This window comes from Apium graveolens, chromosome 8, assembly GCF_009905375.1.
Source record: "Apium graveolens cultivar Ventura chromosome 8, ASM990537v1, whole genome shotgun sequence".
NCBI lineage: Eukaryota > Viridiplantae > Streptophyta > Magnoliopsida > Apiales > Apiaceae > Apium > Apium graveolens.
In genome coordinates this window covers 209,925,472-209,997,560 of record NC_133654.1, presented here as the reverse complement: position 1 = coordinate 209,997,560, position 72,089 = coordinate 209,925,472, and the positions used below count along the sequence as shown (strand labels likewise).

Below are 72,089 nucleotides of genomic sequence, written 5' to 3'. Positions count from 1 at the left end.
ATGAAATTTATGGAATGCTCAAGACTCATGAACTTGAGATGGAACAAAGAAGCAAGAGGAAAGGAGGAAAGTCAAGGACAGTTGCTCTTAAGGTTGAAGAAGAATCCCCCAAGGCAGCTACCTCAAGGAAAGACAAGGGTAAAGCTCTTTTCACAAAGTCTGATACTGAGTCATCAAGTTCTGAAAGTGATGATGACTCAAAATCTGAAAGCTTGCCTGAGACTGATGCCGATGAGGAGATGATGAAGCTGTGTGCTCTTATGGTGAAAGGGATCACAAAGATTGCATATAGGAAGTTCAGGAAGGGAAAGAAGTTTTCCAGGAAAGGCACAAGTTCTGATAAGAAGAATTTCAGAAGATCTGAGGGCAGAGGAGGAAAGTCTGACAGAGGAGATTATACCAATGTCAAATGTTATAACTGTGGTGAGAAAGGCCACATATCTCCTGATTGCAAGAAAGTGAAGAGTGACAAAGGCAAGGCTCTTGTCACAAAGAAGAAAAGCTGGACAGACACCTCAGACTCTGAAAGTGAGGAGAATTATGCCTTGATGGCAAATACTGATAAGGCAAGTGCTGAAAGCAGTTCTGAAGCTGCTGAATCAAAGGTACCTCAGACTACTTATACTTTTCATACTGATGATATTAATGAGTTGAGAAGATATCTTAAAACCATGTTTGTTAGTTATAGAGATCAAACTTTAAGATGTGAAAGATTAACTTCTGAAAATCTTGCTTTTAAGAAAAGAAATGATTTCTTAGAAAAAGAGTTAGTTATATTCCATCAAACTCAGAAAGATAGAGATGATGCTTTTTATGTTAGGGATGGAGTGCTAAAAATGAATGAATCTCTAAAAACTGAGTTAGAAAAGGAAAGAGAGGTTATCAGGACTTGGACTAACTCTGGCAGAACAACCCAAAATTTGCTAAGTAGTGAAAACTGGAAAGAGGGCTTAGGTTATGGAGAGGATAAGAATGATAAAGGAACTGTAGAAATTAAGCCTGTTGTTAAGCAAAAGCCAAAGTTAAAACCTGTTAAGTTTGTATCTGTAAAGTCTGATAATGAGAAATCAGAAGTTAAAAAGGGATTAACTTCTGACAAACTAAAACAGGAAAAGACAGCTGAAGTAAACATAGGCTTAATGACTAAGAATCAGCTTAAGCATAAGCTGAAAGATGTTAAGAATGCAAACAAGGTAAAATCACCTAGGAAAAATAGGAATGGAAAGGAAGGTGTGAATAAAAGCAATGATTATAAGCCTGTTCCTAAAGCTCCTAGGAAAATGTGTCATAACTGTGGAAGTTCTAACCATCTGGCCTCTTTTTGCAAGAAGAATAAGAACATAAACTCCGTACCTTCAAAGTCAGGAGTTAAGAGTCAGTTTGTTAGATATAAGCCACAAAATCCTTGTTTTTATTGTGATAGTTTATGGCATTCCATTTATACTTGTAAGGAATATCATAGTTTGTACTATGATTATTATCAAATAAAACCTTCTTTAAAGAAAGTTTCCATTGTTCTTTCTAGTGTAAATTCTGATTCAAAGTCTGATAGTGTAAATTCTAATAAGAAAAATGTTAACATAAACTCTGATGCTAAATCCGCTGCAAATGTTAACAAACTTGATAAGGCCAAAGGATCCAAGCAAGTCTGGGTCCTTAAAACTAATCATTAGTGGTCTTTGTGATTGCAGGGCAACAGGAAAAACATCCTGGTTTTGGACAGTGGATGTTCAGGACATATGACTGGAAATAAAGCCCTGCTATCAGACTTTGTGGAGAAAGCTGGCCTAAGTGTTTCTTATGGAGATGGCAACATTGGAAAAACATTGGGATATGGCAATATCAATCTTGGGAATGTCATCATTAAAGAAGTAGCTCTGGTCTCAGGACTTAAACACAATCTGCTGAGTATAAGTCAAATCTGTGACAGAGGTTATCATGTTGATTTCTTTGAAGAACACTGTGAAGTTATGAGTAAATCTACAGGCAAAGTTGTTCTAAAAGGATACATGCGTGGTAACATTTATGAAGCCAAGCTTTCAATAAATACTGATGGTTCTGCAATCTGCCTGATGAGTAGAGCATCAATTGAAGAAAGATGGAATTGGCACAAGAAACTCTCTCATTTAAATTTCAACAATATAAATGAGCTGGTCAAGAAAGATCTTGTGAGAGGACTGCCAAAGTCAGTATTTGCTCCTGATGGCCTTTGTGATTCTTGTTAGAAGGCTAAACAAAGAAAATCCTCATTCAAGAGCAAGACTGAATCATCAATTCTTGAGCCTTATCACCTACTACATGTTGATCTATTTGGTCCAGTAAATGTCATGTCTATTGCAAAGAAGAAATATGCTATGGTCATAGTGGATGAGTTCACCAGATACACATGGGTGTATTTCTTCCACACAAAAAGTGAAACTACATCTATCTTGATTGATTATGTCAAACAACTGGATAAATTGGTCAAAGATTCTGTGAAGACAATAAGGAGTGATAATGGCACTGAGTTCAAGAATCTGATAATGGAAGAGTTCTGCAAAAACCACGGAATCAAGCAGGAATTTTCTGCTCCGGGAACTCCACAGCAAAATAGAGTTGTTGAAAGAAAGAATAGAACTCTCATTGAAGCTGCACGTACAATGCTTGAAGAAGCAAAGCTTCCAACCTATTTCAGGGCTGAAGCTGTGCAGACTGCTTGTTTTACTCAAAATGCAACACTCATTAACAAGCAAGGAAAGACACTATATGAGATGGTGAAGAAAAAGAAGCCAAATCTGAAGTATTTTCATGTATTTTGGATGCAAGTGTTTTGTTCTTAAGACTCATCCAGAACAGCTATCCAAATTTGATCTAAAAGCTGATGAAGGAATCTTTGTTGGATATCCACTTTCCACGAAAGCCTTCAGAGTCTATAACTTGAGAACAAGAGTGGTCATGGAATCTATCAATGTCTCTTTTGATGATAAGAAGATTACTGGACTTGAAGATTTTATTGATCATGATCAGCTGAGATTTGAAAATGAATACTCAAATTCTGATTCTGACAATCTAAGTCCTGATACTGCAAACTCTGATGGATTAAATTCTGATGTTATTGAAACTGTGGCGACTACGCCAAAGGAAGATGCACCTATGCAGGGGAAGCATACTCAAGATCTTACCACATCTCAAGAAGCATCAGAACATACATCTGGCTCTTCAAGTTCTGATTCATCAAGTTCTGATAAGCTAAGTTCTGATAGTACTGAAAATCTAAATTCTGAAGAATCCATCTCAGAGAGCATAGTTTCAGGGGGAGCATCAGAAAATGAAAATAAAGACAGCATGGATCATGGGGGAGCATCCAGTTCTAGAGAAAACCTTCCATCTGCAAGGAAGTGGACTAAATCACATACACCTGATTTGATAATTGGAAATCCTGATGCAGGTGTCAGAACTAGAACAGGTACTTCAAATGAATGTCTTTACAATTCTTTTCTTTCTCAGACTGAGCCAAAGAAAGTGGAAGAAGCTCTTCAAGATGCTGATTGGGTGCAAGCAATGTAGGAAGAGTTAAATGAATTTGAAAGAAACAAAGTCTGGACCCTAGTGCCAAGACCAAAGAACAGATCTGTTGTTGCTACAAAGTGGGTATTCAGAAACAAAACTGATAGTGATGGCATAATTACAAGGAATAAGGCAAGGCTGGTTGCAAAAGGATATTCTCAACAGGAGGGAATTGATTATGATGAAACATTTGCACCAGTTGCTAGATTGGAAGCCATAATGATATTTCTGGCTTATGATGCTCACAAAAAGTTTACTGTCTTTCAAATGGATATGAAAAGTGCTTTTCTCAATGGAGAATTGGAGGAAGAAGTATATGTTGAACAACCCCCAGGCTTTGTAGATTCCAAATATCCAGATTATGTCTACAGGCTTGATAAAGCACTTTATGGACTTAAGCAAGCTCCTAGAGCATGGTATGAGACTTTAGCTCAGTTTCTTCTGGAAAGTGGATTTAACAGAGGAACTATAGACAAAACCCCGTTCTACCTCTACCATGGAAATGACTTACTTATGGTCCAGATTTATGTTAATGATATTATTTTTGGGTCTACAAATGACGGACTTTGCAAGAAGTTTGCCAAACTGATGCAGTCAAGGTATCAGATGAGTATGATGAGGGAACTTAGCTATTTTCTGGGCCTTCAAGTCAAGCAGAATGAAGAAGGCACTTTTATTTGTCAAACTAAGTATACCAGAAACTTGCTGAAGAAATTTGGAATGCAAGATTGTTCAAGTGCATCCACTCCCATGGCCACTGCAACAAAACTGGACAAGGATACTGGTAAATCAGTAGATATTACTGATTACAGGGGTATGATTGGCTCTTTACTCTATCTAACTGCTAGTAGACCTGATATCATGTATGCTACCTGTCTTTGTGCAAGATTTCAAGCAGATCCAAGAGAACCTCACTTAACAGCTGTAAAAAGAATATTCAAGTATCTTAAGGGAACAGCTGATCTGGGATTGTGGTATCCCGGAGAATCGGATTTTAAACTAATAGGTTACTCAGATGCAGAAAGGACAACCTGCAAAATTGACAGGAAAAGAACAAGTGGAAGCTGCCAATTTCTTGGAGGCAGATTGGTTTCTTGGTTTAGCAAGAAACAAAAGTTAATTTCCACATCAACTGCAGAAGCAGAGTACATTGCTGCAGGAAGCTGTTGTGCACAGATTCTTTGGATGAAGAATCAGTTACTGGATTATGGGCTAACATATTTCAAAATCCCTATTTACTGTGATAATCAAAGTGCTATTGCTATGACAGGTAATCCAGTTCAACACTCAATGACAAAGCACATCAGCATCAGGTACCACTTCATTAGGGAACATGTGGATGAAGGTACAGTGGAATTGCACTTTGTTCCAACAGATCAACAACTAGCAGATATCTTCACAAAACCACTGTGTGAAGCTACTTTTACAAGATTGGTAAATGAACTTGGAATGGTTTCAGGTTCTTTCTCTAAATCTGCTTAGTTTTGTTCTGATGCATCAGACTTTATGATCAGTATTTACAGAAATTACTCTCTTTGTATATTCTGTGCTTAATTGAAAACTTGCTTAAGTACTGACTGTTGTCTGATGTAAGTTTCTAAACTCTAATAATGATATGTCTGTTTATGTAACTATTCAATCCTATGATGATACTTGTGCTAGATGCTGCTAGTAGTCTTCAATAAACTAGGGATCCCATGTTAGAAGTAATTATTTATGTGGAAATCTATTGACTCAAGCAAATTCTGATATTGAGCTTAGTTGAGTTTACTTTGTCTATCTTATTACTAAGTCACAAACTAGAATAATGCTTCTCATCTGTTCAGTTCTGATACTAGTAAATCTGTTGAATTTACTAAGTGCTGATAAACCTCTCTTATCAAAAGAAAAAGAAAAGAAACAAGGATTAAAATTCAGGTACTCCTTTGAGATCTAGAGTACAAATGTGGAAGGGACGACCCAAGTGCATTGCTAGTATTAAGTAAATATGCATCAGAAAAGCAAAATATTTTCTTGGTGACTTTTCACACTCTATGATTACTGGAGAAATATTCTGATAATAGCATAAATTCTGATAAGCAGTCGTGACTCACTTACACTGAGAAGCCACTGTACAATGGAATTTAAAAAGATGCACAAAATTAGCACAAAATAGTTGATGTGGCTCAAGCATGAACTCATTCAATAGTAGGTTTCAGAATAATGACAGGTTTTTAGTAAAGTTTTAGTTATGCATTATTTCTAAGATGTACTGAAGTGAATCAGACTTTACTCTTTGTCTGTTATTGAGCTTAATGCACACACTAAACACTCCATATGAATGATGAAAATTACTGTGGCGATCTATGTTAGTTTCTGTGTCACATTGCACAAATTCTGAGGACAAGTTCTGATTGCATGTTCTGCTGATTAAGTTCTGAAGAATCTATATCAGAATTTGTGTGAGGGCTTACTAAGATAGGCATTCATTTTTCGAGTTAAGAAATCATGTTCTGATAACTATTAAGTTCTGATATAAGTCTAAGTTCTGATATTAATATATGATCCTTTACTTGACTTATTTATGGATAAAATCTAAAAACAGTCTCATTGTAAATCAGAACATGTTTGGGTAGAATATTAGCTGTCAATATCATTAGGGATAGTGGTTCACGTACATGTACAGTATTGTTTACTTGTTACTTGTGCGCATTAAACCCTGACTTACACTTCCAATGCCTGTTTTTCGTCTTCCCAGTCTAGGGAGACGAGGTAGAATTAACTCTACCTGTTAGCATTAAATTTTCTTGCGTCTCCTGGCATTCTTTTGCCTATAAAAACAACCACTTCACATCAACCTTCACATCAACTCTTTTATCATAAAACTCATCTCCATTCTCTATATATCAAAAACACCATGGTCAATTACAATATGTTCTTGAACTATGAAACATACAACATGGAGCTGAGTTATGAAGCCTGGCAGCAGGAATGGCACGTCACTGCCATTCCTGATGAGATATGGGACTCAGTTCCCCAGGAGGTACTCACCCACCTCCTGTTCTTCTACATGGATTACCATCGCCATTTGGAGCGATTGTAGGAGGAAAGACTGGAAGCTCTCTGCCAGCAAGAGAGAATCATCAGACTCGCTATTCTGTTTGTCGAGAGTAGGAAGAAGAAATGATTTATTTTCTTATTCCAATTTTTCTTCATCGTCAGCCTTGCCCTGCTTCTTGAGCTAGGACAAAGGCTGTTGATGTTAGGTTTAGCAGCTTAGGACAATCTTGTAAAAGTTCTGATATAATTTAAATTTCATGAATGTATTCTCTTAATATATTAATGAAATTCCTTTTTTTCTTTTCAAGTTCTTGTCTCTGAGATGTTTTGTAATGCATTGATAAATCCTGATAAATATTCATATTCTGATGACCATTTCAATTTTAATTTAAATTAAGTTCTGAACTTACAATATCAGCACTTGTTTAATTGATTTATTTTGGTCATTCTCACTCGAATTTTTTTCCCAGAATATTGGTGTTGCAGTGAAAAATAATCGAATAAGTGTAAACAGTTTCAATTTTGAATTAAAACTGATTTACCTTGATTAATGGAATTACTGGGTAAGTGGAAGTGGTTTTTCCTTGAAAAACTGCAAGTGGTAAGTGGTTTCAATTACTGGGTAAGTAATGATTACTGTTTTCCCGTGCCCATTAACTATTCATTATTACTGCATGTCTGACAGGTGTCCAACGGTTACATTTTTTTTCTCAAAGTATAAGTAAGACAGTGAGAGGATTTTTTTAATCTTTTATTCACTGTTATACTTTATCTCTCTATTTGCTTTTACTCTCCTTCTTCTCCTGACGTTGGTTTTTCATATAGACATTCTATCAAACACCTAACAGGCACTCTTAAATCTCGATTATTTTCATGGCACCTAAGGATTTGATCATTGATGGAGCCAAATTTGTTCCAAATAACTATGCTGCAATTCTTGATAATGCTGAAGCTCCATCTGAGTTGCATTTTGTGCAAGATCTTCTTGCACACAGTGAAATCGGGTATGCATTGACCCAACCTTCAACCTTTTCGAGCCAACAAGTTCTGACATTTTGGAGGACTGGAAACTTTGATAATGGTGGTCAAAATGGTACTCCTAGTATTGTTTTCGAAGTGGATGATTCTACATATGGGGTAACTCCTGGTACAATTCGCAAGGCCCTACATCTACCAGAAGGATGTACTTTTTCAACCCCGGAGGAATCAGCTCTTAAAGAGTTCATGGCTAGTTTGGGGTATGAGCAGAGTTTGGCAAAGCTTGGGCAGTTGAAATGGGCTCATATCAGAAAGGAATGGAGCTTCTTCTTTGACTGCATCACCAAAGCTTTTGGGAATAAGTGTTCAAACTTTGATGCTATACCTATAATGAGTCGGCACATCGGGTATACTATCATTAACCAAACTCATTTTGACTTTGCAACTGCTGTGATAGGTTTTATTGGGGATAGGATGACAGAAGATAGGAATGTTGTCTACTTTGCTAGATTTTGTCAGCTTATTTTTAACCATTATTGTGCTGATGACCCCCAACCTACCACTGACTTAACTCCATCTTTCAAAATTACAAAACGAGCCTTTAATGATTTGGTAAATGCTGATGTTAAGAAAAAGGTGGTCAGACCCTTACAGATTCCTCAATCTGTAAAACAGATCTTAGTAAATGCTGATCCTGATACCTAAAGATCTGTTTATCCTGATGTCCAACCAACCACCACATCTCAAACACCACAACAACCATCAGAACATACCACTCATACTACTCAACCTACCCTCAGGCAATATCTCAAATCATATCTCTCCACTTCACAGACAGTTCAACCTTCATCCTCAGCACCTACTGTGAAGCCTTCATCTTCCAAGACTAAGAGGACAAAGACTGTTCCTCAAACACCTAAGAAGAGAAGGAGAATTGTTTTGAGAGATGAATCTGATAGTGAGGAACAGGTTCCTACTTCAGAACCTGTTGATAAAGAAGCTGAGAAAGTTTCTTCTCAGAAGGATTCTGCAATTGGGGGATCTAAGCTTCTCAAAAGGCTTAGAAAAATGACTGTTGGTGAAACTCCCAAGGAATCCATACCTTCAAAGAGATACAAGAAACATAGGGCAAAAAGGCCAGTTTCAGATGATGAGGAAGCAGCAGCTAAGGAAGGAGATCAGGAATCTCTGATCTCACAAGAACCAGAATCTGCTAAAGCCACTACTTCTCCATTAACTCCAACTAAGGAAGCTGCTACTGAAAAGGTCAACACACCATCTATGTCTCCTAAGACTGTATCTCCTGTTAATTCAGGCACAAGTGCTGATATTAATATCCAGAACTTGGTTGTGCCTGAAGTACTTAGAAGCTCCAACAACAACTAATCCATCAACAACTCCTGTTACTGATGCTGCTCAAACTCCAGAATTATCTACTACACCTTCTCTGCATCTAGATGCTGATGATCAGAATATAGGTGAGCATCAGGATATGGCTGTTGATCAGAACTTAGAACCAAATCAGCAATTAGAGGATGATGCTGATGCCTCCATTGCTACTCGTACTGTTGTTTTATCAGAAGATACTGATTCTGTAAGTTCTGATGCTGCAAATGCTGGAGATACTGGTAATGCTGCTCCAAATGCAGATGCTGATGAAGCAGGTCCTTCAGGACATGCACCTCAACAAACTGTTCTTAAATCTGAACTTGTTAAGAAGTTTGTTACAAGAGAAGCACTAGTGCCTTGGAGTGAAACTCCTGCAGGACAGAAGTGGACTAAGGAATGAAACTCAGTTACATGTGCTCCAACTGCATAGCATCTGGATGAGCACTTGACAAAAGCTGATGAAATGTTAAATACTGATGATTTCAAAACACAGCTTAGAATCACTGCATTGAGTACTAAACATTTACAAGGTCTCCATTCAACTACTCATGTAGAGTTACATCACTTACGGGAAGAATTCATAAAGCAAGAACAAGTTCAGAAGATTGATAAGAAAAAGTTCTTCCATCCTACCTTTGACAGAGTTGCTTATATTGAGAAGACTCAAGAGAACCAACAAGCTCAGATTGATAATATTCTGAAAAATTAAGCTTCTCAGCAATCTCAACTTAATGAAATCCAAGCCTCAGTGGAATTGTTTGTCTCTCTTCTATTACCTGTTGATGCCAAAAAGGGGGAGAAAGTAATTAAGTCCAAATGCAAAACTGATAAGACACTGAAGGGGAAGGATGATGAAAAGGATGACCAAGGAAACTCTGGAATGGGTAGAGGTCATAGTCAAGGTAGAGGTTTCTCATCAAGAAAAGCTGAAATCACAAGTCACAGGACAAGTTCTGATACTGGTAAAAGGATAAGTTTTGATGAACTTTTAGATCTTGATGAAGAAATGTGAAGACAGTTATTTCTTCAGGAAAATCCAGGAATGGACTTGGAGAGTTTAATGGAAAAAGAAGCCAGACTTAAATCAGAAAAAGTCACATCTAAATCTGAAGCTTCTGGTAAAAAGACACTTCCAAAACTCAAAGGTATTGTGATAAAAGAAAGGACAAATACTGAAGAAACATTGGCTAAATCACAACTGCATATAGATCCAAGGTCCAAGGGTAAAGAAAAAGTTGGTGAACCTATCAAGATTTATGTGCCTCCTGAGAATGAAGAAATTACTGATGAAAATGTTGATCTTTCTCTGACTTCAAGAAAGGTTTTTAAGACAACCTCTGACATGGCTCAAGTTGTTCAGAGTCAAGAGACAGTAAGTTCTGATATTCCGAAGAAGCAAGTAACCTCTGACATAGCTCAAGTTAACTTGATATCAGAAGATAAATCAAAGAAACTCCTACCAGGATTCACTAAAGCAAAACAGACTCAACCTTTGAAGACTGCTGCAAGTGGTTTTGAAGCAAGAGTGGTTACTGGAAAGGAAGCTAGAGATAAAACTGGATTGGGAAGTGCTGATGAAAGAAGAATACAGAACACTACCAATGATCCAACTTTCTTGAGTGAACCAGGTATTGGAGCAACTCCTGAGAGATTGAATCAACTGGAATCTGTACAAATGGTTTACCATACCTACTTGAAAGAACACATCTTGTTGTACTTCATGACAGATGGTAGGGTTTATCATATAAGGAAAAATGTCATTCCATTGAAGTATTTTGAAGAACTGGAGCATGTACTGTTCTTACTTCAAGTGAAAGACAGATTAACAGAAAGTGCTGCAAACTATTTGAAGGATCAGATTCAGAGACAGAAAAGGCTTTATTCTGTTAAGTCTGACATCACATATCTTCCAAAGTACAGAGATCACAAGGGTGATATAGTTGAAATGAAGCCCAACACTGCTAAGATTATAACTACCTTTCTGGGTTACAGGGCTGTGGAATTCAATCTTGAGTCTGATAAGGCATATTTGATCAGACTGGATCAGGATATAAGAAAAGCTAAGATTAATGATCTCAGGGCTGCAATCTTTCAAATTGATGAAGATACTGCAGAACTTAAAGATGCTAAAAGGATGATGATTGATGAACTCAGATATGCTGAGAGATGTTTGTTGAAGAACTATCTCAGAACAACTCCTGACATCAAAGAGATCAGAAGATGAAACCAAGTCAAGATCTACAACTGATTAAATTCTGATATTTGTACAGACTGAAGTTGTTATCAAAAATTAAAGATTGGTAAAGCTTTAAGGACTGTAAGTTGTAGTTATCTAGTCTAATTCTCATGCATTTGTACTTAATGTTTTTGACATCATCAAATATTTGTTAAACTTGTATATTATGCTAATTTATAAGTTGGGGGAGATTGTTAGATATATTTGATAATGTCATGGCTAATATGATTTATATTTAGTTTTCAGATCTTACTTAAACAGGATAAATCAGTACTTACTGGAAGTCAGGACTTAAGGATATCGGTACTTATATTATCAGGAGATAAGCATCAGAAGATGGATATCAGAACTTAAGTACTGAAGGACGTTCAGATAAGGACAACGGCTGATTAAAGGAAAGAAGATCGAGACAAACATAAGAAGAGATATGCATGAAGAAGGAATTCTATGAAGAATAAAATACTTGGAAGAAAAGATATCTGATTGATATATTTTAGGAAGCAGAATTATATTCCATATCAATTAGCAATTATCTTGTAACTGTGTAGTATATAAACACAGACATAGGGTTTACACTATAAGTGTTATCATATTCGAGAAGATTATTTATTGTAACCCTAGCAGCTCTCATGATATTTTGTTCATCACTGAGAGGTAAAAGTTTTTTATTGTAACAGAGTTTATTGTTTCAATAAAGTTTGTTTTCTGTTACTTGAGTTATTAAAGTTCGATTTAATTGTACTTTACACTGTATTCACCCCCTCTACAGTGTGTGTGTGACCTAACAGAGTGTTTGTCATATTTACTTGGTTTTTATTTGCCCACAAGTGAGTGGATGAGAGAAATTACAAGAATAACCTTCCATCATAGTTAGGTAGATTTGCATGCAAGGATAAAATGGTAATGTGGCTAGTAGAATGAAAGTGAGTGGGGTTGGAAATGCCTTCCTTGCCCCTTGGTTGAATAGAAGAGAATTTGCATGCAAGGGTAACCATGTAATTTGATAATTATTAAGTAACTAATTTTCAAAGATTTATTTTTATATAATAAAATAAAAGTTCAAAAATTATAAATTTTATACCATAAAATAACTTGGATTTTTAGTGATTTTATAAAATCACTTTCAAAATTTGTGAACAAAATATCTTTTAAAAGAAAATTTCTCCAAGGCTTAGAATATTCCTTATAAATCAAAAATAAAGGAAATAAATAAACTTTTGCTTTGAAAAATCATCTACTACACATAAAAATTTTATAATGCAGAAATTCTCACTAACACAAACGTACAATCATAGAAGATATTTACTTTTGGCTTTAATATTATACCAAATCCACAAATAATATTACACGAAAATGCCGGTCGTAACAGTAGCTAATTAGACCATAACATGTGATATTTGAGATCTGTTTTGGGCAGTAATTTGGGACCTCTAACATTATTCTTTCCATGTATTACTTTATTGCATTCAAATTAAAGGTAATTAATTGGTCGACTCGGTACAGTGTCTCTAGCGAAATAAAACAAATATAACCATCTATAATAGTTTTACCTTTTTACCCTTATATTTTATTTAATTATCATTAATTATTTAAAACTTATTCGCAATAAGCACAACTATTTTACAAGCCTAACCATATTATAATAGAGAAAATATTAAAAAATTGGCTGATAAGATACTTTGTTAATTAATCAATTACCCTTACATTTTTAACTCTTCTAATTTTATTTTAATTCATATTATTCCAATAAATTTATTAGTTAAAGGACATTAATAAGAAAAGAAGACCAAGTAATGAAGTTATTCTTCAACGCATGATTCTCTCGTACACTTTTCATTAATCTAAAAAAATATCTATAAATTATATTATGTTATAATAGTTGAAAAGTTAAAAATTTGGCCGGTATGAATATCTCGAGCAACTCATCAATCTAAAAACTATCTTTTCTATAATAGCCGAAACATTAAAATTTTGGTTAATATGAAGATCTCGGGCAATATATATATATATAATTCTTTCGGGCTAAAAAAATTATATTATTGAATCGAGCTAAAATAAAATTAAAATTAAACTATAATTTGTTGGTCGGTATAATGGTCTAACGATATAGCAAAATAATATACATTATCCATCTTGGCTAAAATAAAATTATACTATTGATATATGCTAAATAAAATTTAAAGAAATCTAAATATAATTAGTGGGAGTTGGTTGGAATATTATAACGGGTCTCGAGTTAAAATAAATTATTAAATACAATTAATCTTTCTTAAGAAATTATATTATTAAATCGATCAATTATAAATTTAAATCCAAATATAAATTGTTGGTCGATATAATGATATTGTGCTAAAATAAAATATCATATTATATTCATCGAGGTAAATCAATATATTATTCAATCGAGATAAAATAAAATTAAATAATAGCGTCGTGCATCGCACGGGGTCTAAGGTAGTTCTTTATTAATAAGCGAAATCGGATTTTATACATGGTACTAAAAGTACCAAAGTACTAGAATACTAAATTTAATACTCACCATATAATTATTATTTTGATCCCTATATAGTTATTTTTAAATTTTATTATTAATTAATTAAATTCTACGTATCAATACGAGCCATAATCTCCGTCGACTTCAACTTCTTTTATTTAATGTTCACTGAAACACTCACTGACATCTATATACCTCTAAATTGAAATACATCTATATACTTTTATATTGAATTTTTTTAAAGATAATTTATGAATTGTATTTAAATTTAATCAAATAGAACCATTTTTAATTTGATATTAAAAGTACCAAATCATCAAATTTTGGTACTCCTTATATAATTATTATTTTGATCCATATATAATTAATTTTAAATTATATTATTAGTTAATTAAATCCTAACTTTCACCATGAGTCCTATTATCCATGGACTTCAACTTTTTTTAGTTAATGTCCACCTAAACACTGACATCTACACACAATTTATGTCTCGACCTGTAATTCGGGCCGGACCGGGTCTACCTGTCCAAAACCCATACCAAACCGAACAAAGTCGATCCGGTCCCGGTCCTTCAAATTGAAAAAATCCGTCTTCGGTACGGTCCAGTCCATGACCTGTAAAACTCCGACCCAGACCTGAATGAACCTGAATTCATGTATGTAATTAATTTACGTTAACCTTATGTCTTGAAGGGATATATAGAAATATTCACATTCACCCATATCATACTTACTTATCCAAATTAATAGGTGATAAATGTAAAAAAATAACTCCACACTATACTCTAAATTACTAAACTCCACACTTTTTGTGATAAAATATTGATATTCATACATTATAAAATTAATATATACTTTTTAAATAAAAAGATATCTACTTATTTTTAAATTTTTATTACCGTTCGAAGTAACAAAACTTTTTTATGTATATAAATTTTAATGAACATTCAAAATTAAATTATAAATATTAAAATTTCATATAAATATTAATTTAACTGGTCCGGTCCTGGTCCAATCCTGGTTTTTTCGGTCCGGTCCGAAGAACGGATAGAGCCGGTCCGATCATCGGTCCCTAATTTTAAAAATATTTGATTTTCGGTCCAGCCTCGGTTGGTGCGATATGGTCGAGTTTTGGACCTTTGTGCAGTTCTATATTTCTAAATTGAAAATTATCTATTTACTTTTAAATTGATTTTTTTTAAATAATTTATTAATTATATTATATTATACTCATTATTAATAAGCGGGAGTATATTTTGTGTGGTACTAAAAGTATGAAAATATCAAATTCTGATACTCACTATATACTCCCTAAGTCCTTACACTTTCCTTTTTAGGATATCCCTTCCAATTACTTACATTTCAAATTTTTCCAAAAATATTAAATTTTTTATAATTTTAAAAATAACTATATCCCCTACTTCTCTCCACTATACCTACTTTATACATATAATATTAATCAGTCCCACTAATTTACTCACTTTTTTAACTTTTCTCCACTATTTTACTATTTTTCTTAAATTATGTGCCCAACCTAAATATAAATATTTGGGAGGGACGGAGGAAGTAATTATTATTTTGACCCATATGCAGTTATTTTTAAATTATATTATTAATCAAGTAAATCATATCTATCAATACAAGTCATATTCTCCATCGACTTCAACTTTTTTTAGTTAATGTCAACACATCTATATACTTATAAAGTGAAACATCAATTTACTTTTATATTAATTATTTTTAAGAACAATATATGAATTGTATTTAAATTTCATGAAAAGGTATTAATATAAGGGTAAAAAACCTAAATACCCACCATTTGGGGGTCTGGTGCCCAAAATACCCACATGCGGAAAAACTGCCCAAAATACTTACCGAATACACATTTGTATCATGCGACCCTGTTTTCTAAAAAAATTACAAAGGATATGCATGTCAGACATGCGTATCAACTGCTACAGTAAACCGTGGATACGCATTCCTTGTTAATTTTCAAAAAAATAGAATACGCATGATATAAATGTGTATTCAGTCGGTAAAAATGGCATTTTTCCTGCATGTGGATATTTTGGGCACTTGAAACTGGAAAAGTAGTGTAGTTTGGGCATTATTTCTTAATATAAGATTTATTTACTTTTAATTGAAAACCAAATTTTATCATTAATTATTAAGTACTATTAAATAATATTAAATTATCTAAAATAACAAAATTACACAATTCGTTTCACGAAATAATCCTCTTGGTAATAAGTTACTCTGTCAAAATCCTATAACAAATAAAACTGCAGAACTATAACTATATGTTCGAATTTTATAATAACACTTGGATTTAATAACATTTATATTACTTCATCCGTCCCAATTTATTTGTCATATTTGACTTTTTACGGTTAAATTGATCTAACTTTAACTAAAAATTTTACATAGTGGATTTTATCATTAGAAAGGATGTTTAATATATTTTAATATGTATTTTTCAGTTTCTCAAAATAATGAAAGAATACATTTTTATTTACAGTCAAAATTGAGTCAATTTTACCATTAAAAATCAAACAAGACAGATAAATTGATATCAATGGAGTATTAAACATTCTTACCAGGTTCAATTTCTTACAACTGCTATTTTAATATTTTTATATTAATATTTTAATTTTGATCGGTGTTTTGTGCGGGGTCATGTGGTTCAATTTTATATAAATAATAATATAAATTTTTAATGATTCCATTTCATATAAATATTAATTTAAAATTTTAATCTCGGCCCGTGTTTCGCACAGATTATCAACTAATAAATATTTAAGAGTCCAAGCCCTCAATAGTAAATATTTAAGAGGACAAGTCCAATAAAATAAATATTTAAGAGTACAAACCCTCAATAGTAAATATTTAAGAGGACAAGTTAAATAAAAAATAAATTTAGCCTGCATAACGCACACGGGCAAAGGATTCAAAAGCCTCAAATTATCCCTCAAAAGCCCACAATACCCAACATCAAAAGCCCACAATACCCTCCCCGGTTTCCCGTAAATGATGGTAAAACACATAAAAAAAACACTGGTGAACAATAAAAATCCTAAGGAAATATCTTTTCCATTTCAATTTGGGACTTAAGAGTAACTAACAAATTTTTCACTACTAACAGAGCAGCTTTGTATAATCATATCTCATTCATCTCTAAGTCGTTTTGAGTGATTTAAAGTGTCTCGGAAAGCTCCCTCGAATGACAATGTTTTCCAAGTGTCACTTGTTGCGCGCAAGCAACAATTGTCCACTCAAATTATGGCTCAAATTGACTTGACAATGTGGAACTAAAACCCATATTTTCCAACATAAATATCTGTAATCGGGGGTTTCGTATCTATTTTGTGTAGATGAGTAATGTGATGTTGCGGTGATAATGTAGGAACCTGGGAGGGGAAAAATGCTGGAGACGGTGGTTGAGATACAGAACAGGCATGATGCAGCGAAAGAGATTGAGAAGAGTCTGTTGGAGCTGCACAGGTGTTCTTGGATATGGCAGTGATGATCGAGCTAAAACATTAAGCACCATGTGATGAATGCAGCACAGTGTGTTAGAAGAGCAGCGGGAGGTGTATGTGCATTGACAGTGTGCACTTATTGTTACCTGAAGTTCATAGTTGGACAAGGACTTTTCTATTCTTCTATCAATTCCCATCAGCTCAATGCTTGTTTCTGGACATTGTATGTTTTTTTTTGGATATTCATGGGACAATTCTTTTACTACTTCTTGTGTATGTAAGTATGTAACAGTAGTACAATGGATATATCTTCTAACCCCTGCCTTGAACTATAAGTCTATAACTATTCTGACAATAGTGAAACTCCAAAAAGCCATAAACAAATAGGATGTAAAAATCGGACATGCTTGGTTTGATTAGTAGACCACCATTTTTTCCTTGTATATTATGAATTACACAACTATTGTAGAGCTTCCTCATTTCTTAATGGGTAAAAGTACAACACTATAAATTAAATAAATGACAGGTCACTGAAAAGATACACACAGTTAATGCAATAAATATTAAGATACAATGTGACAATAATACAAATAACAAATTCTGAGGAGCACTCTACAAACATAACAATGTGGAAATAGTTGAGAAAAGTTCACATCAATCAATATCGGATTCGTTAAATGAAGATAGAAGGCTGCTGCAAATTAACCAATTCTCGGGGTTGAAGTGACAATGCCATTGCTGTCAACTTTTACCCTGACTCGAAAGCAGTTGAACTCCGTTGTTCCAAAGGTATTTTCTGAAACTACAACGGCGTTCACGCTTTGGTTTTCCCTTTCAATAATTTGTGCTGCTAGTTCCCCGTTAATGCCATTTAACTCGCTCCATGAACTCTTACCTGTCACGTAAAATCATTTGCAAAAACTAGTTATAAACATGCAGAAATATAGATTGCAGTGGTTTGTAAACCAGATGCTTTCAATAACAAGAAATCGATGAATCAATATTACTGCAGATACAAGTGCATGTGTAATATTACAAGCTAAAGTAACAGTTTTTTTGATGATTGACAAGAAAACTAGTTGTAGTCTAACAATACGAAACTGATGAATAAATGTCTTAATGTTTACCTGCACTGCAACTACGACTAGACATTTCCGTAAAATGAAATGGTGCTGTTATACTTGAAAACTTGATATTTGATTAGATGGGAATTAAAGGGTGATTTGAAGAAGTATTTATAAGTAGAGGAATTTTGAGTGCGAGATCCGCAAGTTTAAACTGCTACCATGCTGGCCGGCCAGCATAAATCAAACAGGGCAGCTGAATGAGTAGTGTTAACACATTTAGTACAATTTTTTTAGTTTCTACTCGTTTGTATGGAATATATGGTCAATGAAACATGCAGGCCACTGTTTATTTAATTCAGAGTATCTCTGTATATGTATATTTGATCTGAATATTGATCAGTTGTTCAATTGTCCATTAGTTTTGAGCTTTTACTTCAGAGCTAGCTGGATTATTTCTCTTCAATTAAATAAGCTTCTGTTCTCATTATTTGGTTTTTGTCTTTCGACAGTGACCTGGGACAAATGGATATTACATGCAGAGATTATGTTAAAATATAAATTGTTGTTTGTTAAGGTTGTTTCCGGCTTATAAGTTATAAAAACTTATCTAAGGACCCAATTTATAAAAGAAATGATAGTAACAAAATTTAGACCCCAAATGATTCCAAAATGTCACGTGTCATATCTTAATTGTTCATTATGTAATTGATAAGATAGTCCCCGTATAACATCCGGTCCCACATTGACGAGATTTGGAATTTTTGTTCAGCTTATAAGATACAATTTGCACCAACAAATCATGATCTTTTGGGGGTTTGTAATGGGCTTGTGTTTACCCAAGTTGGATGCATTTGGGTCAGTAGACTTCGACTTATTTCATACTCGAAATCGGGACTTGAGTCGGTTTTTGAAAAAAGCTCGGGATTTGACTCGGTTGTCACATATGGACCATACGGTATCAGAGCCGACTCTCAAAATCTTGATGCGTCAAGTTGCCGGAGGTGGGGAAACGAAGGTTGGCGGTATTATCCCGCAATGGACAGAGATCTGGAGGTGAGGATACGAAACCAGCCAGTATTATTCCACAAGGGCTAGACAGAAACGATCCAGACCTATGGGTCGGCTGTTTTGACATATCCCTCAATGGACAGAGATCCGGAGGTGGGGACACGAAACCAGCCATTATTATCCCACAATGGCTAAAGAGGACCGATCCGGACCTATGGGCTGTCTGTTCTGGCCTGGCCAGGACATCATGAGTTTAAGTGGGGAAGTTTGTAACACCTTAGTCTCACATTCAAGAGATTTATGACTTTTGTTCAGCTTATAAGGAAAAGTACTACTACTATTTGCACTAATAAATCATGATCTTTTGGGGGCATGTGGTGGGTTTCTTGTTTACCCAAGTTGGCTGCATTTGGGTCACTCGGAATCTGGACTTGACCCGGTTTTTGAAAAATGCTCAAGATTTGACCTGGGTTGTCACACCCCGTGCATTCACATCAATCCCACCAATTAAAATAACCCAAAATGACACATCACATATGCCACATCGTGAAACTATTTTTTTACCCAATTTTGGGTTCTTAGCACTATATAAGCACAACTTACAACTTACAAACCGATGAGTTGAATGGTATTAATGACCTACTTATTTTTAATTTATAGACTTTTTTATTTTTTATTAATTTAAATTTTAACACTATATTTGTAACATCTCACATCGATAAGAATTAGAGTGTTTAAGACCTTTATAAATACAAGTAAACAACCAATGTGTACCAAATTACTAACTTTTTCGGACTGACCTGTGGTGGGTTGTTGGGTCCCGGTTCGCATTAGGGTGTGGGCCTGGATATTATAAATGGTATCAGAGCTCTGTCCGGCTGGAAGTGTAGAGACAGTGCCCGGGTTCCGTATGTTTGTTTGTGAGATCGACGAGGATGTCGATCCTATAAGAGGGGGTGTTTGTAACATCCCACATCGATAAGAATAAGAGTGTTTGAGATCTTTATAAATACAAGTAAACAACCAATGCATAACAAATTGCTAGCTTTTTTGGACTGACCTGTAGTGGGTTGTTGGGTCCCAGTACGCATTCAGTTGTGGGCCTGGATATTATATTTTTTTAAAAATAATTTTTCTAATTTAATATAAAAGAAAGCCTAGAAGACCATTGTTTAACAAACCTTGTGCCCGATATACAGTTTGTTGAGTGAATCTTGTGCCTGAAATACAGATTTGCGGGAGTGCAAGCCCAAAAGATCTGCCTTTTACGTTCTTGGAGATGGCGCATCTCATGATGCTCCATCCAGGTGGCGTATCAAATCGTCACTACATATATGATGGCGTAATAAAGGTAAAACCTCCCCCGCAACAAACGATATACCAGTGAAATTTCACTATTGATAAGGTAGTGAATTGGAATAATAGGCACTATTTACTGCATAAATGGACCAAGACAAGGTTATGTTATAATTCGATCATTATTTAGTTACTTTAATATGATATGGGCCTCTGGACCCGACTTCTCTAAAGATGAGACGTGTCTTCATGGACATTGTCCCGCCACTAGAGAAAACAGGACCATGCGCGCCTCCACCAACACTGTTCTCGAACTCGGATAACGGGGAAATCCATGTTTAAAATATACTTCTTTGTGGATATTCTTATTTACATAAATAATATAATCATGAATTGTTTGAAAGTGTATTATAAGTAAAAAAGAAATAAAAACTAAAGGTTATCAAGCACGCCACTCCACACATCTTCCCACAAGGACGCTGAACTGTTGATGAAGTACAACTGCTCAACTGTAGCGAAAAAGCAGTAGGAGAATGTACTGTAGTGGTAAAGTCTATAACGACTCAGACATTTTATATTATTTTGAAGTTTAATTATTGAATAATTAATTAAATAAAATATGTGTTTTGGTTTTGATAGCTATGTGTTCGTTCTTATTATTTATGTGTGAATTATTGGTAAATATGATGGAATTGTGCAATTAATTATTGAGTTGTATTATTTTCTTTCGTGTTTAAAAGAGATTTTATTGCATTTTTATTTTCATAAATATTTGGATGGCCTCTAAAATTTGGTTTTATAATTTTATAATTTCAATAATTATTTTTTGGATTTTATAAAATTGAGAAATCAATATTTCATTAATTATGTATCTTTAAATGATTTTCTGATTGCATTTATCTATAAAATCCGTATTTGATTCCAGGATTCTTCAAAAATTACGAAACTCATATTTTATGAAGTTTATAATATTCTGAGAATTTTAAACTTAATTTGGAAATTTTCGAGATTATTTTCACCCGCGCGATGTTTCGTTTGATTGTTAAAAGCGGGTATAAATTGCATTTCAAAAATTATTTTAAAATTATGAAATTTATGTTTTTATTAATTTCGGGATATTTAAAATATTTTAAGACTATTATCGTGATTTTTCAAATTTGTTTTAAGGATGTCTTGGTTCGTTAATTTTAAATTCGGGATAAAAAAATCCGGTCCCCGAGTATTCAGGGACACGTGTTAACAACTTATAATAAGAAGTTAACATGTATCCCTTTCACAGGACACATGTTGGCTGCGTGGTTTTGTTTTGGTTCCTATTCTGTTTTTGCAGATTGTGAATTGGAATATCATAATAATTTTTAACAATTTTTCTGCAGGATTTTACTTGAGTAATTTCGTGATACGAATTATTGTCTCGTGCGGGAAATTGTTAATAGTTAATCGGCGAAGTTTCGCGTTGAAAACCCAGAATTAATCGGGTACCCGCAAAATTTTGCCGCCGTCTGTGATGATTTTTTAGAGCGGACGGTGGACCGTAATGATCGATATATGAGTCCTAAATTTTTTAAATAAATAAAATAATTCGTATAACCGGTTTCGTATGTAAATGATTTTGGAATTGTGGAATTGTTGTGAAATTTGGACGTTGATTGTGATCGACGGGTAGGCTTATAAAAAGAAAAGTTGCTGTCAAAATTTTTCAAAAAATTATTTTTAAATACGAGAAACGTACTATATAATACAAAACATTTTACCCCTATTTGAATACGGATTATGTGATTATGTGTATAATTATCATACGAGTCGGGTTATCGAATTGTGTTATTAGGATTCGAGGATATCAAGCATGTCGGTAAAACTGATTAGGGTATTCTGTTATTGTAGATCCCAGTCGAGTCTCGCAAGGACCGAAGTCAGCGTAAAAGCTACTTAGGGTTTCTGAAAGCATTGCAAGGCAAGTACTCTGACCATTCTTTTATGGTTCTGTACATATGAATATACTGTTTTAATTTCGTAAAGGAACAGAAATATTTTAAGTTACGTATCCCCTGTAGTTATAAACAATTGTTTTCAAACCTGTTTTGGGGAAAAGTAACTTCGAAAGGTACCTACCTCAAATGAAAATGATTTGTGAACAGGTTTTACGTATGCTGTTAAAATGAATGGTTTTGAAATGAGATAGGTACAAGTGTTTTGGAAACTGGATAAAACGATCAGATATGGGATACATAGGGGCCAAAGTAGGCCTATTGAGGTGGCGTAAGAGACTAATTCGGTTGCGCGCAATTCATAACCGATTAGTCCAGCAGTTCAGGGACCTAGCTAGTCTTTGAGTTCCAAAACAGGTATATGGGATGGCAGTTGGAGCCGTCTGGTGTTGATAGCCTGATCAGCTGTCTTCACATATCCGTTACGTATCTGATTTGGCTTTGTGATTCCTGTAGGGGAATAAGGAATTGATACAGTTGATTTGTAAATGTGAATAGCATGCTAAAATTGGACTCTGGTACTTACACAGCACACAACTACGTTTGTTTTGTTGAAAGCATGCTAGTTAGTGATATCCAGTTATCTCAGCTTTCCTTTATTTACCGTTGTTCGAAGTGAATTACAGATCACGGATTTCATGTTGATTATAGTTATGTTCCTATAATTGTTTACATTACTTTTTTTTTATCTTGATATTCATATGTTGATACTGCTGAGCGATTATGCTCACCCTTACAACCTGTTATATATATATCGCAGATGCCTAGAAGACCAGTCAGACCCTTACAGAACCGTGTCTCAGCCCCTTTCAGGACCCGGCTCCTCAGAGGTAGTTAGTATCAGGCCACGTGCGGTCTGATGAGTTGCTGAATAAGTTAATGTGTCAGGACTTTTTAACAAATGGTTTGTAGTAATGTGTAGCTTGGATCATACTTGAACCTGAATCAGATCTTAGTATGGGGTCGTGTTAGTATATAATAATAATAATCTAGTTGTTTATATTTCTGTTTGTTGTGTTTGGTGACGTCAACTCCTGACCCCGGGTTGAGGCCGTCATAAATTCTATCTCAGACATCGTAGATACAAGGTCCACCATGTCCCACGTGGTTCCACAGTGACCGAGATGGCTTCCCTATAAATACTATCCTCATTCATACTTGTAACAAAACTCATTTTATAAGCACCCACTTTAAATATTATCTTGCTGTAACACCCCCAGATCCGGGGTCGGGAATCCGGGTCGTCATGGTCTTTCTTTCCACGATATCACTTCACTTAATTATAATAAATAACCTTATGCTATGACCCCATACTAACACACACCACAACCCGTTATAGTCTCAGAGATGAAATTGAAATAAGTACAAGTCCTTGAATCCACAATTTAAAAGTTATTACAACCCAAAATGATTACTTGATAAGTTTACAATTAATTGCCATTATCTGCCACAAGTTATAATTATACATAATTGATTCCCAAAAGTAGAAGGTCTGATCTACAGATAGATCTACCTCTGCAGCTATAGCAACAATGATCTCAACGGGAAGGCGCGGGGCGCTTCCCACGCTCTTGCGCTGGGTCTGCTTGAGTCTGGCCATCTTTCCTAACTGTTGTTGTGTGATGTAGAAATAAAGCAAGAGTGAGTATTACAGCTCGCAAGATAATATATAGTGTAAACAATAATGCAAGTATCTAAATGGATAACTTACTAAAATCCTTTATCAAGTGTAAGATAATTACTTACTGGATATAAGCAAAAACAAGGGATGAAGTTACCAAATACTTCACTATACTTATATCATTTATAAAGCTACTTGAACTACCACTGTTTAAAGTATAATGAGCTTTCAACAGTTCATCACATAGATGAGACTACAAGACAAGATTTGAATAGATTAAATCTTTGAAGTATTATTGAATGAAATGAAGTTATGATATACTTTATTAAGTCCCGATATATATATATATATCCACATATATATCTCTTTATACATTTCCTGAAAATCTCTGTCATGTAAAGTATGAACAGAGTTTGTAACATCCAATGAATTTTTGGAAAGGAAAAGAATTGTGGCATAAACCCGGTAACTTGCTGATCAGGCAAAGATACCAATAAGTAACCTTTTCTACTAGTAGATGGACGAATTCCCCACTGGTCATCACCCTGGTCGTAATAGGACCTTATGTTGGACTGCCACTCAGCCACTTACGTATTTGATGGACTCCCACTGAGCCACTTACACTTTCATGGACGCCCACTGAGCCCATGTTGCTTATGCCGACTCGATAGATGGACTTACTTTCCGAACGTTGGGTAAGTAATCAATTCATTTACCAAAATAACAACCTTGTTGCGAATATAAAATACACCACAGAGCCGGATCCCTCCGGTTTTGAGCGAGTATTTAAATCCCCTTTAAAAGGAAGATCTTAAATATATAAAAAAATGAGTTTTGAGATCCGCTCTAACTTTTAAAAATTATTTTAAAGACTCGAAAATACTTTAAAGAGTGTTTGGAGTAATGCTGATTTAATAAAGTAAATCAGTCCCAATATATTAGAAAATATCTGAATATTATTATTTAAATAACATTCCCATAAAGAATAATCTTTATAAAAATAATTGAAGTAGAAGTTGTAAAACTTATACTTGAAATGAATAGTAAATAACCAAAGATATACTTATACGAAAGTAATATCTTTATTTGAATAATCAAAAGTAAGTTTGATTATCGACACATTATTCTTTAATAAAATAAAGAATATTATTCAGTAAATAATCGGAGTCATAGGTCCTCAAATGAATATTCAAATAACATTCATTAAATAATATAAACTGAGTCATAAGTCCTCGAATGAATATTCAAGTAATATTCAATAATAAAATAAAGTTATCGAATAAACCTTATTCGGTTCATAGTTTTGAAAACTATTCATATATATATATATATAAATATATAAATAAATATATATATATATTATACTCGGGAGCCTCGACTCCCGGTTTTAGAAAAAGTTCACCTTTGGGTCCCCTATACTAAGGGTATATGCAAATTACCGTTTATCTCTAGCATAGGTATTATCAACTGAATCAACAGATATATGTATCAAGAATACGAAACAGGCATGCATATATACCATATCACATACTACAATATATCACAAGAATTTGCTAATTAACCATTATGCATCCATCACAAGATAATGCATATACAAATGTATACATCACAACAACAGTATAACGGATAGAAAACTTGCCTGAGCGACTGGGGGTTATAAATGGCTTGGGACGAGTCTGATAACCTATAAACAACATATAAGTTGGAATTAAACCAAAGTCACTTATAAATCTATACTTTAACCATTTTAGACTCTAACGCTCGCTTTGCGCTTAATGATTCTCTTAAGTCGCTTGAGTACCCTCGGCTCCACCATTTTTAATACATTAACCATTACGAGTTTTAAGGCGATTCTTTCGCGAGTGTCTTACCAACTGCCTAACACACTTTACATAAATGTTTCATACTCCAAATAGTCCTTCTAGGTCTTTAACCTATTGTAAGTCATATGTCATAGGCCTATTTATATATTCGAGGATTTAACTCAACTGAAATGAGAATGTAATAAGTAAAAAGTGGATCTACCGTCAGAGAGGTCTCGCCATGTAACATCTGTCAGAGGATTCAGAAACAACGTTCATCTACAGACTTGAAGAGTTAATTAACTGGAAGAAGTTCAAGAAATTGTTCAAGCCTCAGTGATGCAAATCAAGATTGTGGGTTTAATCAAGTGACAGAGATCTCGTCAGAGTATCATTAATTACAAGGATTTAATCTGAAGAAAATCAGAGTATCAAAGTCAAGACATGAAGAAACGTCACGGAAGTAAGTCACTCATGAACCAGACAGTACATCGAGTGTCAACATTGAAGTGGTGGAATTGATTCATAATTTTTAGTGATTTTCAGAAGATTTGCAGAAGAATGGATGCTGCTCAAGATTAGTATTAATTCTCTATTAATTAATTAAGTCATATAATTTAATTAAGAAAATAAATTATATTTGCAAAGATTAATTTATTTGATTAATTAAATTAATTGATTAATTAATTCTGAATTAATATTAAGAATTTTCAGAATTTTAATTGATTTAAAATCTGTTATAAATTCAACAAAGACAACTGATTGTATTAGTATGACAATCGGTATGACAATCAATAGTCATACCGAAAGTCATGCTAATTCAAAAGGATTGTCTTATCAGAATTATTATTAGGATTTAAATCTATTTAATTTCAGCAAGACAAACTGTTTGAACTAATATGACAATCGGTATGACAATTGATAGTCATACCGAAAGTCTTGCTAGTTCATTCTGATTGTCTTGCTAGTTCTAAAAGATAGTCTTACCGAAAGTTGTACTGGAATTTGATAGTCCTACCGAAAGTCTTGCTGAACCAAAGAGATTGTCATGCCAGTTCATTTTCATTCGGTTGGTTGATAAAAGAAGCAGAAGCTGAACATTCATTTTAATCATCAAAACAGAAGTCAAGAACACAGAAAAGAAAAAGCAGCCGCCTTAGAAATATTCCATTTTTCATCTGCTTAATTCAAGATCTAATTTCTAGCTTGTAACGTTAAATCCAAACCACTAGAAATATTTGTCTTGTTCTTGTGTAACAATCTAGCAGATCAAAATCCCTAGAACTTAATCTCAAATCGCGTTTAGCATTTGATTCTAATTATTACAAAAATACAAAAAGTTCATGTCGAATTTATTCTAAATTTGTGATAATTAATTTGAGATTAATTCCTTGTAATTGATACAGTTGTTGTAACACCTTTCAAGTTTAATAATATTCTTATTTAACTTGAATTTTGTTTAACATTTTTTATTCCGCATATATTCGATTATTCGGTGTTGTTTGTATTCAACCCCCCCTTCGACAAACACATTGGGACCTAACAATTGGTATCAGAGCCTTCTGATTAACGAACAAATCAAGATCCTAGACTTTTGTGATTTTTCAACTCCTTGAATTTTTATTCATTCAAAAATTCATAATGACTTCACAAAAAGTTGGAACCGTTAAAATTCCACAATTTGATAAAGAGAATTATATTATGTGGAAGAAGAAGATGCTCTTGTTTTTACAAGTGGCAAATCCCAAATATTTAAACTTGTTAAAGAAGGGGATAAAAACTCCGATGGTTATTGAACCGGAGGTGATAGTAGATGATGTTGTGATCACCAAAGCCAGAACCTATCCTAAAGATCCTGAAGATTTTACTCCTGATGAAAAGGAAGAAGCCTCCTTGGATGCCAGCCTTCAATTAATTTTAATTGATTCCCTTGATCCCTTGATAGACAGACATGTGATGAACTGTAAAAATTCCAAACACATGTGGGAAACTATTGAGGTGATCAATGAAGGCACAGAGGAAGTTAGGGAGAACAAGTTGGAGATCCTAACCTCTAAGTATGAACATTTCAAATCAAATCCAGGAGAAGGAATTACTGAAGTGTTTGAGAGGTACAATACGTTGATCAACAACCTAAACATCAATGGAAAATTTTATTCAATCAGGGAGGTCAACAAAAAGTTCCTTTTAACACTGCCAACTCATCTTGAACATAGAATCACTGCCATTAGAGAAGCTAGAGATCTGAGTGAGATTTCTTTGGACAGGCTCTATGGAGTGTTAAAAACCTATGAGTTGGAGCAGATTCAACAGAAGGAAGTCTATAGGAAGGATAGAATGGTCAGCACATCTACTGCACTTGTAGCTGAAGGTTAACAACAATAGCAATCTCAACAATTGGAGAGAATGGTACAGTGTTCCAAGGCTGAGGAAAATATGTTAGTAGCAGAATATGATCCTCCTACTACAAATCAATCAAGTGATGATTTTTATTCCTTGGAAGAGCTGGAGCAATTGGAAGACGAGTCAATGGCCCAAATTGTCAAGAGATTCTCCCATGTCAGATTCAAGAGGAATCCCAAGCTTAAGTACAAGTCCAACTACAACAAATTCCAGAAAGGTGGATCTTCATCCTCTAACACCAGCAGTGGTGGATACAAAACAGGGATGGTTGATCGGAGCACCATTAGATGCTATAACTGCAATGAGTTGGGACACTTTTCCATAGAATGTAGGAAGCCAAAGCAAGTAAGAAAGAACTCTGAAAGGGCTTATCTGGCAAAGGGAAGAAGCTGGGATGATACTGACAGTGAAGATGAAGTAGAAGGAAATCTTGCTCTTATGGCTATTGATGGAAAAGCTTCATCGTCAAGAATAGAGGTAAAACTTTCTGATGCTGAAATGGTTTATCATCTAAGAGGTAACTTAGATTGTGCACATCGTGATAATGAACTATTAAGTTTACAGATCACAGACCTTGAGAAAGAGGTCAATGAATTAAGACTTGTGCACATTAATCAAGACAAATTAAAAGAACAAGTATCTTTTCTAGAGAATAGAGTTGATTGTTATAGAAAACTCGAAACTATTCTCAAAGACAAGATCACCGGTCTTGAGACTAAGGTTAGAGCCTACTTCAATTCTTGTTCGAAGGCTAAAGAGTTCTATAGTAAGCAAGCTGTTAATAAAACATGTAGAATAGGTTATGATTACAGTGTTGCTATTGGAGAATTAGGCATAAACTCCCCTCCTCATGTCTGTGCTAAAGGGAGGGAAGTACCACATGTGCTTAAGGGTGTTGATGAACCCCTCTATAAGCCATCAATTGCTGAACCATTTGATGCGACCTCTTCTGTTATTCAAGAAGAAATACGTGATGAGGATCATGCTAATGAGAAGATTGTTTCCAAGTCAAGTGAGTCGAAAGTTCCAGTCAAAGTTGTGAAAGCAACTAAGACTAACTCAGACACACATGAGTTGGATAAAAAAAATGCCATGTCTACCATGCATAAATTGCCTGCTATGAATCACTCTCATAAAGCATGTAGTGTTGTTAATTGTATGTCTTGTGCTTTTAAATTGATGTATACTTATTTTAATGGTAAGCATGTTTCTAGTGATAAGACTACTCCTCGTCAGCATGTGAATAATAGAAAGCATGATAGGTCTAAGACTGCTAGTCCTTCTAAGGCTAGAAAGGAGACATTTGAGCCTAAGCCTAAACAGAAATTTGTTAAGGCTGTTTACAAGGTCAAATGTTCAGTCAGTGAGAAAGTTGAGACAATTAAAATTAAAAATGTTGTTTTGCCTGACAAAGGATAGTTCTACAAGTATGCCGGACCCAACCAAGCTTGGGTTCCGAAGAAGGTCTAATCCATTTGTAGTGCAGGGCATTAAACAGGTGAAACCGGGAGTGTGGATTCTTGACAGTGGATCATCAAGACATATGACCGGAGATAGAGCCCTGCTATCAAATGTGGATTGAGAAAGCTGCCCCCCTGGTTACCTTTGGAGATAACAGCAAAGGTGTATCTGAGGGATATGGCTGTTTACAAGCTGGTAATGTTATCATTGAACTTGTAAATAGTTTCTATATTTTTGCAATATTTATATAAGTTTTTATTTGTATTTTCTTTAATTGTAAATATTGTATGATATATGAAATTGAATGTTGATATCTTTTTGATAGATATTTGGTATTTAATTCATTGATATTTATTATTATTATTATTATTATTTGTATTGTATTATTTCTTATTTTATTTTAGTTTATTTTAAATTTTATGCAACATAACAGTTGGTATATAAAGTACCTGACAAGTATCGGTCAATGATATTTTGTTAACATTATGTTGCAGATATTTGTGAGCTTTTGATATGAATGAGAATTACTTAAACTTTACCCTAAGTGATCAATGTTTTATAAAAAAAACTCACTCATATTGAAATACAAAATTAAACTTCTTTCTACATTAGTGATTTCTTATTTCATGTAAAATCTTTTGAAACCACTATTGTACATCATTATCTCTATAGTGCCATATATTCTGTGTTACAGGTTCAGTCTCTAATGACTTTCTTTCATTGACAGTCATGAGGTTGAAAACCCGCAACGTTTATCCCAGACTGTAAAGACAAACACAAAAACAGAACCAACCAACACTCTCTTACCACTAAATGTAGTATGAATGAGCGTGAGGGAGATAGTGCCTCAGTGCACCACATAAGGAAGGTTCTGTAGTCAACCCAGTAGTTCTGTCTCCTACAAAGATGAGTAGTATTTAAACCGAGACAACTGCTAACCCCCATACATCTTCTCAAAAAGATGTAATGGTTGAAAAGGCATAAAAATAGTTACTAGATTCATTCTCTCAACAGGGTGTGTCTATTGAAATTTGTCTGTCGGCCAGGGTATCCGATGTAGTGTCACCACCTCAAATATAAACAATTCTTGATGCACAAGGAAAGGTTACACACACAAAGGATGAGTTGACGGAAACAAGAGTTTCGACCATTTTAAGGTCAGATTCGATTGTTCAAGGTTCGTTAATGGACCAATTGCCTTTACAGGTGTTAGGAGAGGATACTGATCCAAAAGCCATATGTCAGTGGTCAGTGTCTACCTCCCCAGGCTTAAATCCCCTGGATGCATCCGCGGATAGTGGATCTGACATAGGTGCAGATCGGCAACTTGTTGACAATGATTCAGATATTACCTGATGAGTCACAAGGAAATGTCTTCACAGACATTAGAAGGGAACTTTGATCTTTATGCTAAATTCGATGGATCATTGTTTACCTTCCCAGAATTCAAATCTGGAACCCTAAAAGGGAAACTAGCAACTTGTAAATTATGACTCAGATTCATCTGACGAGTTTAACAAGGATGGGGATTTGTGAACTTCCCATTGCACCACCTGTGACCTCCTTAAGGATGGCTAAGGTGATTTTCCTTGCAGGTACAGCTGGAATATGGAGCTATGAGAGGAGTGATACACTTGTGATAAAGAGTGTAAACACGAGTGGAGAGAAGAGTGAAACACATGTGAGGTACACTAAACAGAATCACACACTCACAGTGAGGAAGAAAGAGAAACTACTTGTTATTTCTTTTCCAACCAAGTGGAATATGAGAACTCCTTCAGACGACGGCATACATTCCTTCACTAAGGGGGAGATAAAAGCTTAAGTAATAGTTTGGAAGATTCCTCAACTAAGGGGGATAAATTGCAGGGAGTAAGAAAAAGGTAAAGAACATGTACACTACACCACACCATTGTTGTTTGTAACTGCGGATCCTATTGTACGGGAGAGGTGGTAAAACACAAGGTGATTTCCTAGTGATAAGGGAAGAAGCTGTTTTCTAAATGAGGAGTACCATTGGTTTTTATCTGCGGATCCTATTGTACGGGAGAGGTGGTAAACAAAGGTGATCTTCTTTAATCAGTTGATTCTCATAGGGGGAGAAACAAGAGAGATATGAGCTTCTCAACAGGAAATGTGGTTGTACAGAAGAAAATGGAACTACTTGAGGATATGTTCAGTCTAGAGTAACATCTTATTTGGAATCTGGAAAATGTTATATTTATTCCAGAAACTTTTTTGCTATTTACTTTGCATTTCAGTTTATATCTTTTTCTTATTTGTTAGTTGAGTTATCCTCTAGGTATTTGTGTGTTATTGTCTAACAAACAAATAGGGGGAGATTGTAAGTCATATGTCATAGGCCTATTTGTATATTCGAGGATTTAACTCAACTCAAATGAGAATGTAATAAGTAAAAAGTGGATCTACCGTCAGAGAGTTCTCGTCAAGTAACATCTGTCAGAGGATTCAGAAACAACGTTCATCTACAAACTTGAAGAGTTAATTCACTGGAAGAAGTTCAAGAAATTGTTCAAGCCTCAGTGATGCAAATCAAGATTGTGGGTTTAATCAAGTGACAGAGATCTCGTCAGAGTATCATTAATTACAAGGATTTAATCTGAAGAAAATCAGAGTATCAAAGTCAAGACATGAAGAAACGTCACGGAAGTTAGTCACTCATGAACCAGACAGTACATCGAGTGTCAACGTTGAAGTGGTGGAATTGATTCATAATTTTCAGTGATTTTCAAAAGATTTGCAGAAGAATGGATGTTGCTCAAGATTAGTATTAATTCTCTATTAATTAATTAAGTCATATAATTTAATTAAGAAAATAAATTATATCTGCAAAGATTAATTTATTTGATTAATTAAATTAATTGATTAATTAATTCTGAATTAATATTAAGAATTTTCAGAATTTTAATTGATTTAAAATCTGTTATAAATTCAACAAAGACAACTGATTGTATTAGTATGGCAATCGGTATGACAATCAATAGTCATACCGAAAGTCATGCTAATTCAAAAGGATTTTCTTATCAACATTATTATTAGGATTTAAATCTATTTAATTTTAGCAAGACAAACTGTTTGAACTAATATGACAATCGGTATGACAATTGATAGTCATACCGAAAGTCTTGCTAGTTCATTCTGATTGTCTTGCTAGTTCTAAAAGATAGTCCTACCGAAAGTTCTACTGGAATTTGATAGTCCTACCGAAAGTCTTGCTGAGCCAAAGAGATTGTCATGCCAGTTCATTTTCATTCGGTTGGTTGATAAAAGAAGCAGAAGCTGAACATTCATTTTAATCATCGAAACAGAAGTCAAGAATACAGAAAAGAAAAAGCAGCCGCCTTAGAAATATTCCATTTTTCATCTGCTTAATTCAAGATCTAATTTCTAGCTTGTAACGTTAAATCCAAACCACTAGAAATATTTGTCTTGTTCTTGTGTAACAATCTAGCGGATCAAAATCCCTAGAACTTAATCTCAAATCGCGTTTAGCATTTGATTCTAATTATTACAAAAATAGAAAAGTTCATGTCGAATTTATTCTAAATTTGTGATAATTAATTTGAGATTAATTCCTTGTAATCGATACAGTTGTTGTAACACCTTTCAAGTTTAATAATATTCTTATTTAACTTGAACTTTGTTTCACATTTTTTATTCCGCATATATTCGATTATTCGGTGCTGTTTGTATTCAACCCCCCTTCTACAAACACAATGGGACCTAACACCTATGTTTCAAAGTAAGGCGAGGGGTAATGATTCGTTCGCGAAACGTCGTTACTTAAAACGGCTGTTTCTCCTAAACCGTACATCGGAATCAAACGAACTACATATCAAAACGAAGCTCGTAACATGAACTATCTAATCATGGCAATGCTCAAAACCTAGCAGTGAGTTCACAGGTCCTAATGTTAAGAACAAAAACAGACTAAAGTAAATCGGACATGACGACGGCTATGTTTACGCGATTACCCAAATTTAAACCACTCCAAATCATCTCACAATCAACTCACAATCAACATCCCAACCAAAACTCCATCAATACTTCATCATAACAGCCCCAACAACTCCACATTATCAATTTATACTATTCTTAAACATGAATTTAAACTACACTTAAGTTCATTAATCAACAATCCAAGAACTACCACTCCAAAAACTTCACAAAACCAACTAATCTCTACATTCACAATAAGCAAGCCTCTCATGAATTATAACAACAAAACTAAACCTAATTACTCAAATAAAGTTAGGGTTTGGAGGGGTTATACCTTCCTTGGAGAGTGGAGAATCAAGTAATTAGCTTGGAATCACCCTTAAAGTCCTTATCCAAGCTTAATCTAAACAAAACTTCAAGAACAAAAATTTTAGTTCTTGAAAAATACTATTCACCATCTTCTTCCATGATTTTTAGAAAGAGATTGTGAATGATTTAGGAGCTCAAACTTATAGGATATCCATAACTATGCATAAGGAGTCTTAGATAATTACCTTGCAATTTAACAAAGCTTGGAACTAGGATTTTGATTTTTCTTTCTTTGGAAAAGAAGAAAAGCCAAGAGCTTTGATGAAGGAGATGAAAATTTTTTGTGGTTTTGGTGAAAATGAAATGTTTTTGGCTTGGTTGGTTGTTTTTTGATTTGTTTTGTTTTGTTTTCTTACCTTTTACCATGGTAACTTTTGTGTGGTTCTAATTCAACCAACAACACACTTGCTTTGGTCATGCTTATGTCACCATGTGATGTCACCCTCGCACCTTTGTCCTCTTCTCATTGGTTTGATGACATCATCCCCACTAATCTCTTTGATTAGCTTTTAATTACTTGGCTAATGACCGCTGATCTGTTATACGGTTCGCTTAACTTTCGTTTTCGTTTATCGTTTAAGGGATCACACCCGGGATCTTATTACTTGGGTTCCCTTAACCTTTCTCAATACATTATATTCCTTTTATGATCCTCTCTTACAATCCTTGAATTTAAATCCTTTTTATCGTGTTACCTTATACTCAATTCTTTCGATATCTGGTGGATTTTCAGGAAAAATCAAAAGGTTCAAATTTGGATTCTGACGATCTTTACATACACTTATATATCATATAGAGTACCAATAAAATCTCAGAATATCCATAAAAGAACCTCTAAATAGTGTGGCATAAAAAGTTTTCTTGTTCAGCAATATCAGCAAAAACACTATTCATAAGAGTTACAAAAAGTTCAAAATTTTGGGGTTATTTCACTTGCTCTCCGATTACTATCATTTGTCCGATTTCTATTATTCCAATACTTACTCTCACGTCGGAGGTTCTTGACAGCCACACCCCGGTCGGGCATTATGTGTAAGAACCAAGAGAGCTATACGGAGTAGCCATCGACAAAAGGAGATATCATTTTGGGCTAAAAGGAGGAGGCTTTTTCCCCGGAAAACCCTTCTCCTGCTCAACCACAACACTGGCCTATACACACAATCATGGTCAACACCAGATCGAAAAATCTCCGAATTCAAGACCCATGTAGGCCATTGGTGGAAGTTATTCCACCTTCCAATAACAACGCGGATCGCAAGTTCAGAACAGTAAATGACCAAGAGCAGCCACCTCACCACCGCCGGATCCACAAAACTACCACCTACAAATGGATCTTACATGCTAAACAACTCATCAAGTAGATCTACCCCTCTAGATGGCAACAACTTTCCCTACCCCATGTCCCAATAAGGTTGATCCCAGGGGCTTGCAGGTGAACAAATAAAACAGGGAACATGAGGTTTGAAACCATTCAAGGAGGGGTGGGTCCGCATACTCTAGGTCCGTAAAAGACGCAAATCATAAAAGGCACGGTGGACTACATCAATGACTAGAGACGTGGGCAAAGAACAGAAAAGTCCAGGACCTCCAAAAAGAAATAGATGATAAAAAGGCAACGTACGAGAAAGCACACATGTAATGGGAAAATACCCAAGGGGAAATGCACACGAAAACATCAGAGCTCAGGAAGCATAAACCTAACCAATGCTGAGATGCTCAACACCATATTAGGGTCTAAAAAGAAATATTGAACGAAGTGAGAACCCGAACACATCCGAGTCGTCATTTTTTAAGATATTGGAAGCCGAATCCAAAAGACGATGCATCAAGCACTACAATTCCAACTCTTTTGATGCTCTCGGGGACCCGGAAGAGCACCTCAAATACTCCGACCAACTGGCCCTGCAATATGAATAGAATGATCTCAGGAGGTGGCGGTTATTCGCTACAACCTATAGGGAGGCGTGCAATGCTGGTTTTGCCACCTACCTCCGCAATCCATGGAATCATGATGAGACTTTCGAAAATCGTTCCCGAACAAATTCAAGGGAAACTAAGTGCACGAGGTACACACTGTATTCTTGAAAACGATAGCTCAGTGCAACAGGGAGACTTTACAAGCCTACATTGATCGTTTCGAAGAACAGTAAAAAAGGTAGTATGCGTAAACAAAACTGAAGCACTAGTTCATTTGAGAAGGGCTTTAAACTCGTATGAATGTTAAAAATACGTCTATAAACTCATGGAAATGCAACCGACCACTCTGGCCCAAGCGAATGATTTAGACCTGCAATCCATCAATGGAATAGAATCTTTGATTGTTCTCAAGCAATCACAAGCATCCCCTCCAAGGCAACCCTACTTCTCGAGAGAGCGGAGACCTTCATATCCTAGACCTCCTCTCCAAGTACAAATAACACACGGCCCTCTGCCTCCTCCGAAATCAGAACCAACCATATATGTCAAAGATCATTTGGGCCAGCCTAACCCTTCTCAAGGTGACAAACTGCTCGAGCCATAATGGACGCAACACCTTGTCTCGAGCCACCATTCTCAGAGAGATGAAGTCAACCTTCTCTATATCCCACGTAAGAGGCTCCAAAAGATAGACCCAAATACAAATTTTATGACTATCATGAGGCACACGGAAATTACTCAGACGCTTGTCTCTCCCTCAAGTAATTCCTAGAATGACAACTCAAAGAAGGCAATCTCAATCAATACCTTCCACGACAAACACAAGGAGTCACGCCCAGGACCTTCCATAAGAACGTGGTCAACACATTATTTGGTGGACGAGATTCTTCTCCATCCCGAAGATAACTTGTATGCTCAGTCTCTAGGGGTCCCCATAACTCTATCACATTTTTAGACACCAAGGATGCTCTAGTGGTTTCTCTTGAAGTGGTCAAAAGCTAAATAAAAATGGTATTAACAGACAACGGATTCTCAGTAGATATCAAGTTCAAGCACACTTGCAACAGACTCAAAACGCAAGGCGCAAAGCTAGAGCCCTGTCCTGATGAGACACCAATTTATGATGTCGGCCATAACTCCATCCCAATAGCGGGAGTGGCCTGCCTGCCTGCCTGTGTATTTCGGAAAGTCTCCAAGACAAGTATGCCGGGTGCTCAAGTTTTATGTTAGCATATTGCTTCCTCGTACAACATGATATCGGGAAGACCCCTATATCTACGCATTCTAGGTAATCCCATCAATAAATCATCTGAAGGTCAAATTCCCGACCTCGAACGGCGTGGAAGAAATGCGAGGAGATTCTGAGACATTCAAACAATGTTCGCCCCTGACTTTTGGCAGAAACCAAGCCCAGCAACATCTCAAGAGAAAGAGAAAATAAAAGGAAGAGAGAATGACGCAAAATACATGCAAAATATCAGACAACTCACTTGAAAAGACCGAAAGAAGTACAGATTATTGGCAAGTATGATCCTTTCACTACTAGAAAAAGTAGAATAGACATCGACTCAAAGACATCGGTTGTTTCTGGCGCCGATGTAAAAGGTGTTTTAGACATCGGTTGACCGATGTCTTTTAATTTTATAAACATCAGTGTTTTAGCTAAACCGATGTTATATGTCTATTTTTAAAAAATTAATCAGCGCGCCTTCCCCGTTTTCCCCACTTAGCAAATATTTCATTCCCTCCATGTTTCCCCCTTAGCAAATATTTCATTCACTTCATGTTTCCCCCTCTATTTTTTGCCTTGGCCAAATTCTCCCCCTTTTTTTCACACACATTTTCCTCTTTTCAATTAAAAATTAAACAAAAAACATTAAATTCATAAAACCAAAAATAAAAAACTCAAAAACATCTCTCTTCACTCTATCCTTTCTGAAGAACACCCACAGCACCTCTTTTCTCTCGAATCTCAATTATGCTCTCTCTCTCTCTCTCTCTCTCTCTCTCTTCACTCTCTCCTCTCTCTGAAGAACACCCAAAGTAATTTCGTCAATCACTACCGAGTTTCACTCCCCTAATCTGCATCGTAACTTTTATCCGATTCCGTCCGTATTTTCTTGCCGACGTATCCCAATCCATCTCTACTCTTTTGTAATTACAATCTCTCTCTCCTTAATGTTATATTAATGTTTATATGTTTGTGCGTGCATGTATTTGATTTCGATATTATTGATTTTGCAAGATTTCGTGACGTTGATGGCGAATAAGAAAGTAATATAGAGGAAAAGAGCCTCTGGATCTGTATTTGCTGTTGCGATTCTTGTATCATTTTCGATATTAGCTAAATTGAAGTTAAATCTTGAATTTGGTAAGTTTTGAACCCTAATTTTAGAATTGGGCGTTTCAATTTGAAACCCTATTTTTTTTATTGGTTCTAATTAAGCTAAGTTGTACACTTTTTAATTGTAGAATTATAAATTGTTGATTTTTTAGTTGGATTAATGTTCAATTTATTCGATGATTTGACTTTTGTATTGGGTATTGATTGACATGATTATTGGTTGTAGTGAAGGTTTATGATAAAATGGCGAGTTATACAGAGTATTTGTGACAGTGTATATATGGCACAAGAAGTAAAGTAGCGATAAAATTTAGAATTATAATAATTTCCAATTTATTAGTTGTAACTAAGTGTTTAATTTTTTTATGCTTTGTGGATTATAATTTTGGAGATGTTGATACTCTGTTCTCTTATATTGTTGAGTTGATGATTGTGTGCGATAGATTCAGAATTTTGTTATTGTTGATTTTGTGGAGTCGGTATGAATCATTGTTTTAATATCCAAACACTGCAACTATAATATGTATGCATTTATCAGTGTATGTGTGTAATGAAGCTGTATGTTTGACATGATTTTTCGAAAACTAAGCCAGTTTCTCCCCACAAGGGACAAGGGGTCGAGGCAGATCCTCTATATCTTTAGGATACTGATATTAAGTCAATATCTAGCATAATTTAATGAAACTTTAATACTTTGTGTCATGTGTCTGCTGCAGTGCTGTGTGATGTTTCACATTTTTACTTACCTGGCATATATTTTTCCCAATAACTTGCAAACACATTTGCCCTCAGATTTTGTAAGCATGTAAATAATTTTCTTTACCATGTTAACAGCTCCTAATACCGGAAATGGCTTGGATATGGAGAACTACAGCTGGGGTCAGTCTCTGTAAGAGGTCACTATCAACATTTCAGTGCCTTTCGGAACAAAATCTAGGTCCATTTCGTTTGAGATGAAAGTGCTTTGTGCTTTTCTAGTTAATGCAATTTCCCATACCTTAACCTTTATCTTTCTAGGAAACATGTATTAATTCGTATTGATCCACAGTCTGACATTCTTGCAGGGGGAGCTCTATCAACCAATAAAGCTTGATGATAGTATCTGGAGCCTGGGTAAGTTACCAAGTTTCTCACGGAATCTGATTAGTAAAACACTTTCACATATCATATTTATGTTATTATTAAAACACTTTCCATACTCTTTCAAGTAGGACAAAATTCAATGGTGGAAGTACTTGGTTAAAGGTGATCCGGAAGTAGACACTCAAAAGGTAGAGCCGAAGAGCAGCAAGCTATCTGATCTAGATGGAGAAACCCGATCAACTGTGGAGCAGGTGACTTCTTCTCTTCATGAGTTTTCGTTTGCTTCAGAAACTGGTCCTTATTAATTTTATGATGTTGAACAGCCATCACGTTAATCTGCATACCCCTAAACAAGCTTATATACTTTGAGAGTCCATTTTTTATGTGTCCATTACTTGAAATCTGCTGCCCCGGGGAAATTGATTTTTTTTAAACTTATTACAGATGCTTCGATGCATATTCTGCAAAATTTAAAAGTCAATGAATGTTTGTTAGTTACAACTAAATAGAGTGTAGGCTGTAGACATTTATATAATTCAAGTTTATCTTTTTTCAGAGTTTTATTATAACCACTGTAAGCCAAAACTGCATGATAAACTTAAACAAACAACCTCTACCTTTTATTTTTTTTCTAATCTGAAGCACCAAACGCTTACTAAGACTGGGACAAATAGATTTCCGTCTTTTCAAACATAATAAATTTTGGTGTAAGAAAATCAAGGAGAATATTAATGGTTTCTCCAGATGATTTGGTCTATACTATTTGCAAGCATCTGCGTCCAGTTGCTAGATTTTCATTACCAGCATATGAAACAAATTAAACTGCTTAAAATGGCCATTATGTCCGACTATCACATTATTTGCTATCTTAAGACTATCAGTTGAACTTATTGTTTCAAGTTAGTAGCCCATTTTAAACAAGTCAACTTGGTTGTATATACTTTCAGAAAATTTTGAATTTGTCTACTTAATAAACATGAAATTCTGCATCTGTAATTTCTTTTTAATGTTCAATTAAAGAATAGCTTAATTGGTTGGCTCAGTAGACATATATTAAATAGTCTGCTTTGCTGAAAAAGAAACCATTAGTCACCCCCGCCTGGCTTCCTAAAGAATTTGATTCCTTGTCCGACAAATCTTTGCACCTAAAGGTGGCCTGTAAAATTTCCCTGACAAAACTTTTGACAATTTATGTACTTAAATGCTGGCATGGTTTGTAAATGTTTGTAAGACAAGAGGCTGATTCGGTCAGTTGTGCGCAATTATGTCTCATTGGTTCTCCATTTATTAGGACAACCCTTCAGAGAAAGATAGCAACCAAGGTACTCTTGAAATTTCTAAGCTTGATTTTGCTGTGACAAATGATGAATTCCGGCAACTATTTGGTGTTTATGGAGACATCAAGGAGGTAAGATATTAAAAACTCTATATCAGACTTAAAAAAATGTATTTAGCATTTTAGGAAATTGAACAATTGCTTATGGATTGCAGATTCATGATGTTCCATATAATAGAATTCTATGATGTTAGATCTGCTGAGGCTGCTCTTCGTGCATTAAACAAGAGTCAATTGGCAGGGAAGCTTAATCTAAGACATCCTGATGGTAATACAAGGTAAGAGTGTACAATATAAAATTGTTGTTATTCAATATTTCTTTGTCCCGCACTTGAAGAAATTAGTCTTGTTGTTTCAAAATTAGTCTAGAGTTTGTGATATACAACTAGGCAAGTTGCTTCTAGGACAAAACTGGCACTAGATCAGTTCTAAAGTTTAAGTACATGCACAGTTGCATTTGTACTATGTTGTAACTTGTGATACAATCATACTGATTTTCTGTATGACGTATCAATTTATTAATTATTTTCACTTTTTTGGCACATGATAGACTATTATGCCTGTTCATTGTTGCACCGGGAATGCTTTTTTCTTTAGATTGTTATGTAAAAGTTACCTCTAAGAGCACTCTACTAGCCCTCTTTGAAAACTCCACTCCCTTTCTAAAAGAAATAAATAGAGAATTACAGAGTAAAGGGCAAGGAAGGGATTGGAAGTAGGAATATTGAAGAATTTTAAATTCTAGGACATGTAGTATCTAACAACTCATATCTGCATTCTAGCTAAGTAGTATTGGAATTTATATTTTCCTTTTCTTTGTCAAGTACCATCGGGTATGCTGGTACAGTTCGGCATGCTTTAAAATTTGATGTGTGATTACTTCGCAAAAAAAAAGATTGATGTGTGATTGCAAAGGACCATAATTTTAAGAATATCTTCACACTCAAAGTACAACTGTATTTAGTAACGGGAGCTGGTTCAATTTTTGCAGGGTCTTCAACGCATTAGGCCAAATCGCATTTGCATTTGCAGGGCATGCTATGACACTGGAAATTCATACCACAATTTCATCTATTCGAGAGAAGCCCTCCAGAATTCAGGCCAACTTTCTATGTTTAGATTACATGTTGCCGGATATTATAGCTAATGCATAATTACATGTTGTACTTGATATTTGGATACTGGTTGATGAATCTATAGACAATTTGGTATTATGTAGTAATTGGTTTTGGAAATTTTTGATTTGGCAATTTTTTTAGTTTGGCAAATTTTTGGCATCAGTACAAAATTGATGTCTATTAAGGCTTACTATATCAGTTTAAGTAGTACATAAACATCAGTTTATAAAAAAAACCTGATGTTAAATACCATAATAGACAAAGGCATAAGAATACAGAACTGATGTTAAAGAGAACTTTAGACAACGTTTGGTTAAAAAAATGATGTTATTAATTCTCATAGACATCAGTTCAATAACTATAGAAATCAGTTCTCAGATAGGAACCGATGTTAAAGGTTCAATTCACATCGGTTTTGCTTGAAAATCGATGTTATCGGTATTAGTAACATCAGTTTAATAGACAAAATGAAACATTTTGCTTATCTGGCATATGTTTAAATTGATAAAAATATCATATTATATTAATATATAAATAATATATATGCATTAAAAATTTAACATCAAGATATAGATATCGGTTTCATACAAAAAACCGATGTTATATGTCCTCTTTCACATCAGTTTAAAAACGATATTAAATGGGGGGTCTTTAACATCACCCACGAAGATATCGGATTTTGTCATTCATAGACATCGGTTTTTAGCCGATGTCTATTGACGTTTTTCTAGTAGTTTTTACTTGAAGAGTCTTTGCACATTGATGCAAACCTCATGAGTTGCCTTGAGGGAGATGAGAATCCTTTTATAAAGCATGCAGTATAAACAGATAAGGTAGAGGTAGTCCCGGGAGATCCAATCAAAATGGTCAGCATTGGCGCAGGACTCGTGTTCGTCTTGAAAGAAGGCTTGACAGATCTGTCACGTAAATATGCCGACATTTTTGCATGGAATCCCAACGAGATGCCTGGTCTTGACGAATCCATTGATGTGCACAAACTCAACATCAGACACCGGAAAAACCCCTACGCTTAAGATTCAGAAAAGATGAACTTTCGCTACGAAAAGACAGAAGGCTATTGTCGAAGAAATAGAAATATTACTGGACGTGCACCTAATTTGCGAAGTCACATACCCAAAATGGGTTTTGAATGTGATTCTGGTCAAAAAATCAAATGAAAAATGGAGAATGTATGTTGAATATACTGATCTCAACTAGGCATACCTGAAAGATCCATACCCACGTTCCAGCATCGATCATCCCAATGAAACAAGTATATTATTGAAACACTTACATCCATACATCAAGATAATATAAATAATATTAAAGTAAGTAAATTGTTGAAACACTTACATCCATATCTCTGCAAATCGGCATTATCTTACAAATCAGCCTCAGTCCACTGCTTCCCTAATGCTCTGACAATCCTCTCTAACACTTCTACATCAGCCAAAGAAAAACCTTGCCTATCCGGATAGTAATATGCTTCCACCTTGGTGTTAAAATTATGGCCCTAAGCCAACTCACCACCACTGATCACGAAAAATCTTCTAGCCAATTCACCATTCTTCTTGGGAAAATGAATGGGAGGAATGCATCTAAAAGCCTTACCCACTCGGTTACTGGAAAAATAGAAACTCAGCTTATAAAAAGGCTTCACAGTGCTCGCCTTCAAGTGGAAAAGCGCGAAAAATGCCTTATATGTGGGCTGACGGTTCAAAGCCTCACAGCTAGCTATAAACCCAGTAAACACCTGACGGAATTCGAGGTGACCTGGGCAATATGAAACACGTGCATAAATAAATCACTCGTAAACATATGCAATTGTTGGTGCAAACCAGCCTTCAGATGCACAACATTCACACACACGGACTCTTCATCAAAGCGATGATACAAATGCTCGTGATCTTCTGCTTTCCACCACCAACACCTGTCCTCTATACACAATATGCTTGCAAATGATCTCTCCACTGCTCGTGCCTAAAAGTACTTTTCTAAGTCAAGTGACGATAGCTTTTTAATTCTTCATCCAACTTCTTGTTATAAAGTGGGGCATTTCTTTGTGCATCACTTGATCAACGACTCATAAAGTGGGGGCATTTCTTTGTCACAGCTATCTTCAATCCTAAGAACACGGAACCCTAAACTCTATTCCAACCACCAATACACAACAAAGAAAAACATCAAACACAATATGAACACAACATGGAAATCGAGAATAATACGTCAAAATAAACAATACCAGACTTTCTAACGACGTCGACACCAGAAAACAACAAAACAAGAATAAAATCTACATATAACATATGCAAAACACATATACAATAACAGAATCCTACAACAGTTTGCTCAAAACATAAATCACCTCTTCTGAGTTAAGTCGATGATAAAATTTCGGTCAAACAACACTATATGCGACATCATAGTTACTATTGCTTGCAAGCAACTCTTAAGATTTTGATTTTGGTAATTTTGAATCAAAATGATGCAAGGTCAAGGTTTTTAAAGGAGAAGGCGGGGTTTTTTAGGTAATAACTGCTACGCCTACATGGCAACACCCTATTGGCACGAACTGCCTCGACCCATCACATATTTGCATAGCTGGTTAGCTCTTTTTTTTTTAATTTTATATTACAATAAGAATTTCAAATTTTTGCAAAGTACACACTTTTCTTCGCTAGTCCCACTAATACGGGGTAAAATAACTATTTTATCACTGTAGTCACATATAACTTGTAAGTTGGTCATCAAATTAAAAAAGTTTTCAATCGCATAACTAGGTTAATTATATATTGCAATCGTAACACTGAACTAAAAAAAGCTTACACGGCCATTAAAAATCCTTTGACTTTTAACGGATGAACGTTAGTCTTGACGGTCAATGGACATGTTGGAGCCATGTCACACCACATCATATGCCCATGTCAGGTACCCAGAAAGACCCGACCCAGTTACAAAAATATAAAACGTACAATTAAAATTACTTATCTTTGATTACGCGAGGGTAAAAGAGAGGAGGCGACCGAGCAGCTGGAATTATCGACCGGATCGTCACCTACAATCAATCATGTAAATCCTCTCATTCTCTTTGAATTTCGATTTGAGTTTGCATGTCTTATTCGATTTTGATTTGGTTGATTATTTGTATGTATATTTCATGTATTTGTATGCATATATGAAAACCCTAAATTTATGTTAAGCTGTTAATTATGTATGCATTTTGTATTGGAATGAAACAGGTTTGTGAGAATAATGTTGTATTATGGTGGTGAGTTTATTGTATCTCCTCTTACTAAGATGGAAATATAGCAGGCTAAGAAAGTTAAGGTCAAAAATCATATTGATGTTAAAAAAATGGGTGTGGCTCAAATTAAGGGTTTGTTTACTAATGTAGTAGGACATATGGATGGCTTGTACTATTTAAGTAATGGTATTAGTCCAGAAAAGGGATATAAGCTGCTTATTAAAGATGAACAAGTCCCAGAATTATATAAGTTAGCAACAAATACTAGCGGGGGTGGGGTGGTGAGATTATATGTTTACCACATAAATCTTGAGATGGATAATGATGTTAAAGAGGGAGGAGATACTGAGAATATGGGTGATAAGGAGGAATACAATAAAAATTGTGAGGGTGAGACAGATGATGGTGAGGGTGAGACCGATAAGGAGGAAATTGAAGAAGAATGTGATATTAGGGACGGAAGTGATTTTGATTTATCTGACTGTAGAAGAATTAGGGCAGAAGTGAGAAGAGAACATGAAGCATTAGATAAAGAAATGAACTAAGAAATAAGAGAATCTTTAAAAAAGTTTATGAGTCAAGAATCCGAATCAGAATGGGTTCCGGACCTAATATTTGGGGATAAACAACAAGTCAAAGCAACAGTCAGGAGGTATTCTATTGTAACCGGGAAACCACTAAAATATAATGTGGATGACAATCAGAGGATTCAAGTGATATGTGCAAAAGGATGTCCTTTTAAAATATGGTTATCATATTTAAAGGAGAAAGAGTGTTGGCAGGTGAAGACAGTAAATGATGAACATAATTGCATATATCACTATGCAAACAAACTTGTAAGTGTTAAGTTTTTAGCAGAGGTATATGGTAACAGGATTAGAAGAAATCCTAGTTGGAAGCTCAACGAAATGCAACAAGAAATAAAGAAAGACCTGAAGGTAGAAGTAAGTGAGGCCAAAGCTTGTAGACTGAGATAGAGGGCCTTGAGCCAAGTACATGAAGAGATGGTCAAACACTTTGCAGGGCTGAGAAGGTTTGCAGGTGAGATTTTAAGGAGTAACAAAAAAACACAGTGAAGATCACCACAACAAGGGTTAATGAAGCAGATGCTCCACATTTTCAGAGGTTTTATATTTGTTATGATCAATTGAAACAGGGCTGGAAAGATGGATGTAGGCCGGCACTAGGTCTTGACAGTTGTTTTTTAAAAACTGTATGTGGTGGACAGTTGTTATCAGCAGTAGGCAGAGATGGAAATAATAGTATATTTCCAATTGCCATGGCAGTTGTGGAAACTGAATCTTACTCTAGTTGGGGATGGTTTTTGATGTTGCTTATTGAAGATCTTGACTTTCATGATGGATATGAATTAACCTTGATATCAGATCAACAAAAGGTATATCTCTTAAAACTTGAGCAAGAAACTTAAAACTTAAAACTTGAGCAAGAAACATATCTCTTGTGTTATACTTAATCATATCTTCATATTGTTGGATTTTAATCGTGGCGGGGGCATGGCAAAAACACTTTTACACATATAAAATCCAATTAAAAGCATACAGATCATGAATAAAAATTCGGGGAATCGAATCTAACCTTTAAAATAATTTGGAGACAACGATCAGAGATCCTTAGCAGTTGCTCCTCAAGTGTGAAGCACTCCACCGGTATCCACCAAGAAAACGATGTTAAGGAGGAGGAAGGAGGTGGAGAGAATTGGGTTTTCCAAACTTTTTGGGTTTTGGGGTTCGAATAAAAATAGGGTCTATAATAGTGTATTTATAGGCAAAATTTTCAGCTGAAATTTTCCCATAATTATTATTATTATTATTATCCCATTTATTATTCTCATTAATAATTAAAACACCTTTTAATTATTAATTCTTTTTCTAAACACTTTAGAAATAATTCTCTCTCTTGATTTAATTTCCAAAAATTAAATCATTTAATTAATAATATTAAGAACTTTTCTTAATTAATTTATAATCAATTAAATCTCATTTAATCAATTATTAAATTTGCCAATTAATTATTTATTTCACAAATAAATAATTATTAGCCATTATTAATTAATTCCTCCACCATTAAATCATTCTCTTTTTATGGTGTGACCCTGTAGGTTCAATATTAAGCCGGTAGTAGAAATAAATAATAATAAAACTATTTTATCATTATTTATATAAATTTTCTAATTCATTAAATATGATTAATTAATTAATTTTATTTATTCTACATCGTGAGGGATATTTCTCAGCATATCGCGACTATCCGGATAATATGAATTCACTGCTTAGAATACCAAGAACCTATTCAGTGAATAGTTACCGTACAATAAACTCCTTCTACCCTACAATGTCCTGATTAAATACAAGACATGGATCTCGTGTCAAGCCTATCTAATTCAATCACTTGCTTACCATTTACTATGCGTAGTTCTATGCAAATTAGAAACTCCTTTCTAATTTCATTCTCTCTGGCCAGAGATTCCTGAACTAGCATAAGTAGATCAGCCTTGAACATTCGCTTCCTTCACTGGAAGGGGTAGATCCTTTATTGATCATACACTATCTTCGTGTACAAATTCCTATACCCAGTAAAGCCCTAATAATTGTCTCTCGAGACTAAGAACTACACCAAAGCATAGTTCAGTGTACACAAGATGACTATGATGACCTCAAGTCTAAGGATACTAGTACAACTATCACTATGTGAACAACTGCTGACATGTGAGTGAACTCCATCAGTTGTTCAGCTGTGCGAGTCATGGTCAGTGAACTTATTCTATAATAAGCACCTACATACTAGCTATAGTGTCACCACACAAATGTCTATGAGAACAGACATCCTTCATAATGAAGCAAGCATAGTATGTACCGATTTTGCGGATTATTAATTACCAGTTAGTAATCCTATGACCAGGAACTATTTAAGTTTAGAGTTATCATCTTTTAGGTCTCACTATTATGATCTCATCATAATCCATAAAAAGCTTTACTCTAAACTATGGTATATCTTATTTAAACACTTAAATAGATAGAGCCCGTAATAAAAACAAAACAAGTCTATTATTAATATCAATGAAATCAAAATAGATTACATAAAAAGTTATCCCTAAATCCATATACATGATTGGACTTAGGACATATTCCTTTCACATATTGCTTCTTTATTCAGGGTTTGGACAAAGATTTTAGGGAATTACTTCCTCAAGTTGAGCACATATTTTGTGCTAGGCATCTGAGCTCAAACTTGAGCAAGAAACATCCAAGTGAAGCTGTCAAACTTGCTTTCTGGGTAGCTGCTACATCAACATATCCTGAGGCATTTAAGGCAATGAGGGATCTAGAGAGACATTCCAAAGGGGCTGCTGAAAAGATGAATGAGTTGGATCCAAAATCCTGGTCTCAGACCTACTTTTCAACACATTGTAAGTGTGATAGTGTCGAAAACAACATCTCAGAATGCTTCAACTCCCGGATACTCAAATGCAGGTATATGCCTCTGATTGATATGCTCACTGACATTCATGATATGATTATGGAGAGACTTCATAAAAAGAGAGATATCATGAAGAGTGTTGATTGTGTTGTGCTTCCTAGGATTAAAAATCAATTAGATATTTCTATTAAGGATAGTAATGAGTGTAGGGTTCTCTGGGATGGTAGAGAGAATTTTCAAGTTAAGTGGAGGGGTATTGGATATTGTGTTAATCTAGAGGAGAGAACTTGTTCATGTAGAGTATGAGAGTTGACTGGTATCCCCTGCTCACATGCAATTTGTGTTATACACAAAATGAGAAAGGACCCGGTTGATTATGTTGCTCATTGGTTTAAGAAAGAGGCTTACATGAGAACATATTCTCATTGCCTAGAAGTACTAAGGGGGAACCTTTCTGGGAAGAAACTCTTGGAGACACAATTCTCCCACCATCATTTCTGAAGCAGTTGAGGGGGAGGCCTAAACGGCAATGTAGAAGGGAAGGTTGGGAGGGGGCTAGAGGAAGGCTGGAAAAGGGAGGAAAAAGTTCATTGTCTAAGATGGGGAGGGTTATGCATTGTACTATATGTAGACAGAGGGGACATAAGAGGGGGAAATGCCCAAACAAGTCTGCTGATTACGTGGAAAAAGTGCCGAAAAAAGGGCTCCAAAGAGGAAGAACATGACTGCAGAAGAGGCTAAAATAAATGAAGAAATGGATAGATGTCAGATTGAAAGAGAGGCAGGGGAGGCACAATTAATGGATGAGGTTTTTATGCATGAAACTGAAATGAATGCGCCACCACTGAACACTCCCAGAAGAAGCCAAAGATTGAAGGAACAAAGTCGGTCTCCTAACACGCAAAGGCCTAGTTAAAAAATAATGTTTGTAAGTAGTTTACTGTCAAATTTGTAGATTTAGTTGTTAGATATATTTGATAATGTCATGACTAATATGATTTGTGTTTAGTTTTCAGATCTTACTTAACAGGACAAATCAGTACTTAACTGGAAATCAGTACTTATACTGAAGTCAGAACTTGAGTTGTCAGAACTTAAGTTATCAGGAGATATTTATCAGGAGATAATATCAGGACTTAAGGAGACTTTCAGATAAGAAAGGCGGCTGATTGAAAGGAAAGAAGATCAAGACAAACGCAAGAAGAGATATGCATGAAGAAGGAATTCTTTAAAGAATAGAATACTTGGAAGAAAAGATAACTAGTTTATATATTTTAGGAAGCAGAATTATATTCCATATCAATTAGAATTTATCTTGTAACTGTGTAGTATATAAACACAGACATAGGGTTTACACTAAATGTGTTATCATAATCGAAGTTATTATTCATTGTAACCCTAGCAGCTCTCGTGATAAATTGTTCATCACTAATAGAGGACAGTTCCATATTGTAACAAAGTTTATTGTGTTAAATAAAATCTGTTTTCTGTGTTCTTATATTCGATTTGATTGTGATAAACACTGTATTCCACCCCCTTCTTCAGTGTGTGAGACCTAACAAGTGGTATCAGAGCAGATCTGTTAACACACAAACAGTTTAAGATCCAAAAACAATCATGTCTGAAGAAGAACAAACTCCAACTAAGCCCACTAAAACTGAAGAACCTCCAAAGACTCAAATCCACAGTCGATATGAGACTATTAGAGTTCCCATACTGAAACCATCTGAATATCCCATATGGAAGGTGAGGATGTATATGTTTCTCGAAGCTACAGATCCAGAATACCTTGACAGAATCAATGAAGGACCTCACAAGCCAACCAAACTCTCTGTTGTAGTTGTAGATGAACTAGCAAAGTCTGTTCCAAAGGAGAAGAGTGATTACACTGCTGAAGATATCTCATCGATTGCTAAGGATGCTAAGGTACGACACTTGCTGCATAGTGCCATTGATAATGTCATGTCAAATAGGGTAATTAACTGCAAGACTACAAAGGAGATATGGGATGCCTTGGAAACAAGATGCCAGGGAACTGATTCAATTAAGAAGGACATGAAGACTATACTCACTCAAGAGTATGAGCACTTTGACTCAAAACCTGATGAGTCATTGACTGGTTTATATGACAGATTTGTCAAACTCTTGAATGATTTGTCACTAGTTGACAACGAATATGATCTTGAAGATTTGTTATTCCTAGTGGACTAACAATGAGATTTACAGAAGGGGGGTTGAATGTAAATCTCAAAACTTTTTCAAGTTTTGAGCAGTTTATGAAAGTTGTGTGTTCAAGAAGAACAAGTGTGTGAATTGCTTTAAGCTAATACAGACAGATATATATTCAAGCACAAATGTAAAGAACACAACAGACCTTAAAAACTTTTCTGGTGGATTTGTTGTTCCACCAGAGATGGTATTTTCGAAAATCTGTGATTAAACAATGTTGATCACAGCTGCATCCTAGTACAAACTAGATGAATTTTCTCTTAATATTTTTCTAAACAGCTCTGAGAAATCTCTCATCTAATTACTAGCTTCTACTTGGTTTATATATTACCAAGTGTACAAGTGAAGAACAATATAAAATACAGTAATAAAATAAGATCTTCACTTGCTTCTTTTCCTGTTCCCTCCAGTACTTTGTTGACTATTGCATCTTTGTACTAAAGAAGAACGGCTGCTTTTTCTGTTGTTCCTGAAATTCGGCTACCACATCTCAGTTGTCTCTATCAACCCATGTGCCTCTGTTTGTAGGTACAACTACCCCTTATCAACGGCTAATCATCAGAACATCCGTTGAAGCTTTCATACGTTGATGCACTCATCCGTTGAAGGATGTTATCCGTTGAAGCTTTCATCCGTTGATGCACTCATCCGTTGAAGGATGTTATCCGTTGATGACTTTATCCGTTGAAGCTTTAGAGACATCCGTTGAAGCTTAGCTTCTCATCCGTTGAAGGTCTTTAAGTCATCCGTTGATACCACTTCACTTATACAAAATTACAAGGCATGAAGTATTTACAATTGGCCTTCCTATCTGCATATCATCTAGTAGTCAACATGACTCATAGTTTCTCTCAACTTCCAAGAATTACATTTTAAATACAGAGACTGAAATATGCTACAACACTAGACTTATTTCTAAGTAAAGCTACACCATCAACGGATAGCCAAAGTGGTCTTATCCGTTGAGGCTACAGACACTAAATTTCTACTTAAGTATTTTGTTAAACATATCATCAAACTAATGCACATACATTCCTAACAATCTCCCCCTATTTATGTCTATAAGAATTGTAGGCATAAATTCAGGGTTAACTTGATGATAACAAAACACTTAACAGATATATGAATTGAAACTAAGTAGAAATTTAAAAATGCTGCAAAAGTGTATGTACTAGGAGATAATTGAAGATTTACAGTGTTTCCAAGGACACTCCTTTAGTCTGAGCAAATCATCTTTTTCTTCTTTGTTCCCTGGTTTTCTTTCCTAGCCTTTTGTCATTTTCCTCAATTTGGAGTTGGAGTTGTCTGAAGAATTCAGCTTCATCTTCAACACTGACATCCAACTTAGATTGCATTTCTTTGAGAGTTTCATTGCTGGCAATCTTGAGTTGGTCTTCAAGTCTGAAAAATCTTCTGACTCCTTTATCATCTCTAAATTCCATCAACCAATGAGGTGATTTGTGAATTTTCATTTCCCTTTCTTGAATGAGTAAAGTCCTGGGTAAAGCATTGGGCTCCCTCCAAGTTTTCCTTATATTGGCTATCTTGTTGAGAATTTCAGTCTTGGCAGTTCTGGTAAAGCCAGAATCCTTTTGTATAGCTGAATAGACTCTAATCAAGGTAGAGTAGCCTTCATCCAGAATCCTGTGGAGAGGCCATGTTCTTTCCCCAGCTCCTTTATATCTGAACACTAATCTCTCTGGTAGCTGTCTGTAGGCAGCTATTCCCCTTACATCCTCCAGCTCATCCAGATAGAGTTCAATGTCTGAAATTTCTTTTATGTCACAGATGTGAACATAATCATCTTTAGAAATGAGTGACTTAGGCTTAGGTTTTTGTTTTTGAGTGAATTTCTTAGAGGTTATGGGAGGTGTAGATTTTGGTTTTCTTTTCTGTTTCTTTGGTAGTGGAAGAGTGGTTAGAAAGGTAGGCAATTTGATAGTGTCCCAATCAATAGGTTCCTCTTTTGGAATGATTGGTTCACCATGGATGTTTATTGTGGGATCAGCAACAAGGGGTTCAGGTATGGAAGGTAGTGGTTTAGATATAGATTTGGTTACTTCAGTGTTATCTTCACTCCTTCTATGTGCCTTGGCCTTTCTTCTGTTTCCCTTCTGCCATTCCTCTCTTTCTTCCACACTCTCACCAAATATACTCCCTAAAACCTCATCTAGGTTTGTAGTCTTGTCTTCACCCCTGACTTCAATCCCTTTTTCTTTTTCAACTAGACTTGACTTTAGCTGTTGTTCAAGCTTTGCTTGTGCTCTTTTGTCAGCCTTTAATTGCTTGTCTTCTTCCTTCTTGGCTATTGAGAATTTGGGATGTCCTTGCATCACACATATGCTCTTTCCCTCTCTAATGATAATAGCTCTATTTCTCCTTACAGCCTCATCCATGGTCTTTTTGAGATAAGCAATACTCCTGCCTAAAATCTTGTTCTCATCAGCTTTTGGAGGAGGAAAGTCCACTTCTTTTAAAGGATTCTTTGTTGAGTCCTTATTGGATCTTTCATTGGGCTTGAGAATTATAGCTTGTAGTTCTTTGGAAGAAGCTTCTCCATCCTTATGACTCCCTACTGGCATGAGCTCCATGTTGATTGGTTCAATTTTTGTGCTGTATTTCACATATGTTGATTTGTCTTGAGTAGAACCAAACAACAGTTGCAACCTTTCATCAATTCTCCTCCTTTGTTCTTTCACTTGAATTTCAGCTGCTGCTAGCTGAATCAAATCAATTCCATCAGGCTTGCCCTTGATTTGAATGATTGGAGAAGTAGTAATGGCAGGAACTAGCACTTTAGATATGTTGACTTTTGTAGATGGCTCTCCTTCCCCTTCCCTTTTACTCTCCCCCTTTTTGTTATCATCAAGGAGAGGGGTCAAGCCTTGTGCTTTTGCTAGCTGCATTAGGAGACTGGTTTGAGATTGTTGATTGTGAAGAATGGTGGCCACAGAATCTTCAATAACTTGAACTCTGTCTTCTAACTTGGCCAACCGTTTTTCAGTAACAGATTCTTTCTTCAATCTCAAAACCAAGTCCTGCAATGTACCATAGGGCATGACTGAATCCAATTTTTCTGAAGTATAGGTTTTCAAGTCAGCAATATCCTTCCTGAGATCATCTATACTCAGATTCTGCTTCACTTGCTGCAGCTTTATGAGATGCAGTGAGTCCAGGTGAGCTTGAAGGATAGCCTTGATACTTGCATGTGAAGTATTCTGAATGGCCTGTTGAATAGTGTTGATTTGTTTGACTAAAGAGACATTGAATTCCCCTGATCTATACTCCTTAGTCAAGGCCCATTCAGGTAGATTTGGAATTGAACTAGGGCCTTCATCTCCCCCTAAGTTCATGCTTCCATCAAAAGAAATAGAGTCATCATCATCAGAATTTGCTCCAAATTCCTCAGATGGCTCACCAGCTGTAGAAGGCATTTTGTGAATGGCAGCTTTATCCCTTTGAAGAGATTGTGTTGTGTGCACTAGATGTAGTGACCTTTCTGCCTCCTCATTGCCCTGAGCAGCCAACAGTTGATAGGCTGTCACAGGATGAGTAAAAGTGTCAGCATCCAAGGAAATGTTATCAATTACAGCTTTGTAATGTTGCTGAAATTGTCTTTCCTTTTCAGCATCATCCACAATCATTGACTCATTAGCAATGGCTGGTTCCACCCTTGTATCTACTGTACCTGCTTTTCTCTCTTTTTCTCTATGTTCTTGCATCAGGGGCTCCCCCTGGCTCACACAACTCACTCCCTCACCTTCACCTACTAAGGTGGTACTCCACTCACTTACTTTTGCCATGCTGGAAGAAATAGCATGCATTTTTGAGCTCTCAATCTCTCCTTTTGCCTGGGAGCAACCCAGCCTCTCACTCAAATTGTCACTCCCTTCCCTCAATCCTAAGAGTGATTGCACAGTATTCATGTCTTCTACACTTGGGATTAATTCAGTTATTTGTGTAGAGACTGTCAACGGATGTGGAATATCCGTTGAAGGTGAAACTGATGTTATCAACGGATAACTGCTGTTAAGCTTATCCGTTGAAGAACAACCACTTGTCAACGGATGAGTGATATCCGTTGAAGAAGGAAAAGAAGTTGAAATTGAAAGTGATATAACTGTTGAATCTGTGTAGATTGATTTGAGATGTGGTGACACAGATCCTTCAATTATATCTGAAAGAATTTGCGGGTGATCCAACAAATCATCTAAGAGATGATGATCACCTGTATTTGAGTGGAGCTTCTCCCTGAGTTGTAAAGAGGGAGAATCAGGAATTGATGGGAATAACATATCCACATCCAGAGATGGTGATGAAGTGTTTGGTGATTGATGTGTGATTATTGTGAGAGAATGGGGCTGTGACTCCACATTTATTGGAGTCACATCAAACTGAGTTTGAGAAGGCATAGATACAGATGGATGTATCTGTGCAGTGTGTGCACCCTGTGTAGAAGATTGGGTTCTAGCCTTCTTTCTTCTAATAAAGGCTTTTGTTGGTGAGTGTTTGGCTTTAGTGTCCCTCCCTCGTTTGTTCTGTGTTCCTGGTTTGGAACTATTTTCAATAGTAACATCCTTTTGGGAGGATGCTACTAGGGATGTGCTAGATACCTTTTCAACCACCACAGCTTTTTGAGAAACTGTGGCTTGGCTAGCTTGGGAAGCACTCAACTTTCCTTCCTTATCCTGGGGGTTTCTTTGATGTTCACCCCTCCCCTCACCACTCACACCCTGTTCACTCACCTCAGGGTTAATAGTTGGTGTTACAACTGTTGTCTTTTGAGAAACAACAGAGGTGGATTTCTTTGTCTTTGATTTTGAAAGTTTAGTTTTGGTGACCTTGGTAGAAATCTGTTGGTGCATCACAGATTTCATGGCCACACTAGAAGATAAAGAAATAGAGGGGTTGGAAGAAGTAGGAGTTGTAGAAGCAATTACCTCACCTACCTGAGGTGCATTCATGATTGGTAAATATACCAATGGCACACTGCTGTTAAGATCCATTCTCATCAAGTCTGCAAGAACTCTTTTCTCTTGTGCCCAGCACTTGAGTTTATTATTCTCATTGATTATGACTAAACCTTCAGCAACATGGTTAGCCAATAACATAAAGAATCTAGCATAATAGATGTTATTAGGTCTATTAGCTTTGTTACCTAATCTAGTACCTAATTCTAGCATCACATAGTTGCTAAAGTTAAAATACCTATCAGAAACAAGCATATAGAGCATATTAACCAGAGATGAAGTTATGGCATCAAAATTACTAATTTTCCCAGAGAAAACCTTTATAAAGGCATCCCCAAGGAAACTCCATTCTTTCCTAAGGCCTTTTCTTCTAATACTCCCTAAATTAGCAGAGTTAAGAGAATAACCTATGGAATCTAACATGCTGGATACATCACTATCAGTGTGTGGTGTCATGGCATTGTTCTCAGGCAATTTAAAACATGCTTGTAAATCATCACAGTTAATACAATGAGTTTTACCTTTGAGAGTGAAGGAGATAGTCATATCCATGGAGTTGAACTCAGCAGTTGTCCAAATCTCCTCAACTACTTCACAGAAAATTGTTGGGGCTTCCAGCATTGCATAGCTAAGTTTACAGTTTTTGATGAAGTCCATCATTTTGTGATAGTCTGAGTGGGCTTCATTCTTTTCTACCAAAGCTATGAAATTGTTCTTTTCATAGATGAACCCAGATTGAGACATAATCTTCACGACTGGTGCCATTGTTGTGAGTAGAAATTGCAGAGAATAACTTGAAGTTTTTTTGCAGAGAGAAAATGGTAAATGTTTGAAATTTCAAGAAAGCGTAAAGTAAAAATGAACAATCAGAAGGACTTATATGCTTTCTCAAATAAATAAACAAAAATATAAAATAAAGATTTATCAATAAATATGCGTTAGTGAATTTCAGCCGTTTAAGAATAAACTGTAAGTATTCTAAAAACTACCTTTAAAACCAATACATACAGATGTATGTATGAGTATCAACGGTTAAGAGAATAGAATCAACGGCTGTTAAACACCTGAATCGATTGATGTGACATTTCAACGGATAAGGCAAATTGTCATCCGTTGAAAGGTACTTCAGTTTTATCCGTTGACGGATAAAAATTCCAGAAATGTATTTGTCTTTCAACGGATAATGACTATCCGCTGATAGAGCAATTTTGACTTTCAACGGATAGGGAACATCCGTTGATGGAATAAACTATGTTAAAAGTCAAATTTGTTCTTAGCAACTAATATATTTCAGGCTTCAATTCAAATTGCAATTAAGACATGAATTTTAAGAGTAATTAAGCATACCTAGCTCACTTACCAATCTTGTGAATGTTGATTCATCAAGTGGCTTGGTAAATATGTCAGCAATTTGTTGTTCACTTAGAACAAAATGTAGTTCCACTGTACCATTCATGACATGCTCCCTAATGAAGTGGTACTTGATATCAATGTGCTTGGTCCTTGAGTGCTGCACAGGATTCTCTGTTATGGCTATGGCACTTGTGTTGTCACAAAAGATAGGAATTCTATCAACATGAAGTCCATAGTCAAGGAGTTGGTTCCTCATCCATAACACTTGAGAACAGCAACTTCCAGCAGCAATGTATTCAGCCTCAGCTGTAGAAGTAGAGACTGAATTTTGCTTTTTGCTAAACCATGATACAAGCTTGTTTCCCAGGAATTGGCAGGAGCCTGTTGTACTTTTCCTATCTATTTTGCAACCTGCATAGTCTACATCTGAATAACCAATTAGATCAAAGCCAGATTCTCTAGGATACCAAATACCTAAATTTGGTGTACCCTTGAGATATCTGAAAATCCTTTTGATAGCAATTAAGTGAGACTCCCTAGGATCAGCTTGGAATCTGGCACATAGACATGTAGCAAACATTATATCTGGTCTGCTAGCAGTTAAATATAAAAGTGAACCAACCATGCCTCTATAACTTGTAATATCCACATACCTTTCAGTCTTATTTAATTCAAGTTTGGTGGCAGTGGCCATGGGAGTTTTTGCAGATGAACATTCCATTAAGTCAAACTTCTTTAAAAGATCATAAATATATTTGGTTTGACTAATGAAAATTCCATCACTAACTTGTTTAACTTGTAAACCAAGAAAATAGGTTAGTTCTCCCATTAGGCTCATTTCATAATTACTTTGCATTAGCTTAGCAAACTTTTTGCAAAGTTTATCATCTTTAGAGCCAAATATTATGTCATCTACATAAATTTGAACAAGTATACTAGAGCCATTAACATCCCTAAAGAAGAGAGTTTTATCAACAGTACCTCTAGTGAAGTGATTCTTCAAAAGAAATTTTGATAATGTTTCATACCAGGCTCTAGGTGCTTGCTTCAGTCCATAGAGTGCTTTCAACAGATAATACACATAGTCTGGAAAATTTGGATCTTCAAATCCTGGAGGTTGACTTACATAGACTTCTTCCTCTAATTTCCCATTTAGAAATGCACTCTTGACATCCATTTGATAGACTTTGAAATTGGCATGGGCTGCATGGGCTAGAAATATTCTGATGGCTTCGAGTCTTGCAACAGGAGCATATATTTCATCAAAATCTATTCCCTCTTGCTGAGAATAGCCTTTAGCAACCAGTCTGGCTTTATTCCTTATGATAATGCCATTTTCATCCATCTTGTTTCTGAATACCCACTTTGTGTCAATAGGACTCTTGTTCTTTGGTTTGGGTACCAGCTTCCATACTTGGTTTCTCTCAAATTGGTTCAGCTCTTCCTGCATAGCTAATATCCAATCTGGATCCAATAGAGCTTCTTCCACTTTCTTAGGTTCCTCCTGAGACAGAAAACTACTATACAGACATTCATCTTGAGTGGCTTTTCTTGTTTGCACTTTAGATGATGCATCACCAATGATCAGTTCAAAGGGATGATTCTTGGTCCATTTCCTTTGTGGTGGAAGATGTGCTCTAGATGAGGTGGCCTCAGTATTGTCATGATGTGAGACAGAGTGTTGACTGGTTGAAACTCCCCCTGAGTTGTTGGTCCTTTGCAGGGAACTTGGAGTTCTATCAACTGATGATGTAAATCGATTATCCGTTGATGAACTATGATCAACGGATGCTTCATTTTGTACTTCAACGGATGATGCACTATGTCTGTCAACGGATACTGCATTGCCTCTATCAACGGATGCAGTATTTTGTGCATTATCCAAGGGCATGTTTTGAATCCCTTTTGAAGTGTCATCTTCATCAGTCTCCTCTTCACTATCATCACAATATATCTCAATGTTGTCAAATTTGAGTTTCTCATTATGTCCCTCATCTGTTAGTCCATCAATCTTTTTATCATCAAACACAACATGCACAGATTCCATAACAATGTTGGTTCTTAGATTGTAGACCCTATAAGATTTTCCAGCTGAGTAACCAACAAATATCCCTTCATCAGCCTTTGCATCAAACTTCCCTTTATGGTCAGATTGATTCCTCAGTATAAAGCATTTACATCCAAAGACATGAAGAAAGTTTAGAGTTGGTTTTCTTCTCTTGAACAACTGATAAGGAGTCATGCCTTTAGCTTGATTGATCAAAGAAATATTCTGAGTGAAGCAGGCACAATTAACAGCTTCAGCCCAGAAATATGTTGGTAACTTTGATTCTTCAAGCATTGTTCTGGCAGCTTCAATTAAAGATCTGTTCTTTCTTTCAACAACCCCATTTTGCTGAGGTGTTCTTGGAGCTGAGAACTCATGCATGATTCCATTTTCTTCACAGAACAGCCTTAATGTCAAATTCTTGAACTCAGTTCCATTGTCACTCCTGATATTTCTAACCTTCAAGTCAGGATGATTGTTGACTTGCCTGATGTGATTGATAATGATTTCACTTGCTTCATCCTTTGATCCAAGAAAATAGACCCATGAGAACTTTGAGAAATCATCAACAATCACTAAGCAATATCTTTTTCTTGCAATAGACAATACATTGACTGGTCCAAACAAATCCATATGTAGCAGCTGTAATGGTTCATCAATTGTTGTTTCAAGCTTCTTTTTGAATGATGCTTTCCTTTGTTTGCCTTTCTGACAAGCATCACACAAACCATCCCTTGAGAATTCAACTAGAGGGATTCCTCTAACTAAGTCCTTTTTGACTAGATCATTCATTGTCTTGAAATTCAAGTGAGATAGCTTCTTGTGCCATAGCCAACTTTCAACTGTGCTTGCTTTGCTGAAGAGACAAGTAATGGATTCTGCATCTGTAGAGTTGAAGTCAGCTATGTACACATTTCCTTTTCTAACTCCAGTTAGAACCACTTTGTTGTCTTTCTTACTAGTGACAACACAGGCTTCAGAATTGAAGGAAACTGTATTCCCTCTATCACATAGTTGACTGATGCTCAGTAAATTGTGCTTGAGACCATCAACTAATGCAACTTCATTAATGATGACATTCCTTGTTGAAATCAAGCCATATCCCATAGTAAACCCTTTGCTGTCATCTCCAAAGGTTATGCTAGGGCCAGCTCTCTCCTTGAACTCTGTGAGCAGGGAGAAATCTCCTGTCATGTGTCTTGAACAACCACTGTCCAAGTACCATAGATTTCTTCCATTTCCCTGCACACCATAAAATCAATCAATTTGATTTTGGTACCCAAGTTTCCTTGGGTCCATTCTTGTTAGCCTTTTTCCTAGACTTCATTCCTCCTGCATCTTTAGACTTAGGTAAGTTTGAGTCAACCTTGGTCTTAGATGTAGTTGGTTGAGGTGTAGGGTTAGTTACAGAATCATTTAGCACATTTGTAAAATTATTAGGCATTGATTGTGCAAACATGTTATTCCACATGGGCATATTGTATGGCATTTGAGGCATACTAAATGCAGCAAGATAAGGATTGTTAAAATATGGCATGTTTACAAAATGTGCATAAGGATTGTGTTGAGACATAACAGGCATAGCATGCAGAGGTGATGCAGACATATTAGGCATAGAAGAGGGTACAGTTATGGGAGTCTTCTTAATGGATTTACAATTAGCAGATAGATGATTAACACTACTACAATGCACACAGCTTTTTCTAGGAGCATACCTATCAGGTGTGTAATTGTTGTGTTTATTAACTCCTACCTTCCCATTTCTGTTGGATTTTCTTTTAGATTCCTTTTTATCCTCAACCATCTTGAGCCTATTATTTAACTTTTCTAAGGTCATGTGCCCTACATTCACCTTACTGACATCTTTGGATGTGCTTGCTTCTTCTTTGACAAAGTTCTTTGAAGTTGAACCAAACTTTTTGTTGAGTTTCTTTAGATTCTCTCTTTTAGAAACATCTGCCTGTTTTGATTGAGGAACCTTCAACGGATGCTCCTTTTCTTCCTTCAACGGATAACTTTCATCATCCGTTGATTCCACATCCGTTGACAGCCCATCAATTAATTCCAGTTTCTTTTTATTTTTATCCCAGGCAGTTTCACAGAATGATTCAATTCCTTGGACCTTAGCAATTTGAGCACTAACATCCCTAGATGTCTTCCAGGCTTTAATCACCTCTTGCTCTTTCTCTAATTGATTGGAAAGTATTTCTACTTTCTTAACAGATTCAGCTAGTTCATTTTCAACAGATATACAATGCAACTTTGTTTTCTCTAGGTCAATCATCTTATCTTCTAACAAAGCATTTCTATTACTTAAAAACAGATTGTTCTCTCTAATCCTACTATTTTCTTTAGCAAGAGATTTAAGAGACACACGCAAATGATACAATTCAGTAGACATGTCATTAAAAGCATCATTGCACTCTTCTTTAGTAAGCTGTGTTAAGTCAGTAGTGATTACCTGATTGCTTGATGAACTAACTTCATTTTCTTCAGAATCAGCCATGAGAGCAAGGTTGACATACTCCACATCTTCATCCTCTTCATCTCCATTAGCTGCCCAGTCCCTTTCTTGAGTAATGAAAGCCCTCTCCTTTTGCTTGAGTAGATCAAAATATTTCTTTTTGTAATCTACTTGCTCAAATTTCTTCTTTTCAGAAGTTGGCTTTCTGCACTCACCTGCAAAGTGTCCACTTATACCACAATTGAAACACTTGAACTTGGATTTGTCCACAGTGTTTTTGTGAGGTTTAGTGGCTCTAGTGTTTTTCTTGAATTTCATCTTTGCAAATCTTCTGGACAGAAATGCAAGATGCTCATCAATACCATCTGAGTCATCTTGGCTGGAGTTGTCTTCATTTTCAGCAACTTGCTCTTTCCCTTTGCTTGATTCCTGATTTCTTATACCATCTTTGGAGTTTGATGTAGATCTCGCAGTTTCTTGTCTGCATTTCCTCTCATCTTCAGCTACCAATGCAACTGAACTTCCTTTCTTTCTCCCCTTCTCCAATACCTCATCCTGTTCCAGCTCTAGTTCATAAGTCTTCAAGATTCCATACAATCTTTCAAGAGTGAAGTCCTTATAATCTTGAGAGTTTCTTAAGGAGACAGTCATGGGTTTCCATTCCTTTGGCAAGGATCTTAAAAATTTAAGATTTGAATCCTTCACCTGGTACACTCTTCCATACAGCTTCAGTCCATTCAACAGCTTTTGGAACCTATTGAATGTTTCATTTAAAGATTCATTTTCTTCAAAATGAAAGTATTCATACTGTTGAATGAGAAGCTGCATTTTGTTTTCTTTCACTTGTTCTGTACCTTCACACAGTAGTTGAACTGTGTCCCAAACCTCTTTGGCAGTTGTGCAATTTATCACATTATCAAACATATCCATGTTAAGACCATTAAACAAAATGTTCATAGCCTTCTTATCCTTGTGGACTTCTTCTGTGTCTTCCATTGTCCATTCTGCTCTAGGTTTTGGAATAGATTGACCAACAGCAACTGTGGCTGTAGCAACTGTTGCTACTTTGTGGGGAATGTGAGGACCATTCTCAATGCAGTTTACATAACCTTCATCTTGGGAGAGTAGATGAAGGTGCATTTTCACCTTCCAATGGTGATAACTGTCTTTGTCAAGAACTGGGATTTTTACTCCAATATCCTTCTTACTCATCTTTGTTAGATTCCAAGATCTTTAAACTCTTTGTATGTCAAGAGCCTGCTCTGATACCAATTGTTATTCCTAGTGGACTAACAATGAGATTTACAGAAGGGGGGTTGAATGTAAATCTCAAAACTTTTTCAAGTTTTGAGCAGTTTATGAAAGTTGTGTGTTCAAGAAGAACAAGTGTGTGAATTGCTTTAAGCTAATACAGACAGATATATATTCAAGCACAAATGTAAAGAACACAACAGACCTTAAAAACTTTTCTGGTGGATTTGTTGTTCCACCAGAGATGGTATTTTCGAAAATCTGTGATTAAACAATGTTGATCACAGCTGCATCCTAGTACAAACTAGATGAATTTTCTCTTAATATTTTTTAAACAGCTCTGAGAAATCTCTCATCTAATTACTAGCTTCTACTTGGTTTATATATTACCAAGTGTACAAGTGAAGAACAATATAAAATACAGTAATAAAATAAGATCTTCACTTGCTTCTTTTCCTGTTCCCTCCAGTACTTTGTTGACTATTGCATCTTTGTACTAAAGAAGAACGGCTGCTTTTTCTGTTGTTCCTGAAATTCGGCTACCACATCTCAGTTGTCTCTATCAACCCATGTGCCTCTGTTTGTAGGTACAACTACCCCTTATCAACGGCTAATCATCAGAACATCCGTTGAAGCTTTCATACGTTGATGCACTCATCCGTTGAAGGATGTTATCCGTTGAAGCTTTCATCCGTTGATGCACTCATCCGTTGAAGGATGTTATCCGTTGATGACTTTATCCGTTGAAGCTTTAGAGACATCCGTTGAAGCTTAGCTTCTCATCCGTTGAAGGTCTTTAAGTCATCCGTTGATACCACTTCACTTATACAAAATTACAAGGCATGAAGTATTTACAATTGGCCTTCCTATCTGCATATCATCTAGTAGTCAACATGACTCATAGTTTCTCTCAACTTCCAAGAATTACATTTTAAATACAAAGACTGAAATATGCTACAACACTAGACTTATTTCTAAGTAAAGCTACACCATCAACGGATAGCCAAAGTGGTCTTATCCGTTGAGGCTACAGACACTAAATTTCTACTTAAGTATTTTGTTAAACATATCATCAAACTAATGCACATACATTCCTAACAAGATTCAAATCTTAAATTCCTATTAGCTCTTCCTGAAAGTTGGGATTTGAAGGCCACCACTATAAGAGACAACTATAATCTTGAAGAAACAACTCTTGATGAAATTTATGGGATGCTCAAGACTCATGAACTTGAGATGGAACAAAGAAGCAAGAGGAATGGAAGAAAGTCAAGGACAGTTGCTCTAAAGGCTGAGGAGGAATCCCCTAAAGTAGCTGCCTAAAGAAAAGGCAAAGGAAAAGCTCTCATCACAAAGTCTGATACTGAGTCATCAAGTTCTGATAGTGATGATGACTCAGAAACTGAAAGCTTACCTGAGATGGATGCTGATGAAGAGATGATGAAGTTGTGTGCTCTTATGGTGAAAGGAATCACAAGGATTGCATACAGGAAATTCAGAAAGGGAAAGAAATTTTCTAGGAAAGGTGTAAGTTCTGATAAGAAGGGTTTCAGAAAATATGAAGGCAAATGAGAAAAGTCTGACAGAGGAGATTACTCAAATGTCAAGTGCTACAACTGTGGTGAGAAAGGCCATATATCTCCTGATTGCAAGAAGGTGAAGAGTGACAAAGGAAAGGCTCTTGTCATAAAGAAGAAAAGCCGGACATACACTTCAGATTCTGAAAGTGAGGTGAACTATGCCTTGATGGCAAATGCTGATAGCAGTTCTGATAATGCTGAGTTAAAGGTACCTCAAACTACTTATGCCTTTCATACTGATGATATTACTGAGTTGAGAAGATATCTTAAAACAATGTTCATTAGTTATAGAGATCAAACTTTAACATGTGAAAAATTAACTTCTGAAAATCTTGCTTATAAAAAGAGGAATGATTACTTAGAAAAAGAGTTAGTCATGTTCCATCAAACTCAGAAAGATAGAGATGATGCCTTTTATGTTAGGGATGAAGTACTTATAATAAATGAATCTCTAAAAACTGAGTTAGAAAAGAAAAGAGAGATTATCAGGACTTGGACTAACTCTGGCAGAACAACTCAGAATTTGTTAAGTAGTGAAAACTGGGAAGAAGGCTTAGGTTATGGAGATGATAAGAATGATAAGGGAACTGTAGAAATTGAGCCTATAGTTGTTAAACAAAAGCCAAAGGTAAATCCTGTTAAGTTTGTAGCTGTAAAGTCTGATATTGATAAATCAGAAGTTAAAGAGAAATTAACTTCTGAAAAACCAAAACAGGATAAGCCAACTGAAGTTAACATAGGCTTAATGACAAAGAAGCAGCTTAAGCATAAGCTGAAAGATGTTAAGAATGTAAACAAGGTAATGTTCCCTAGGAAAAATAGGAATGGAAAGGAAGGTGTGAATAAAAGTAATGATTATAAGCCTGTTCCTAATGCTCCTAGAAAGAAATGTTATATGTAATAACCCCAAAATTTTGAACTTTTTGTAACCCTTATGAATAGTGTTTTTGCTGATGTTGCTGAATAAGAAAACTTTTCATGCCACACTATGTAGGGGTTCTTTTATTGTTATTCTGAGATCATATTAGTACTCTTTATGATAAATGAGTGTATGTAAAGATCGCCAGAATCCAAATCCGAACACTTTGATTTTTCCTGAAAATCCACCAGATATCGAAAGAATTAAGTATAAGGTAGCAGGATAAAAAGGATTTAATTTCAAGGATTTTAAGAGAGGATCATAAAAGGAATATAATGTATTGAGAAAGGTTAAGGGAAGCCAAGTAATAAGATCCCGGGTATGATCCCTCAAACGATAAACGAAAACAAAAGTTAAGCGAACCGTATAACAGATCAGCGGTCATTAGCCAAGTAATTAGAAGCTAATCAAAGAGGTTAGTGGGGATGATGTCATCAAACCAATAAGAAGAGGACAAAGGTAGGAGAGTGACATCACATGGTGACATAAGCATGACCAAGCAAAGTGTGTTGTTGCTTAAATTAGAACCACACAAAAGTTACCATGGTAAAAAGGTAATAAAACAAAACAAAACAAATCAAAAAACAACCAACCAAGCCAAAACATTTCATTTTCACCAAAAACAAAAAGCTATCTCACCATTCTTCATCAAAGCTCTCGGCTTTTTCTTCTTCTTCAAAGCAAGAAATTCAAAATCCTAGTTCCAAGCTTTGATAATTAGCAAGGTAATTATCTAAGACTCCTTATGCATAGATATAGCTATCCTATAAGTTGGAGCTCCTAAATCATTCACAATCTCTTCCTAAAAATCATGGAATAAGATGGTGAATAGTGTTTTTCAAGAACTAAAATTTTTGTTCTTGAGTTTTGTTTAGATTAAGCTTGGATAAGGACTTTTAAGGGTGATTCCAAGCTAATTACTTGATTCTCCACTCTCCAAGGAAGGTATAACCCCTCCAAACCCTAACTTTACTTGAGTAATTAGGTTTAGTTTTGTTGTTATAATTCATGAGAGGCTTGATTGTTGTGTATGTAGAGGTTAGTTGGTTTTGTGAAGTTTTTGGAGTTGTAATTCTTGGATTGTTAATTTATGAACTTAAGTATAGTTTAAATTCATGTTTGAGAATGGTATAAATTGATAATATTGAGTTGTGGGGGCTTTTATGGTGAAGTATGGATGGAGTTTGGTTGGCATGTTGATTGTGAGATGATTTGGAGTGGTTTAAATTTGGGTAATCGCGTAAACATAGTCGTCGTAATGTCCGATTTACTTTAGACTGTTTTTGTTCTTAACATTAGGACCCGTGAACTCACTGCTAGGTTTTGATCATTGCCATGATTAGATAGTTCATGTTACGAGCTTCGTTTTGATATGTAGTTCGTTTGATTCCGATGTACGGTTTAGGAGAAACGACCGTTTTAAGTAACGGCATTTCGCGAACGAACCATTACCCCTCGCCTTACTTTGAAACATAGGTTAAAGACCTAAAAGGACTAATTGGAGTATGAAACATTTATGTAAAGTGTATTAGGCAGTTGGTAAGACACTCGCGAAAGAATCGCCTTAAAACTCTTAATGGTTAGTTTATTAAAAATGGTGGAGCCGAGGGTACTCGAGCGAGCGTTAGAGTCTAAATTGGTTAAAGTATAGATTTATAAGTGAGCCGAGGGTACTCGAGCCAACTTATATGTTGTTTATAGGTTACCAGACTCGTCCCAAGCCATTTATAACCCCCAGTCGCTCAGGCAAGTTTTCTATCCGTTATACTGTTGTTGTGATGTATACATTTGTACATGCATTATCTTGTGATAGATGCATAATGGTTATTTAGCAAATTCTTGCGATATATTGTAGCATATGATATGGTATATATGCATGCCTGTTTCGTAATCTTGATACATATATCTGTTGATTCAGTTGATAATACATATGCTAGAGATAAGCGGTAAATTGCATATACCCTTAGTATATGGGACCCAGAGGTGAACATTTTCTAAAATCGGGAGTCGATGTTCCCGAGTATAATATAAATATTTATATATATATATATATATATGAATAGTTTTTAAAACTATGAATCAAATAAGGTTTATTCGATAACTTTATTTTATTAATGAATATTATTTTGAATATTCATTCGAGGGCTTATGACCCCGTTTATTTTATTATTGAATATTATTTTGAATATTGATTCGAGGACTTATGACTCCGCTTAATTTATTAATGAATATTATTTTAAATATTCATTCGAGGACTTATGACTCCGCTTAATTTATTAATGAATATTATTATTTGAATATTCAATCGAGGACTTATGACTCCGATTATTTACTAATTATTATTCTTAATTTTATTAAAGAATAATGTGTCGATAATCAAACTCACTTTTGATTATTCAAATAAAGATAGTACTTTCGTATAAGTATATCTTTGGTTATTTAATATACATTGCAAGTATAAGTTTTAAAACTTCTACTTCAATTATTTTTATAAAGATTATTCTTTATGAGAATATTATTTAAATAATAATATTCAGATATTTTCTAATAAATTGGGACTGATTTATTTCATTAAATCAGCATTACTCCAAACATTCTTAAAAATGTTTGCGAGTCTTCAAAATGATTTTAAAAGTTAGAGCGGATCCCAAAACTCATTTTTTTTATATATTTAAGATCTTCCTTTCAAAGGGGATTTAAATATTCGCTCAAAACCTGAGGGATCCGGCTCTGTGGTGTGTTTTATATTCGAAACAAGGTTGCTATTTTGATAAAAGGGTTTTTGATTACTTACCCAATACTCGGGAAGTAAAATTCTTGGAACAAGTTAATCCATTAACAGGCATCGCCTGGGAAATATCGGTGAGTTTTCCTTTCTAACTAGATACGACTTCTTGGTGGAGCCGTATCAACAAGTTTCTACTTGGGGAAAGTGGGGACGAGCTTTACGTTTCAGAGACATGGATTTCATCTGAACTAGGAGTGGCGTAAGTGGTCGAGTGGCGCCGGCCCAGCCTGATTATATTGGCCCAAATGGCCTGGAAGTTCCACAAGACGGTACATTCCTTAGGAGTCCAGTGTTCGGTTGACAAGTAAATCCGACAGGTTCTCCTCTACATGTAGAAAATGGTGGGGTTGCACTACTACGACTGATCATCGTAAGTGGTCTTCCTGGCGTGACAAAACTCCCGTAATGAGTTCATCATCCAGTTGGACAATTCTGCAACACTACCCAGAACATTTCGATCGAAAGGCTACGAATGGGTGGTTGCCGAAGCTTTGACAAAGTCAAACAGTTATAATGGTGTTTCCATTGAATGAAGTATCTCGTAACTTCATTTCCTTTAAAAATATCTCAAAGATTGAATCTATTCAAGTTTTAACTTGTGGTCTCATCTATGGGATGACCTTTTGAAACTTATTATACTTTGAACAGTAGTAGTTCAAGTAGATTTCTAAAAATGGTATAAGTATAGTGAAGTAATTGGTAAATTCATCTTCCTTTAAGCTTATATCCAGTAAGTAATTACCTTACATTTGATAAAGGATTCTAGTAAGTTATCCATTTAGATACTTGCATTATTGTTTACACTATATATTATCTTGCGAGCTGTAATGCTCACTCTTGCTTCATTTCTTCATCACACAACAACAGTTAGGACAGATGGCCAGACTCAAGCAGACCCAGCGCAAGCGCGTGGGAAGCGTCCCGCGTCTTCCCGTTGATGTTGTAGCTGCTATAGCTGCAGAGGTAAATCTATTGGTAGATCAGGCATTCTACTTTTGGGAACCAAATATTGTATAATTATAACTTGTGGAAGATAATGGCAATTAACTGTAAATTTATCAAGTAATCATTTTGGGTTGTAATAACTTTTAAATTGTGGATTCAAGGACTTGTACTTATTTCAATTTCATCTCTGAGACTATAACGGGTTGTGGTGTGTGTTAGTGTGGGGTCATAGCATAAGGTTATTTATTATTAATTAAGTGAAGTGATATTGTGGAAAGAAAGACCGTGACGACCCGGATTCCCGACCCCGGATCTGGGGGTGTTACATTATAACTTTGGAAATTCTAACCATCTGGCTTCTTTTTGCAGGAAAAATAAGAACATAAACTCCTTACCTTTAAAGTCAGGAGTTAAGAGTCAGTCTGTTAGATATAGGCCACAAAATCCTTGTTTTCATTGTGGTAGTTTATGGCATTCCATTTATACTTGTAAGGAATATCAAAGTTTGTACTATGATTATTATCAAATAAAACCTTCTTTAAAGAAAGTTAACATTATTCCTTCTAGTGTAAATGCTGATAAGAAAAATGTTAACATGAATTCTGATGCTAAATCCGCTGCAAATATTAACAAACTTAATAAGGCCAAAGGATCCAAGCAAGTATGGGTCCTTAAAACTAATCATTAGTGGTCTTTGTGATTACAGGGCCATAGGAAAAACATCCTAGTTCTGGACAGTGGATGTTCAGGACATATGACTGGAAATAAAGCCCTGCTATCAGACTTTGTGGAGAAAGCTGGCCCAAGTGTTTCTTATGGAGATGGCAACATGGGAAAAACTTTGCGATATGGTAATATCAATCTGGGGAATGTCATCATTGAAAAAGTAGCTCTAGTCTCAGGACTTAAACATAATTTGCTGAGTGTTAGTCAAATCTGTGACAGAGGTTATCATGTGGATTTCTTTGAAGAACATTGTGAAGTTGTAAGCAAATCTACAGGCAAAGTTGTTCTGAAAGGATACAGGCATGGTAAAATTTATAAAGCCAAGTTTTCAACAAGTACTGATGGTTCTGCAATCTGTCTGTTAAGTAGAGCATCAATTGAAGAAAGCTGGAATTGGCACAAGAAACTCTCTCATTTAAATTTCAACAATATAAATGAACTAGTCAAGAAAGATCTTGTGAGAGGTTTGCCAAAATCAGTATTTGCTCTTGATGGCCTTTTTGATTCCTGTCAAAAGGAAAAACAAAGAAAATCTTCATTCAAGAGCAAGACTGAATCTTCAATTCTTGAGCCTTATCACCTACTACATGTTGATCTATTTGGTCCAGTGAATGTCATGTCTATTGCAAAGAAGAAATATGCTATGGTCATAGTGGATGAGTTCACCAGATACACATGGGTGTATTTCTTGCACACAAAAAGTGAAACTGCATCTATCTTGATTGATCATGTCAAACAACTGGATAAAGTGGTTAAAGAATCTGTGAAAATCATAAGAAGTGATAATGGCACTGAGTTCAAGAATTTGATTATGGAAGAGTTATGCAAAGACCAAGGAATCAAGCAGGAATTCTCTGCTCCTGGAACTCCACAGCAAAATGAAGTGGTTGAAAGAAAGAATAGAACTCTCATTGAAGCTGCACGAACTATGCTTGATGAAGCAAAGTTACCAGCCTATTTTTGGGCTGAAGCTGTGCAGACTGCTTGTTTTACTCAAAATGCAACACTCATTAACAAGCATGGAAAGACACCATATGAGATGGTGAAGAAAAAAAAGCCAAATCTGAAGTATTTTCGTGTATTTGGATGCAAGTGTTTTGTTCTTAAGACTCATCCTGAACAACTATCCAAATTTGATCTAAAAGTTGATGAAGAAATTTTTGTTGGATATTCACTTTCCACAAAAGCCTTCAGAGTCTACAATTTAAGAACAAGGGTTGTCATGGAATCTATCAATGTCTCTTTTGATGATAAGAAGATTACAGGACTTGAAGATTTCAATGATCATGATCAGCTGAGATTTGAGAATGAAGTTTTAAATTCTGATACTGTAAATCCTGACAGTCTAAATCCTGATACTGCAAACTCTGATGGATTAAACTCTGATGTTATTGAAACTGTGGTGACTACGCCAAAGGAAGATGCACTCGTGAAGGGGGAGCATACTGAAGATACAACCACATCTCAAGAAGCATCAGAACCTACAACTGGCTCTTCAAGTTCTGATTCATCAAGTTCTGATGGGCCAAGTTCTGATAATTCTGGGAACTCCAATTTTGAAGAATTCAACTCAGAGAGCATAATTTCAGGGGGAGCATCAGAAAAGGTTGATGAAGACAGCATGGATCATGGGGGGAGCATCAAGTTCTAGAGAAAACCTTCCATCTGCAAGGAAGTGGACTAAAGCACATACACCAGACTTAATTATTGGAAATCCTGATGCAGGTGTCAGAACTAGAACAGCTACATCAAATAAATGTCTTTATCACTCTTTTCTTTCTCAGACTGAACCAAAGAAAGTGGAAGAAGCTCTTCAAGATGCTGATTGGGTGCAAGCAATGCAGGAAGAGTTAAATAAATTTGAAAGAAATAAAGTCTGGACCCTAGTGCCAAGACCAAAGAACAGATCTATAGTTGGTATAAAGAGGGTGTTCAGAAACAAAACTGATAGTGATGGCATAATTACAAGGAATAAAGCAAGGCTGGTTGTAAAAGGATATTCTCAATATGAGGGAATTGATTATGATGAAACATTTGCACCAGTTGCTAGATTGGAAGCCATAAGGATATTTTTGGCTTATGCTACTCACAAAAAGTTTACAGTCTTTCAAATGGATGTAAAAAGTGCTTTTCTTAATGGAGAGTTGGAAGAAGAAGTATATGTTGAACAACCTCCAGGTTTTGTAGATTCAAAATTTCTT

At 35.6% G+C, this 72,089-nt stretch overlaps 3 protein-coding genes across 3 annotated transcripts; 2 read left to right on the top strand and 1 right to left on the bottom strand.

Moving 5' to 3' along the window:
- Positions 1 to 17,700: 17,700 nt before the first annotated feature.
- On the bottom strand, positions 17,701 to 18,487 carry LOC141677018 (inhibitor of trypsin and hageman factor-like). The gene is made up of 2 exons (XM_074482749.1): positions 18,289 to 18,487; positions 17,701 to 18,056 (listed from the first exon to the last, which is right to left on the bottom strand). The coding sequence occupies exons 1-2, from the start codon at positions 18,311 to 18,313 to the stop codon at positions 17,863 to 17,865; spliced, it is 219 nt and encodes a 72-aa protein (XP_074338850.1). The 5' UTR covers positions 18,314 to 18,487; the 3' UTR covers positions 17,701 to 17,862.
- Positions 18,488 to 37,801: 19,314 nt separating this feature from the next.
- Positions 37,802 to 41,970, top strand: LOC141680296 (lysine histidine transporter-like 2). Its single transcript, XM_074486561.1, has 7 exons — positions 37,802 to 38,207; positions 38,299 to 38,424; positions 39,232 to 39,510; positions 39,606 to 39,731; positions 40,772 to 40,888; positions 40,972 to 41,094; positions 41,808 to 41,970. Exons 5-7 carry the CDS (start codon positions 40,842 to 40,844, stop codon positions 41,968 to 41,970), a joined length of 333 nt encoding a protein of 110 aa, XP_074342662.1. The 5' UTR covers positions 37,802 to 38,207; positions 38,299 to 38,424; positions 39,232 to 39,510; positions 39,606 to 39,731; positions 40,772 to 40,841.
- A 3,780-nt stretch (positions 41,971 to 45,750) lies between these two features.
- Positions 45,751 to 49,341, top strand: LOC141680294 (uncharacterized). The gene is made up of 5 exons (XM_074486560.1): positions 45,751 to 46,122; positions 46,335 to 46,574; positions 48,353 to 48,579; positions 48,670 to 48,869; positions 49,013 to 49,341. Exons 1-5 carry the CDS (start codon positions 45,751 to 45,753, stop codon positions 49,339 to 49,341), a joined length of 1,368 nt encoding a protein of 455 aa, XP_074342661.1.
- The last annotated feature ends 22,748 nt before the right edge of the window (positions 49,342 to 72,089 follow it).

Coding starts and splice junctions, on each gene's coding strand:
- LOC141680296 (XM_074486561.1), top strand. CDS start 40,842: ATGATGAATTCCGGCAACTATTTGGTGTTTATGGAGACATCAAGGAG. Junction 40,889..40,971: donor TTTATGGAGACATCAAGGAG/GTAAGATATTAA, acceptor TATGGATTGCAG/ATTCATGATGTTCCATATAA. Junction 41,095..41,807: donor CATCCTGATGGTAATACAAG/GTAAGAGTGTAC, acceptor CAATTTTTGCAG/GGTCTTCAACGCATTAGGCC.
- LOC141680294 (XM_074486560.1), top strand. CDS start 45,751: ATGAGTCAAGAATCCGAATCAGAATGGGTTCCGGACCTAATATTTGGG. Junction 46,123..46,334: donor AGAAAGACCTGAAGGTAGAA/GTAAGTGAGGCC, acceptor CAATTGAAACAG/GGCTGGAAAGATGGATGTAG. Junction 46,575..48,352: donor TGATATCAGATCAACAAAAG/GTATATCTCTTA, acceptor TTCTTTATTCAG/GGTTTGGACAAAGATTTTAG.
- LOC141677018 (XM_074482749.1), bottom strand. CDS start 18,313: ATGTCTAGTCGTAGTTGCAGTGCAG. Junction 18,057..18,288: donor TAGTCGTAGTTGCAGTGCAG/GTAAACATTAAG, acceptor TTTACGTGACAG/GTAAGAGTTCATGGAGCGAG.